At 31.3% G+C, this 72089-nt stretch overlaps 3 protein-coding genes, 1 long non-coding RNA gene and 1 other non-coding gene across 5 annotated transcripts; 1 reads left to right on the top strand and 4 right to left on the bottom strand.

The window, feature by feature from the left end:
• Positions 1 to 15810: 15810 nt before the first annotated feature.
• LOC131615955 (ETHYLENE INSENSITIVE 3-like 1 protein) lies at positions 15811 to 19169 on the bottom strand. Its single transcript, XM_058887153.1, has 2 exons — positions 19006 to 19169; positions 15811 to 18223 (listed from the first exon to the last, which is right to left on the bottom strand). Exon 2 carries the CDS (start codon positions 18074 to 18076, stop codon positions 16181 to 16183), a length of 1896 nt encoding a protein of 631 aa, XP_058743136.1. The 5' UTR covers positions 18077 to 18223; positions 19006 to 19169; the 3' UTR covers positions 15811 to 16180.
• Positions 19170 to 49166: 29997 nt separating this feature from the next.
• Positions 49167 to 50319, bottom strand: LOC131617871 (uncharacterized). Its single transcript, XR_009288697.1, has 2 exons — positions 50143 to 50319; positions 49167 to 49703 (listed from the first exon to the last, which is right to left on the bottom strand). It is a non-coding gene; the product is annotated as an uncharacterized LOC131617871 (long non-coding RNA).
• Positions 50320 to 50555: 236 nt separating this feature from the next.
• Positions 50556 to 54996, top strand: LOC131617870 (AP-1 complex subunit sigma-2-like). The gene is made up of 7 exons (XM_058889140.1): positions 50556 to 52903; positions 53019 to 53105; positions 53916 to 54007; positions 54206 to 54314; positions 54400 to 54435; positions 54557 to 54643; positions 54725 to 54996. Exons 1-7 carry the CDS (start codon positions 52901 to 52903, stop codon positions 54794 to 54796), a joined length of 486 nt encoding a protein of 161 aa, XP_058745123.1. The 5' UTR covers positions 50556 to 52900; the 3' UTR covers positions 54797 to 54996.
• A 4829-nt stretch (positions 54997 to 59825) lies between these two features.
• On the bottom strand, positions 59826 to 59909 carry TRNAL-CAA (transfer RNA leucine (anticodon CAA)). Its single transcript has one exon. It is a non-coding gene; the product is annotated as a tRNA-Leu (tRNA).
• Positions 59910 to 60912: 1003 nt separating this feature from the next.
• LOC131615954 (leucine-rich repeat protein 1) lies at positions 60913 to 64083 on the bottom strand. The gene is made up of 6 exons (XM_058887152.1): positions 63697 to 64083; positions 62879 to 62950; positions 62559 to 62702; positions 61938 to 62009; positions 61775 to 61846; positions 60913 to 61271 (listed from the first exon to the last, which is right to left on the bottom strand). The coding sequence occupies exons 1-6, from the start codon at positions 63924 to 63926 to the stop codon at positions 61199 to 61201; spliced, it is 663 nt and encodes a 220-aa protein (XP_058743135.1). The 5' UTR covers positions 63927 to 64083; the 3' UTR covers positions 60913 to 61198.
• Between the last annotated feature and the right edge of the window lie 8006 nt (positions 64084 to 72089).

Here is a 72089-nt window from a genome sequence, read left to right as displayed (position 1 = left end):
TTAACACAGCGGAAATTCACCATACGGATAAGCATAACATCGTCTATGCAATATCTCACAAATTACTCCAATAACAACAAAATAGAGTATCATCATAACTCTAAACTAGCGTTCCCCCAGTGTTACAATATCAGAGCATGACACCGACACTATACTAAACGAACTGGCTCATGAGCTAATCCTCACCGAACCAAAAGCAGCTATCCTCAATCTGAAAATGTCAACAGTAAGGGTGAGTCTCATCACAGTTAACAAATGTTATTGCATCTTAAATAACAACACATCATAGTTATATTATTCACCCAATTCATCATATTCAGATTATCAGGAACATCCATCATTTACACAAACGTCAACAAAACACATCTTTCAAACAGACAAGCATACTCAACATTATTTCAACAAAACACACAACCAACACGTCATCAATATTTATAACACTGGAATACTTCCAATCATGTTATAAATGTATGCATATGTATGAACTGACACTATGCATGTGGTACCAAAATTCGTGAATCATATTCACAGGACTTCTCTCTGCGATACTGCCCTTCAAGTCGCTCCCACCCCACATGGCACACGACTAACCTCATCGCTCACACCCCCATGGGCACACGATGACTGCCTACTAATCTTCGCACAATGGGAATTAGCCACCAACGATCCACTCATCAACGGGATCCATCATCAAATGCATATGAATGAATGCAACATATACAACATACTTATACCATCGTCAAGTCTAATGAGTAACATCATCAAATACTCATTTCATCATCATCATTAACATCATCATCATCAAAGTATGTTTATATACATTAGCATCATTCAATACAATTAATCATCATCATCATCATCATCATCACTAAAGAACATACATGTGTCCACATCAATCATCATCATCAATAAGAAGAACACACATGTACCCGCATCATTCCAATACAATCAATCAACATCATACAATTCTCTACAAATCATCACATCATAATGTTTTCAAAACAACGTCCTATATTGTCACATTTCATCATATATGTCAACAATACATCATCCAATCAAACAAATCGTCACATGATTAATATTTCAACATAGCATGTATTTAACATATCGCATCACATGTATGTACAATACATCATTCATCGAGAAATAAAATCATATTTAAAAATAATTGGATTCACACCTCATTTCATCATTTAAACACGTAGGCTATCTCATAAGATTCATCGTGCTCGAAACGGCACTAAAAACGGACCTACGGTTCGAAAGTTACACATCATTTAACTTTTCCAAGAAAACAACTAACGCTACAGCACGCGGCGCAACCAAAGTTCGCGGCGCGACCTGAACCACAAAAAAACACGTTCGCGGCGCAAACCTATGCACGCGGCGCGATGCGAGGAAAAAGTACGCCTTCGCGGCGCCAACACTAGGACGCGGCGCGAACTGGCGATTTCGCAGACTATCGGGTCTGCGTCAGATCCTGCGATCTGGTTCCATCTGAGTCCAAAACTGACTCTAAACATCATATGCAGGCAGTTAATCATCAATTGCATCACTATTCATCATCACACATCAAAACAACACATAATCTATCAATAATTCATGCAATTTTCATCAATTCATAACCTCCCTAAACCTAACATATGATCCAATTGACTCAACAACATCCCTAATCAATATTATTATCTAAGAACACGATAATAGATGATAACCAGAGAGTCCCCCCTTACCTTAGCCAAGAGTTCTTGATCTTTGGTCCTCTTCCTCTTTGGCTCCTCTTTACGTTCCTCAGCTCTTCTCTTCCCCTTCTCATTTTTCACGTTCTGATTCTTTTCCTCATTTCCCAATTTTCCTTATTTTATGAAACATAACATTTTAATTAGTAAAGGCTTTACTAACATAGTACCCCCTCTTTACTAACACCACACTTGGCCCAATAGCCTATCTCATATTTCTTTCCAAATAATTCCACAAAATACTGAATAATTCCAAATAATAATTTAATTTCCAATTAAATTAAATTTAGGAAAATATGGGGTGTTACAACTCTCCCCCACTAAAAGAGTTTTCGTCCTCGAAAACATACCTCAAGTAACCAGCTCGTATAAGAGTCCTTCACCTGAGTCTCCAGCTCCCAATCAACATTACCATCAGTCAATCCTAAAAATCCATCTGACGTAACCAACAGGAAACATATTTCATACATTCAAATCCCAGTTCTTACGTCGCATTTGACCATCAAAAGTTGTACCACTCATTATATCTCTAAAAGGTTAGCAACAACAGAACATTGAGGCATAACCTATACAATACGCTCAACAGCCGAGTAATACAATTACACAATCTATAGTATGATCACACTGATCAACACTGCAGTAATGCATACCATCTACCAAACATACCAACCTTAGACACACTTTTCCATCTAAGTGATAATGTAATACTTACATTTTTCATCAACCACTCCCTTCAAGAAACTCAATACTCGTATTCTTATACCATTGAATTCCAATTATCTGACTCCTTTTAAGTCACACCAGTAATTATCCAACACGTTACATTCCGCTTTTTCCGCACTACTCTGACTACTCATCACAATCATCTATACCAAATAGATTTTCTGAGTTTTACCCGATTCCGACTCTCTTTACTCATTCGTTTCAAGAATCATTCTTCATCATTCATGGTACCAATTTACCATTCAGTAATACTTACTCGCACTCAAAAGCAAATTCCTGAATTACTACATCTATTAAACATTCCGGCCATCGGAACGAGTATACACAAGCAATTATAATCACACTCATCAGCTTCAATACACAATTTCTTACAACAACTCAAATTGAGTTTCAATCTTTTCTAAGAATTAAATCAATTTCTCCCTTCATAGAGTATAATTCCTCATTATATCTGGAAATCTACAATAACCCTTAACAACAACACCAAATTATTACAACGTCATATAGCATCAACTCTTCGTTTTAATTTCACCGAATACATACTCGTTAACTACGTACAACCGTAATAACATATTCATCATCTCGGCAATTATTCAAAAGATTTATAATTCTTCGACACGACATCCTTACATCCAATGGATTCTAAATCCAACATATAGATCAATACATATTCTCTATGTAGGCTTCCGACATATTAATTCCTTACTTCCCGCGAGTAGTACTCATAACACTACTCCACATCACACTTTCGTTGTGCGACTCTGATTTACCCGTCTTAAGTCATTTGTCCATCATGTTGCACTCTTTCGTATCCACCTCTTCATAAATTCACATAACATAGTGAGTGATTATTCCCACGGCTTCGCATTCATCACATCTTATACCATTAAGGTAACAAAACAAGCTCATCTCATCTATATGATTCCATCTACTACCAACAAGAGATTTAGGGTGATCAAGTCCTAAATTTGTCAATATTAGTTGAAAATCATATTTAAGCATAAGCCGTCGTTACTACATAATAGTGTCCATTTTCCGAGTTTGCACCCAAACTCATTAACATCTTCATAGTCCAATAATTCACTACGGTGTCCTTATAGAATATCCTTCTGAGGCTCAAAACATCAGTTACACAAATTCAATCACTCAACCTCATTACATCGTTTTCGTCGATTCTGAATTCACCGCCTTTACTTTGGTAATTCAAAGTCCATCTATCGATCAACTCAACATCATCTTTCTGACCTTCTCTAATCTCGTCAAGAATACCACTAGTCATCTCTAGCATACTCAATCTAACACTATTAGGAGTGCCTTCACATACTAACTCAAGTCTCTAAATTGTCCAATTAAATCCAACTCATTCATCATTAGCAACGACATTTTAAGGACTTCTTACGCAACACAATAGCACAACATTTTCCTCATTAGGATGGTAATTCAAACCAAAATCCCAATCCAAAAATATACTCTAATCATCTCTACTGCCTCATATTAAGCCCTTTCTGATCAAAGAGGTACTTCAACTCTTATGATCACTAAACACTTCGAATTTTGAACCATACAATTAGCCTGTAAGACCAAGACCATATTCATAACTCGTGGTTTTAATCCAAATTCTATTACATCTTTCACGTCCAAATATCATCCCACTCGGAATCTCAACAAAGTCTTCCTAACAAATGTTAGAAATTCCCTACAATTTTTCTTTTATACTTATCGTTATTTTGCCATCACAAATACGATTCCAAGGGTTCTAAAGTTTATCCCATCTTTACTACTAATGCACTCTTCACTAAAATTCATCGGCCCTCAAACCATCCTTATTACCGAACATCTCATCAACAACATGTTACACTCAATTTTGTTTCCAACAATCACGGTAGTAAGCATTCTTATTCAACAAGTTTCACACTTCCATAACCGACTTCAGAACCTTTCCTCATAGGGTCACTCTACTGTATTTATAACTCTCCCATAAATTAGAACACAATCCCTCCTCTTCGTAGGTTCAAACGGCACATCAATCCGACACTCGGAACTCAAGATATGAATTTTCCAATCATTGCCCGAAAATGCAACACTGATATCATGCAGCGACACTCTATACGATATATCCAAAAATCCTCAATTGGTAAATTCAATTCTTAAAATTACTCCTCAACAAACCTTCTAATTATTCCTTCGATCCATTCAACACTGACACTGACATCCCGTGCAGTACCAATAAACAAGTCTAGTTATAAGAACAAGAGTAACCGTAACTCCACCTCTTTCCAACGTCATCCTGTCACAATTAAATATGTTACAGCTGCTGCAACTATTTTTATAACAAAGTTCATCTCGTTAGCTTTCCGACGCTTCAAACGGAACTCAATTCGGATGTCCAGAACTCCAGTTATGAATTTTCGAAGTTCCGCAGCCATTCAGCAATTTTCCTGCGTTTTGCTTACGAAAATCTCTCTCCAAAACTCATTCTCTTCAACTCTATCACATTCCAAACAGCCTCTTATCGTATCTCTTCACTTCCAAACATCCTTATAACTTAAGCGACACATTCCCCCGCCGAAGTCCGCTTTCTGCAACATCACGACAACAATCCTCCTTGCAAACTCGTAACTGAACCTCTTCCGAGACGCAAGGCTACTCAACTGACAACTTCACAACACACCAGCAGAGCTGACACATCGCAACTCTCCAATCTCCTTCTCTTACAATAACTGTCAATTACCTCTAATCACCTTCCTTCAATATGTTCCAACTCAATTCCCAGTGAAGTCTTAATTCCAAGTCACCTTCAATTCGGAAAACAACAAACTCCGACAACGCTCGCACTGTTGCCAACAACAGCCTACTGAATCAATCTTCTTGCAACTGAAACATAACCGAGAAACGAAGCTTCTCCCCCACTTGTTTCAATCCAACACCTGCAACAAACAACCAAGTACCGACAGTGATTCACTCACATGTCGCGTACCAAGGAATAAAATGCCGACAATATACAACTGTCGCGCAACTCAACTGACTCAACAATTGGCCGGACGGACCGACCTGCTCTGATACCACTATTGTAACACCCTTTTAAACCCCACGGAAGTTAATAAAATAATTCAGAGTAAAACATGATAAACAAGGGTGCCACAATTCCAATTAAAACAAATTTATCATAAATTCATTGTCATGCTTTCACTAAGGAACAATTCATCATAATACACCAAACATCTCATGTTAACACAGCGGAAATTCACCATACGGATAAGCATAACATCGTCTATGCAATATCTCACAAATTACTCCAATAACAACAAAATAGAGTATCATCATAACTCTAAACTAGCGTTCCCCCAGTGTTACAATATCAGAGCATGACACCGACACTATACTAAACGAACTGGCTCATGAGCTAATCCTCACCGAACCAAAAGCAGCTATCCTCAATCTGAAAATGTCAACAGTAAGGGTGAGTCTCATCACAGTTAACAAATGTTATTGCATCTTAAATAACAACACATCATAGTTATATTATTCACCCAATTCATCATATTCAGATTATCAGGAACATCCATCATTTACACAAACGTCAACAAAACACATCTTTCAAACAGACAAGCATACTCAACATTATTTCAACAAAACACACAACCAACACGTCATCAATATTTATAACACTGGAATACTTCCAATCATGTTATAAATGTATGCATATGTATGAACTGACACTATGCATGTGGTACCAAAATTCGTGAATCATATTCACAGGACTTCTCTCTGCGATACTGCCCTTCAAGTCGCTCCCACCCCACATGGCACACGACTAACCTCATCGCTCACACCCCCATGGGCACACGATGACTGCCTACTAATCTCCGCACAATGGGAATTAGCCACCAACGATCCACTCATCAACGGGATCCATCATCAAATGCATATGAATGAATGCAACATATACAACATACTTATACCATCGTCAAGTCTAATGAGTAACATCATCAAATACTCATTTCATCATCATCATTAACATCATCATCATCAAAGTATGTTTATATACATTAGCATCATTCAATACAATTAATCATCATCATCATCACTAAAGAACATACATGTGTCCACATCAATCATCATCATCAATAAGAAGAACACACATGTACCCGCATCATTCCAATACAATCAATCAACATCATACAATTCTCTACAAATCATCACATCATAATGTTTTCAAAACAACGTCCTATATTGTCACATTTCATCATATATGTCAACAATACATCATCCAATCAAACAAATCGTCACATGATTAATATTTCAACATAGCATGTATTTAACATATCGCATCACATGTATGTACAATACATCATTCATCGAGAAATAAAATCATATTTAAAAATAATTGGATTCACACCTCATTTCATCATTTAAACACGTAGGCTATCTCATAAGATTCATCGTGCTCGAAACGGCACTAAAAACGGACCTACGGTTCGAAAGTTACACATCATTTAACTTTTCCAAGAAAACAACTAACGCTACAGCACGCGGCGCAACCAAAGTTCGCGGCGCGACCTGAACCACAAAAAAACACGTTCGCGGCGCAAACCTATGCACGCGGCGCGATGCGAGGAAAAAGTACGCCTTCGCGGCGCCAACACTAGGACGCGGCGCGAACTGGCGATTTCGCAGACTATCGGGTCTGCGTCAGATCCTGCGATCTGGTTCCATCTGAGTCCAAAACTGACTCTAAACATCATATGCAGGCAGTTAATCATCAATTGCATCACTATTCATCATCACACATCAAAACAACACATAATCTATCAATAATTCATGCAATTTTCATCAATTCATAACCTCCCTAAACCTAACATATGATCCAATTGACTCAACAACATCCCTAATCAATATTATTATCTAAGAACACGATAATAGATGATAACCAGAGAGTCCCCCCTTACCTTAGCCAAGAGTTCTTGATCTTTGGTCCTCTTCCTCTTTGGCTCCTCTTTACGTTCCTCAGCTCTTCTCTTCCCCTTCTCATTTTTCACGTTCTGATTCTTTTCCTCATTTCCCAATTTTCCTTATTTTATGAAACATAACATTTTAATTAGTAAAGGCTTTACTAACATAGTACCCCCTCTTTACTAACACCACACTTGGCCCAATAGCCTATCTCATATTTCTTTCCAAATAATTCCACAAAATACTGAATAATTCCAAATAATAATTTAATTTCCAATTAAATTAAATTTAGGAAAATATGGGGTGTTACACTATCTTTTCATCTTCTAAAAAACTAGTCTCCTCATATTATTATTGTTTTTGAAGTTTTATTTGAATAAAACCTTTATATTACATAGAAATTTTATTTGCCATTTCATATTTTAGCTTTTTCTATACTTCAAAATCGCTCCTTCCCCGTTCAACCAGTGTCATCATTTTTACTCCTCATTCCTCTTCTCTTCCACCATAATTCATAATCACAATATCATTCTTTTATTTTGTTAAAAATGAAATGTATGGATATTATGCTTTGGGAAAAATGAAGGAAATTAATGTGATGAAATTTTGATGTTAAAATAAGAGAGATTTGTATGGATGTTATGTGATAATAACGTCTTGTGTCTTTAAAAGAAGTTGATAATATTTTTTTCAAAACATAATTTTAGAAAAATAGTGTTATCCATGCATACCTGTAAATATCCGTAAATACTTAAAAATCCGTAGATTATTCACTTAGCATATATCCACACAGATATAGAACAAATATGGATATTATAATTTATTCAATAAAACAGACACAGATATCATATTATTCGTCCCCATAAATATCTATTTACATCCCTATCCCTATTCCTATCTCTATCTCTATCCCTATCCCTAGGATCTCTACCAAAAATACCTACTTCTTTTAAACCACTTGCAATGGGGTGTTGAATAATTTTTCAATAGTTGAATGCTTCCAATTGTGTGTTGAATGAGATGTTGAATGTGATGTGGATTAATTGGTGTTGAAAATATTCAACATGTTGAATGAGAAAGGAGTGGGGACCACATCATATACTTTGCAAAATTCTATTGGTAGTTTTGATTATTTAGATTTTTATTTCATCATAATTATTTGGAATAATTATTTTATAATAAATCAATTTTTTATTTATTTTAATTTTCACTAAAATTCATCATTTTTTGTCTATAAATATAGAGACTTGGTTCATTTGATTTGGACACACACAAAATCGACTTTTTTTTCTCGAATTTTTCTATTTAACCTCCAATAAATTTATTGTTTGTAGTTTTAAACATCTTTTTAGTGAAATGGATCCCAACAATAATCCTTTTAATACCCAAAATTAATTAAGAATATAAAATTAGAACAATAAAATTAAAATAAATTATTAAATTAGAAAAACATTAAAATAAAATATTTAAGTCTTAATTATTTTAATTTAATTTCAATTGTTATTAATATATAATCACAAAAATAAAAATATGAAATAAAAGTGGTGGGATAGAGTGTTGAATTTTATTAAATAAAAATTATTGTAGTAAGTAAAAGTTGAATGAATGTTCGAATTATTTGATGGAAGAGATAAAAGATGATATAAAATATAAAAAATAAAAAAGAAAAGTATTGAATATATAAATCATTGTAGATAGTCTTACTCCGTCGTAAAATCTTTTGTTACACAACTTCTTTACATCAATTTAAGTCATTTTAGTCATATTTTGTTTTTCTTAATTAGTAATTGTAGCTTTTTAACATAGTTTGTGACCTTTTGGTGATGTTAGTTCTATCTTAGTTGGAACTTGCAAAAGGTGACAACCCACTAATGAACTAATTATGTGACAGCTTTTGATATGGACATAAGAGAGTGTGACACGTACATATATATATATATATATATATATATATATATATATATATATATATATATATATATATATATATATATATATATATATATATCTTACTAATTAATTTTTCTTAACATGATTGAAACATATCCCCTCACTAGTATCAAGATAAAAAATTCAAATTTTTATTTATTTATTTATTTTAAAACAAAACACTTTGTCAATTTTATACTAATACTTTGTTATTATTGTATCCAATTAACTAGCAAAAACATGATAATATGACATTTATGATAATTAATTTTAATAGTATAAATTAATGATTGAGACGTGACTAATTGTTCTAGTTTTGACTTTCATATATATATATATATATATATATATATATATATATATATATATATATATATATATATATATATATATATATATATATATATATATATATATATATATATATATATATATATATATATATATATATATATATATATATACTCACACATATCAAATTAAATTGCATATTTTCTACTTAAATTAGTAAAAAATCCGTGCGTATGCACGGGTTCTGTTCGGTTACGCGAATTTGGATACATCATTTATTTTAAATAAAAAAGTTTAAAAAAATTAGATAAATAATTGATTATTTCATATATAAAAATATTTATATCATTAATAGATTTTTCTCGTATACCATTTTTGGATTAAAAATATTTAATCATAAATATCATTTCTCGTATATAAAAATATTTAAATCAATAATAGATTTTTTTTCCGTATACAGACTTCATTTTTGTTTAGGTATAATTTACAAAAATATTTGGATCAATAGTAAATTTCTTATATAAAAATATTTAGATCAATAATAAATTTTTTCCCGTATATTATTTTTAAATAAAAAAGATTTGGGTCATAAATACCATTTTTCGTAATTAATAGATTTTTTTTCCGTATACAAATATTATTTTTGTTTAGGTATCATTTACAAAAATATTTGGATCAATATTAAATTTTCGTATATTAAAATATTTAGATCAATAATATATTTTTTGCCGTATACCATTTTTTGATCAAAAATATTTAATCATAAATATAATTTCTCGTATATAAAAATATTTAAGTCAATAATAAATTTTTTCCCGTATACAGACTTCATTTTTGTTATATAAAAATATTTACATTAATAGTAGATTTTTTCCCATATACCATTTTTTAATACAAAATATTTGGATCATAAATAATATTTTTCGTAAATACTAATACAAATATTATTTTTATTTGGGTATCATTTACAAAAATATTTGGATCAATATTAAATTTTCGTATAAAAAATATTTAGATCAATAATATATTTTTTACCATATACCATTTTTGGATAAAAAATATTTGATCAGAAACACTATTTCTCGTATATAAAAATATTTAGATCAATAACAGATTTTTTTTCCCGTATACAGACCTCATTTTTGTTTAGGTATCATTTACAAAAATATTTGGATCAATAGTAAATTTCGTATATAAAAATATTTAGATAAATAATAGATTATTTTTCCGTATATCATTTTAGAATAAAAATATTTGGATCATAAATACCATTTTTCGTAAATAATAGGTTTTTTCCATATACAAATATTATTTTTGTTTAGGTGTCATTTACAAAAATATTTGGATCAATATCAAATTTTCGTATACAAAAATATTTAGATCAATAATAGATTTTTTGGCCTATTCAATTTTTGAATAAAAAATATTTAGATCAAAAATAACATTTTTTGCATATAAAAATATTTAGATTAATAATAGATTTTTTTCCCGTATACAAACTTCATTTTTGTTTAGGTATCATTTACAAAAACATTTGGATGAATAGTAAATTTCGTATATAAAAATATTTAGATCAATAATAGATTTTTTCTCTATATCATTTTTGAATAAAAAATATTTGGATCATAAATACCATTTTTCGTAAATAATAGATTTTTTTTGTATACAAATATTATTTTTATTTAGGTATCATTTACAAAAATATTTGGATCAATATTAAATTTTCGTATATAAAAATATTTAGATTAATAATAGATTTTTTGAATAAATTTTTCCCGTAAATCATTTTTTACTAAAAAATATTTCGATCATAAATACCACTTTTCGTATATAAAAAAATATCAATAATAGATTTTTTTTTTTGGAAGAAAGAAGTGAGAAAGTGATTAAAGAGAAAAAAAATAGAGAATAAAGAGAGATTTGATAAGTTTGATAAAATAAAGAACTTTATGGTACAAAGACTAACAAACCACAATTTTAATATGGTGACTAAAAATCAAATAAGGGTATTTTGGACTTTTCCACAACCATTAATTTTCTTATATTATAGATAGATTGATAGATTTTTTTTTGGAAGAAAAAAGTGAGAAAGTGATGAAAGAGAAAAAAATCGAGAATAGAGAGAGATTTGATAAGTTTGATAAAATATAAGAGTTGTATTATTTTAATAATAAAATTAAGAACTTTATGGTACAAAGACTGAAAAACCACAATTTTAATGTGGTGGCAAAAAATCAAATAGGGGTATTTTGCACTTTTCCACAACCATTAATTTTCTTATATTATAGATATAGATTGATAGATTTTTCTGGAAGAAAGAAGTGAGAAAGTAATGAAAGAGAAAAAAATAGAGAATAGAAAGAATAAGTTTGATAAAATATAAGAGTTGTATTATTTTAATAATAAAATTAAGAACTTTATAGTACAAAAACCCAAAAATCACAATTTTAATGTGGTGGCAAAAAATTAAATAGGGGTATTTTGGACTTTTCCACAACCATTAATTTTCTTATATTATAGATTAATCATTATTAAATATAATTAGTAATAAATATATACACTAATAAAATTGCATATTTTCTACTTAAAATATATCATAGAATATATTTTCTACTTAAATTGCATATTTTTATTTTAGTATCAACAAAAAAATAATATTGTAAGGTAATGCTTTCTCTCTCTTACTCGTATTCTGTTCTCTAATTCAATAATATACCTAACCATCTTTTCAAACCTTTTATAATAAATAAATAAATTTCTTTCAAGTTTCAACTTCTTTATTACTATTTTCTAAATACCTTTGAATTGGTATAGAATAATTGATAAAACTGGTATAGAATAATTGATAAAACTGGTGGGTTGCAATTGCATCTTGTAAGGAACAAAGTTCACTTTTATTTATTATTTTTCTAACCTTTTCTAGAAGGAATTATTCACAAAGTGTTCCTTTTTTATGCTTTTAATTCTCACAACTTTTTTTCTTTAGGAATTGTTTCCCTTAATAATGTCATTTGGGTGGTAGAATATGCATGATGCATCCCACTCCTAACCTTACATAACATAAAACAAACTAGTTGGCCCTTGCCAATATTTATTTTCTTAAAGATAAAAGTAGTGTGCATTATTGGTGGCATGAAAATTTTTGCTAGTTTTTTTTATTTTTAAAATAAGAGAAAAATGGATAAATAAAAATAGAAAACTTAAGAATTTAAATGATTATATTGATAAATATTTTTAATATATATATATATATATATATATATATATATATATATATATATATATTTAATGTATTAAAAATGCATTGTAAATTAAAATATTAATTCTTATAAAAAAATTATTTTCTTTATTTAGTATCCTAAAAAAGTGTCCTGAGACTTTGTTAGCATAATAAAATATGCTAAACTCTTTTATTAGAAAGTTTTTTAATAGAAAAACATGAAAATCACATGAAACCTATTAAACTAGCTAGGCAACTTTTATCTCTTATCACTTTGGTATTTACCAATCTTTGGAATTCATCTAGAAGCAACCAATGTAGATAAAGAGGCCCCTCTATAGAAAAGTGACATATTTGGCACTTTATGAAATTGTTTTATAAGATATACTTTAGGTTAAAAGAAAAAGATACCCCTTATGAATATTTACCAAAATTATTAACTAATTGTATCTAATGAAACCTAAATTTGATATAGATATAGAGTAACCATCCACATCTAAGATCGAATTTAAGTTGAAATGTTCCCACTATCTTTAAAGATACACTAGTATTAGGAAAGGTGGGTTGCATGAGGGATGGTATACAATGTGACATGTCAAATTTTGATGTTGACACTTTATGCTTAAAAAGTGGATATAGTAAATTGTAGCATGAGAACCCTACTTCAACAAATTTGTGTTAAATTTAGATGGAATCATGTGTACAAATTTATGCTAAGGTGCCTACAATAATTGTGCAAAACTAAAAAGCTTTCCCTAGTGAAAGTTTGCTTTCTTTTTATCTCTTTTTTTTTCAACTTTTTCTTATTAGATAAACTTCAAATCCTCAATAGTGTTGGCCTAACATGTTCATGTTAGGTGTCAGCAAGTGATGATAATATTTACATAAATACTTTTTGGTAAAAGCTTTTATGGTTCTATCTTGTGATAGAAAAAAAATCAGTCTATTGTTATTTTATTGGTATAGAATAAGATCGTATCAAGGCTTAATTTTATAATTTTATTTTTGATGTACTCCCTCCGTCCCAAATTATAAGAGAAATTCACTTTTTAGATTCATTGAATAATTAATGTATCTGGTCTGCATATAGACCAGATACATTAATTATTCAATGAATCAAAAAAGAAAATTTCTCTTATAATTTGGGACAGAGGGAGTATCTGATCTATATATAAGTAGATATATTAATTATTCAACGAATCTAAAAAGATAAAATTTACTTATAATATGAGACAGAATGAGTTTATATTATCCACCAAAAACGCTCTCAAATTCACACCAGAAAATAATGTGTGAGAGCTAACTTTTTATTAATTGGGTCAACTTTCCTGAACTCTATGATACTTGTCAATTCATAAATCTTTATGTTAATATTAATTTAAAATACATAAAAACTGAAGAAAAGAAGCTGTTTAAGTAAATGAGAAGGAACTATAACCCTTTTTGCTCTCTTTTCAAGAAGATAAGATATCACACAACACAAAATTCTTGTGCTATTTTGGTAGGCTAATCAAAATTCACCACAAGCAAGCCATATGGCCAGCTATGTAGCTGTCTTCCTTTATATTCAAGACAAAGCAAAACAAACAAAAGCAGTGGATAGGGATCCTTCTTGACTTAACAGTTTTCTTACATAGTGCCCTACATCAGATTCAGATCATTTAGTAACATAAATTGTGTAGTCAAATAAATAACTCTAGATGCTAATTAGATCGACTCAGTTGGTAAGAAGTTGTCACACATTGAAAAGCAGTGGATATTTCTAACGCTGGTGAGCCTCTGAATCCAACTCGCTTAAACTTTATTGTAATAAAAAATATACTTTATAGTTTGATCACTAATAATATAAACAAAACATATATACCAAAGAAGTCAACTACCATAAATTATTGATAACCAAGTTTTCAAGTAATTGATTTCCACTTCTTTAATTATTTGATTAAGTGGAGGTATTAAGTAAACTCCCCATGAAGATATGGGAAAACATTTCTTCAATTATAGAACATTTCTACCTCTATATGCATATTAATATAGAATTAATTGATAGTGTTTGTTTGTTGCAGGTTCTTACAGTTTCAGATGCTGAAAAACAGATTATAAACAGAGCATGTTCTTCTGTCAGAAACTTCACTTTCTAACAGTAGTTAGATTGGAAGATCAAAAAAAGTGATGGTGTCCTATGGTAAAAAAGAATGTTGTACTTCATAAACCAGCATCAAAATTAAGATCATTTTTATCTGCACAACGTGCCTCTTTTCACCAGGCTATTTTAACCGCTCACACTATATTAGGAAGAAAGCACGTCATTTCAATGAATTAGGCGTACTCTCTGGTCATATAAACGACATGACACGTGGTATTGTTAGATATTTTGTACAACATTTTCAAACTATTTTGTTACATTACTGAAATTAATGACACATGTGCCATTCAACACCAGTAATCAATAAAAACAAAAGGGTATGTAGCAAAACACTATATAACATTGACATGTGAAACTAAAAAAGAGCAGAAGAAAACAAAGCACTAAAGACTCAAACAGATGAATCAAGTTCAGCCGCCTAATAATACTACTCTATCAAAAAACAAAGAAAGATAATCACTTTCAATAGACTGAAGAAGAACAATTACAATCCTCTCCCTATTGATTTGACCATCTTCTAATTTAAAAAGACAGAGACAACGTGTGCCATTTAACCAGGACCCCACAAAACATACAAGTTGGTCACGTAATTTGAATAGCATCTTAATTGGCATATGCCAAAACAACTGTAATGGTAGGGTCTATTTCACATGGAAAATAAGATAAGCATAACAAAGTGCTGCATAACATGACAAAAGACTTTCATCTCCCAAAGGGCCATTTATTCAGATTCCTTAACCATCAATATGGTGGAACATTAAGGTATGTCTCAGTAGCAACCAAAAAAAAAATGAATATGGTGGAATAAAGTACAATTTATAAGAGATTATAACAAAATCTTATTTATATCACAGAAGTACATATAATATGATATAGTGAAGTAACAACAATATAATAGAGCTAAGAGTGGTGAAAACACAAGAGGGTTGGTTGGTTTGTTACATTATGGAAACATAACATCCACATGATTTATTGCCACATACCAGAACAAGACCTGACAAGCATTATAATATCTATAGACCTAAACGATTACATGTGAAGAAAAATGCAGTAAACTAAACTACCTTTGATTTTTGAGTCAAGGGAGTTTCACATGATAAGAGTGAGTGTGTGTGACTATCCCTTTTTAATGACACAATAAAAAAAAGCCATTTGGTACACAAGTTTTACTTCCACTTGTCGTTTTCAGTTGAACCATATTGGACCATCTGGTTGTTTGGGAAGATTATCCATTCCTACTACTCCTTGTAGTTGCTGAATATCCTCCCTAAAATCAAAGGATGCCAAATCACAGGGAGAGCCCATCATGAAATGGAGGTTATTGTTGTTGTTGTGGTGGTGCTGGTTGTTGTCGAAAGGAGCATTTACGGCTTTGAATCGGTCGAATTGACTTTGACTTTCCTCGCGAGTAAAGAAGTTTGCTGCTTCCATCACCATTCCTTGACTTGAAAAGAAATTCTCCTGTTGTTGCTGCTGAATGTTGTGCTGCTGTTGTTGCTGAATGTTGTGCTGGGAAAGGTTTTGATTTCCGACGGTTACGCAATTGGTTGAACTTGCATTCTTGTTTCCTATGATATTTGTGTCATAGACTGACATAAGGTCACTGATCATTTTCTGGCTGTCCTCTGAAACCCCGAGTCCAGTTAAATCAAATGAAGGTGGAATCAGACTAGGTGGAACCAGACTAGTAGGCTGAGCTGCAGAATTGGGTTGAACAAAGCTTTGGGGGAAAATAACCGGCTTAACCTCGGTAGCATGAAAATTAGGGCCGCCATAGTCTGCAGAACCGATTCTATGTGGACAATTCAATTGATGATTGTCCCTAGAAGGCCTATCTTGAAAAGCAAGGCGAACTTCGTTGTAAGGGCATTGAGGGTATTCACATGTGTAGATTTTGTGATCCATCATTATGTTGAAGTCGCTAGAGATCTTCCTCTTCCGAATGAAATCCAAGTTGGTGACAACCTCTCCCTTGATTGGAGAAGGTTGCTGAACCGAAAACATTCCCCTCATTCTTTCCATCCCAAGAGTGGATGGATGAAGATTCTCGGGTTTTCGGTCCTCCACATCAAAGTTGGACTCATCCTCAGCCCCATCAACATCATACTCGCTGCAATCATTGATGACCATAGAACCGCTGCCTCCACCAGAAGATATCGGAGGGCAGTATTCGGGATAAAGCTCTCGAGCCAAGGATTCCTCTTGATTGATGATGGCCAGCCAAGTAGCACTTTCTTTAGCTGTCATTTTATCTTGAAGGCATTTGGACTGCCTCACGAGCTTGCGAATCTTGGCTATATCAGGAGACATATGCTTGATAACTGCTGTTAAAACACCAACTTTCCAAGCTTTTTTCAGGTCATGAGGTTTCTTGTAAGGTGGAGGACCTTGATCTTTAGGTAAACCAATTTGGGGCCACCACTCTTCGTTACCGCTTGGCCACCATGGCGGAGGAACACCCTTCTCTAACGGGAAACGCCTCTGAGGAGGATCACAGTGCTGCATAAGAGCTGATAAGAGAGAACCTAACGTTGTGTCCTGTAATTCTTGTAAGGTATGAGGAGTTGGACCGATGGAATTGCAGCCATCATTCTTCCCCGGAATTGCGTTATCCACTTGATATTTGGCTATGGCAGCCGGACCGTTCCTATCAAACCTAACCTTATCCTTCCACCATTCACGAAGATTGTCAGATGCTCCAGTCACTGGTTTTCCTTTCTCAGGAATTATCCCGTAAACGAATCCTTGTGCCTTACAGACCTCCATCATTTTCAGCATGTACTTCAATATTCCATCTTGAGCTCTTGACATCTTTTTCCTCCTCGCCTGTTCTTGAGACTGCCTTGCTTTTGCAGCATCGATCCCTTCTTTAGCCTTGGTTTGTTCTTTCAATCGCTTGAGACGCATTTTGTCCCTCCACATCCTTCGTTCAAGCTCATCGACATCCATTTCTTCATCACTATAATCATCCTCAACTACCGAATCCGGCTCAGTTTGCCTGACAGAAATATCCCCTTCCCCAAGTGTACCACAGAACATATCCAAATCACCACAAAACCCCATGTCATCAAACATCATCATCTTTTCTCAGGAAAACACCTCTAAAGATATCCAAATTTCCAGAAAAATCAGCTTCAACCTGTAAATTAGGTTTCAAATTCACCCTTGTTTACCTCTAAACACCAACTCAAGTCAACGAGTTATCAACCTTTTCTCAAACCTTTAAACCTATCAAAAGACAAAAAAAAACAAAGAACAAATTAGACAGAGCAAAGATCAAATGAATAACAAAATCAACAAATCTACACAAAAATCCCAATTAAGATTCACTAGCCACCCAAATTTTTAAAGCAAAAACTTTTTTCTCTCAACTAGCAATACTAGATAGAGGCTAAAAAAACAAGAACATGAACTTAAGAAAAATATGAAATTGACCGATCACACATTAAATTCACAGAAAATACTAATCCATCATCAATACACTAAATACTAGATCTAAATAAGAGGCAGGGCTAGGCTATCAATAACTGAACAGATCTAAATCTAAATCACATACTAGTACAAATTAAACATGAAAACTAAAATTTAAAAAAAAAAAAAAAACCACAAATATAGAAGAATCTTCAATGATAATATTCTAATAAGATTCTCTCATAGACCCATCATCAAACACATGGTGGATGACTAACAAAAAAAAAAGTCTCAACAAATAAATCTCCATGAACATCATCAAAACTGATCAGGAAACAAATCAAAGCAACTATAAAAACAGGATCTAACATCAAACCAATCACTAGCACACTTCAAAATCATTAATAAAAGTAACATGAAACTAAGAAACATACAATAAATTCAACTATTGATCAACAATAGAAAAAAAAACTAAAAGTTGAAAAATCATCATGGAAGTTGAATCATCAACACATACAATAAAAACAACAAAACCCTGGTAGCAAAATGGAAGTGAACAGTAAAAAAGATGAGATTTTGATTGAAGAGAAGAATCTTACCAGAAAATAGAGAAATGGGTATTTGAGAGCAGTGACCAAAGGTCAATAAAGGTGGGGAAATTTGGAGAAATGGAAGATATAGAGATGGAAAAGGAGGAGAAGAAGGTGAGAAGAAAGAGAGAGAAAGAGAGAGAGTTAGAAAAAAGACATGAGACAGAGGGTGGTGAGCATTATCTTGGTTTTAATATAATGTTTTGGTGAATGTCAAAATGGTGTCATTCATTATTGTTGGAGTTAAATTTTATGTAGTGGTAGCTTTTTATATAAACTGTTATTTTTTTAATTAATTTTAACATATGGTATTAAGAAAGTAATAGTGTACTTAACGTGTTTAATTTGTGTAATCCCTATCCTGCTAGAATATATTTTTAATCAGAAAAATGTTATTTCAACATTTTATAAAGTTTTATATATAATATTGTCTTTTTATTTATTTTTATTTTTTAATCACATTGATACCTATAAATGATATATTTTTATATCATAATATAATAGTACTATATTAATATTAATATTTAGTGTTCATTGTATGTAATGTGGTTATCTTTTATTTCTTATATAGTTTTTAATTTCATCTATAGGTTAAGAAATAATAAAAATATATATAACATTGATATTATATTTTTTATTATTTTTCTTTTTTAATCATATTAATACCTATAAATGATATATTTTTATATTATAATATTTTAATATAGTATTTTAATATTTAGTGTTGTTCATTATTTATCTCTAATTTCTTATCTTGTTTCTTATATAAATATAGATTAAGAAATAATAAAAAAATAATATATCATTAGTATTGACTTTTAATTATTTTTCTTTTTTAAATCACATTGATATATATATATATATATATATATATATATATATATATATATATATATATATATATATATATATATATATATATATATATATATTAAATTGATTAATATTTAGTGTTCATTGTATCTTGTTTTAATTTTATATATAGATATAGATTAAGAAATTAAAACAAATATTATTGTCTTTTTATTATTTTTCTTTTTTAATCACATTAATTACCTATAAATGATTTATTTTTATATCATATTATGATATTGTTTTAATATTAGTGTTTTTTAAATTTTATATATAGATTAAGAAATTAAAACAAATATTATTGTCTTTTTATTATTTTTCTTTTTTAATCACTTTAATTACCTATAAATGATATATTTTTATATCATATTATGATATTGTTTTAATACTAGTGTTTTTCAAATTATATATATATATATATATATATATATATATATATATATAGAGAGAGAGAGCGTGAGAGCATTTTAAAATGAGAGATGAGAGGAATAAATATCAACCATTAGATTCATCAAGAGAGAGAAGGTTAATGCATTAATGTGGCTATTAATTTCTCTTTCTTGATGAATCCAATGGTTGATATTTATTCCTCTCATCTCTCATTTTAAAATGCTCTCACTTGATATGCTATATATATATATATATATATATATATATATATATATATATATATATATATATATATATATATATATATATATATATATATATATATATATATATATATATATATATATATATATATTAAAAAATAATAGAAAAAAATGAAGATTTTACTAAAACAATGTTGTATTTTTATTATGTCTAATAAAAAAATTTAAAACGATGAACGTCATATTAATTATATTGTATGATTAAAATAAATTATATAAAATATCTACAAAAAAATTGTATATAAAAATAAATAAATTTTATGGAAAAATAGATTGTTCAACTCATATGTACTAATTGATATAGATAAATATAAATTATTTTTATATAATTGAATTTCTAACAATAATAACTATTTGTAATATCATAATTTAGATGGACATATCTAGTGTGCCTAGTCAAAAAATAAATAAATTCTATATAAATAAATAAGCATTCAAAAAATAAATAAATTTTATATAAATAAATGAGCATTTTAAATAAAAAATATATTTAAAGACTGTCATAGTGGGAATCGGTAGTAAAAATCGGAATTAATAATATCAACTTTAATCTACTATGAACAATCAAAATGATGATTAGTATTATTTTAAAAATAGTATTAACAAGATCTCAAGACTAATCTAAGTTGTAAAGTTAGGTTAATTTCATCCTAGCATGGTTACAATCAGTTTACTAGTGATTGGTTGTAAAAATATTCTACTCTCACAATACATCACCCATTTTCTCAATTAAGAAATAGAAATTACAGTAGTAAATTTACATAAACCGTGTAGTATACTGTATAGCATTTACATTTAATAAACCGTGTAGCATACTGTATAGCATGAATTATTGGATCATTGGGAGTAATAAAACGTTGGTTGTAGTGAGAGAGTGGGATGGGAAAGCATTGAATAAAGGAAAATTCATTCATTCATTTCATTCAATTGAATTGACATTTTTGGGATTCTTCGGAGTAACACTTATAGACAGATATAATAACCTGTCTTAGCAAGTCTTATGAATAAAATTAATTACTACTACTAGTAGTTACAACTCAATTGTCAATCATACACCTTTTCATGTATGGATATAATTATATCTCTCTCCATAACCTTAAGTAAAGTAAAGAAGATAATTTAAAAAATCAAAAATAGATATTTAATCCGAAATCAAATATAAATAAAATTGATAAGTGAAAACATTAATGTATCAAAATAAAAAAATTAAGAATTGCTAAATTGATTTTTAAATATTAATGTGATCTCGACTATCAAATAATGTTTTTGTAAGGTTGTTATGGTCACTTCACAATTGTTGTGAAAGTGTTGTGATCATCTAGTGTAGCCTTATATATTATTATACATATTATGAAGATTTTGGAGGCTAAACACTCATTCAAACCACCTCCATCTATGATGACCACTTTGTTCCCTGAAGCTCCTATAGTATTTGAAGTTGATACTATCTTCAGATGGATTAAGTCATTCCCCAAAGGAATTTCATGTGGTAGAGATGGTTTACGAGCTTAACATTTATTGGATGCAATGTGTGGAGAAGGTTTTGTTGTGTCTAGAGATCTCTTATGTGCAATGACTTTAGTTGTTAATCTATGGTTGAGAGGGACATTCCTTATGAGTTTGGCAGAGTTTATTCCCATATCACCTTTGACGTCGTTATTGAAGCCTAATGGTGGGATACGACCAATTATTACGGGTTCTATTTGAAGGCGATTGGTATTCAAGATTACAATGAAAGATGTCAGTAAGGACGTGGCACGATATCTTAATGACTTCTAGTTTGGGATTGAGATATCAGATGGTGTTGAGACCATTTTGCATAGTGCCAACAGGGTGTTGAGCAAGCGACATGGAGATGGACCTTTGACTATGCTTATGATAGACTTCATGAATGCTTTCAACCTAGTAGATTGATCGTCCATTTTGACCTTAGCGGTTTTACTAGAAAGGACATCGTCCCTCCTAAAGCACAACATGTTTTTTTAGTGTCATTTTTAATAAAAGTATTCAGAACATATATGTAAAGTTTGACATGACCACAAGTGTTGCACTCCAAAATTTCCCTCTTATTATTGGTATAAGTTACGGTAGACGTTTATTTCGTCGTTCAAAAATCAAGAGAAAATAATAAAGAGTTTCTATTGTTTCCAGATAGTTTCCATTATTTCCACTATTTCAGAATTTTCTACATCTTTTGTATTCAGGCCGGAAACCAATTCTTTGAGGAAGATGTCTGAAAGTGCAAGTTACCTAAGATTTGAATTTACCGTTCAACTGTCTTTTGGATGTTTAAAAATTCATAACTTCTGACGGGAATATCATTTTGAAGCGAGTCATATGTCAAACGTTCCGTCTTGAGGTCTACTACAGTTCATATGTCGGGGTCGACAATTGTCTCTTTGAGGAAGTTCCATGAATTCGTAATTTACCTGAGGTTATACAGTGAAAAAATGTGTTGAATCTCTATCTTCTGGACGATTAAAAAAGTCATAACTCTTGCACCATTTATCCGATATGGCTGAAATTTTAACAGAAATTTCGTCTTGATGTCCCCGACATTTCGTATATTGGGACCTAAGGCCAATTTTTCAATACACACACACACACTCTCTCTCTCTCTCTCTCATTTCCCTTGAATCAAAAAGCTTTTTCTCTTAAATTTGGTAACAACTTTATTGCAATCATCAAGAACACATCAACAAAAATTATCAAATCTTCTTCTCCTTCCTCTCTTTTTTCTTCTCTGATCATCACCGCAGCCAGCCACCACACGCCAGACTTTCCTTCGTCATAACCGACGATCCTCGGCCAAGCCTCCCGCCGGCACGACACACTCCTTCCGCTCCCGGCCGGTCTCCGCCACGAAGCCTCTCATTTGTCCCCCCACGCGCAATCGCACTTCTCCCCACTTTCGATCATGAATTTCGGTACCTCTCCTCTTCTCTACAATTGTGATTCAGCCACGATTTCTCTCCTCCTCCGATTTCCCCTTCATTCTTCAATTCGGTAGATTTTCTTGTTCTTGAACTTTAATTGTGAAATTTGTTATTACTAGTTCTTTAAGATTTGTTCTTGTTATGAATTATTGATGATGAACACTTGATTGCGGAATATGCTTGATTGATGGATTGAAGTTGATGATCAAAGTGTTGATGATAATGGTGGTGTTGTTTGATAATGCATATTGTTGTTCATAAAAATTGAATCAAATAATTGTTGTGATTTAAATCAAGTTTGTTGTCGATATCAAATTGCTTGTGATGTTGTTGATTCTTTGAAAAGTGAATTAATCATTGAAGTTGTAGTTAACTTGAGGTTCACAAATAATTGTTGCATGTTGTTGTTCATGAGTCGAATATGGATTTTGTGCTATTTGCTTGAATATGTGAATTTGTTTGATTCTTGAATTTTGGAAGTTGTTGCAATTTGTTGACCGATTTATGAGTTGACAATAAATTGGAGTCGAATCCATTCTTGAGCACTTGTTCCAACATTAAAATGTTGATTCGAATTTGATTTTTTATCAAGTATTGACTTGAGGATAAATATGCTTAAACTTGATTCTTCATGTGGATTTTTGAGATATGACGTGTATGCGATTTTGTGACAATTTTTCGTGACTCAATACTTGAGCTTGTGAACCAATTTGTGGATGCTAATGTCGTTTTCGGTTGAAATTTCTTAAATGTTGTTGTTGCTGCCCGGAGTAGTGTGTCTACCTTATTTCACTTTCAGAAATCAATTAATGCTTGCATGTGTTCGATAATGCACTTAATGATGAACCGTATGCTTAATTTGCGTTTTGGGTGTGATTTTCCATGAGTTGCGATAACATGATGTGGTGTTGTCCCGTTTTATTCCAAGCATGTGTTTTGTGTTTCAAAGTTTGCATAATGCATGCATAGTTGTATTTGCTCATTTGTGGACCTTTGTCATCGTGTTTGGGCGCTTTTGATTTGACTTTCAGTGTGCTTCCGTTACATGTGTCAATGCTTCCCCGTGCTATAAACTTGTGCCAAAATATGATTCCTTCGCGCGGTGTGCTTACGTTATCTTTGTTTTATCATTTGTATGACTCATGTGCGATTTGCGGTCATTTTCACGACGCTTTCTTTGGTATTGTCATTGCTGCCCCGTATGAGATGTTGCGCTTATGATGCATGTTTTCTATTTTTTTTCTTCACCATTCACTTCTATTTTGCGTTATGATACAATTGTGCAACTCCGATTGCGATGTCTTGTTATTTATAATAAGTGTGCTAGCTTGTGCAAGGGATTTACGGAGGAAGTTCGACGATATCTTCTGTTTGTTATTCGCTCGTCTCACTCTTTGAGAAACGATACATATACCTATTGTTATTTGTCTGTATTGCGACCTTTCTTGCAGGTGTATGGTTCGGGTGTGTCTGCACACACTCCGACACGTGATTTACTTTCACGTCATTGATGTGCTTTGATGTTGATGTCGTCTTCCAGGTCTCTGACACTGTTTATTGCTTGATGCTAGCTTGCATGTGATCTTTGGGTTTCTTACTGCTTATTTACTTTTATTTACGGATTAATATTTGTCTAGTAACGATTCTTGTTTCCCTTTTATTTTATTTCTTGCATCATCTTTTGCCATGAGAAGTAGGGTTGACATTCATTTTTTTTCTTTTCAAATGCCATGAGAAGTAAGACTGGGAGATCTTGCCACTTGGTTGGCATACTAGAAGTCTTCACTAGGAGGCCATGTTTTTATGTGTTTATATTTGTGCTTGCAGGAAGTCAATGGTTTCGTAAGACCTCAAGAAGGCAACACCGTTAAGTCCTCTTTGGTAGGCAAGCGGAGAGGGTATGTAATCGACCACCGTCACGTTTTATTGAGTTTGTTCAGTTAGCCCACGTTACACGTTGTTGCTTATGACTTGTCCCATGATCTTTGTCTTGAGTCGCAAGTAGAAAAGGATCTTGCAATCGGATCCCCATGTTTTGTTAAGCTCGCGTCGACCAAACGCTGATGCTCTGTGTATGCATGCACAGTTTACTGAGTTCCCCCTTTCCTCCAATGCTAGCTCGTTCACGTTGGTTGTTACGACCTGTTGGATGAGCTCCCCCCTTTTTCCCCTCGCTTATTTGCCTCGGATGATCATTCTCGTTGGCTAAAGCGCCCCAGTTCCCAGGTCACAACCTCGCTACCCAGACTGTGGTTAGTTGTTTGCTTCGAGCGGCGCTCGATTATCTGCTATTGCTTTTATGTTTTTCCCATAGGATTTCTAGACTTAGCGTATTTCCCTCTTGCATGCTAACTTAAGTAGATACTTCCTTTGCATTAGGATTTCTTTCCATGCATGTTTAAAACACAAACCATACTCTTTCTTTCTTTTGCCTCCCGGCGCTTAAGAGCGCGTTATTTTCTTCCTACCTTCCTGACATAAGTCTCCAAAAGTTGAGCTGCTATAGGATGCGAATGTGACTGTTCACCTAAAAAACACAAAACAAACAGAAACTAGTTAGCCGAACTACGGTAACTCTGATTCCTCAAAAAGGATACAAAGTCATTGGGGTAGGGCCCAGACGAGCACAACTCTTTCTTTTTCCTACATTTTGCATGCATTCTAGCTTAGCTTTAGACATAGTTTCTTTTACTCCCATAAATTAGACAACAAGCGTGGATCCCATCGAGTACGATAAATGTGAGGGGTGCTAACACCTTTCCCTCGCGTAACCGACTCCCTTACATGTTTCACTAGTTCGCGATGACCTTGCTTATCCTTCCCCCAGGTTTATTCTGTGTTTACTTTCCTTCTCTTGGAATAAATATAAACGGATGACTACTCTTTTTCCACGCCACTTTCGCGTTTGTACTTGGATGAAAATCCTGGGAGCGGCAACAAGACAGAAAACAATTTTTGGTTATTTGGAAGTAGTACACTCTCAAGATTTCTCCTTGTTATCCCTATTGACGATCTAGGTCAACATATTTCCTTGGTAGAGTGACGTATCATCCTTAAACCGAGCTTATGATTCCCTTATCTCCTGTTGATGAGGTTTATCCTGTTTGCCGCAAGGCGTCCTTGGATACATTTGGGGAACACGCCATTCATTGCAAGGAGCTTCCTGGATTCAAATATCGACATGACTTTGTTAGGGATGTCATATTTTATATATTTAGGCGTCCATGGCTATGTGTGAAGAAGAGGCGGTTGTAAATTTCTTGACTGGACTTTTAGGCCACCAAATGTTTTGATTTATGGGTGGATATGAGGGCCACATGCATGTGTAGACTTGGTTGGGGTTTCTCCACTAGTGGGACTGCGGACTTTAGGTTTTACTGTGAGACATGCATCTTTCAAAGCCGCTTCAAGTAAAGTGGCCAAACATGGAAAATTGTGCTCTAACAATTAACATGCTTTCATACTAAATGCCTTTAACACTTTTGGATTTCTAGCACCAGAAATAGTGTATATTTTACAGAGAATGCAAAGACTCATGTATAACACTGTTGTGTCATCCAGGATAATGAATATAGTTTTTAAGATGATTGATTTTGCCATCTAAAAGATGATAGTGGCGGAACTTGTTGTCTATTTGCTTGCTATTTCTATATAATTCTAAATTATATATAGATTAATATTAGAGGAAAAAATTAAGAGAATCATGTAGAATATTCTTTTGCATCAAATCAACAATAACTTATGGAAATTTCTTTACCCACCTCCCTCTTTTCTTGGTCACCTCTGGTGAAAAACCCAAAATACCCTCACTTTGGAAATGCATTTCCGAAACGCTTATTTTTTTTTCAAAATTTGTCTTATTTCGGAAATACACTTCCGAAAATACGAAAAAAAAGGTGTTTTCGGAGATGCATTTCCGAAAATACCCCTTTTTTGGGTTTTCGGAAATGCATTTCCGAAAACACCTTTTTTTTGGGAGGGGGTGTCTTCGAATATACACTTCCGAATTTTTTTTGGGAGGGGGTGTCTTCGGATATACACTTCCGAAATATTCCAAGACCAAATTGGTCTTGGAATGTTTCGGATATACACTTCCGAAAGAATTAAATAATTATTAAAAAATTAAAATCAAGGTGAATCAATACAATTAATAGGTATAAAATCAAGGTGAATCAATACAATTAATAGGTATAAAATTTCCTAAACAATTTTAAAGTTAAAAATTATTTTACTAACTTATATAAATCAAAAACATCTTAATTTCATAAGTAAATTTTGAATTATTTAAAATTAAATATAATATATAAATATAAATATAATATATATATTATAAATTAAAACACTCATTGTTTTAATTTTTATAATTATTATATAAATATATAAATATATTTATAATTAATATATAATAATTATTATATAAATATATAATAATTTTTATAAATATATAATAATTATTATAATTATTATATAAATATATAAATATATAAATTAAAACACTCATTTTTTAAAATTATTTTTGTAAATATATAAATATATAATAATTATTATAAATATATAAATATATAAATAAAAAATTATAACTCATTTTGTAAGTGAAATTATTTTAATTATTTTAATTAAACTTATTTTAAATTTTAAAATATGAATCAAAATAGAAATATATAATAATTATTATTCATAACTCATAAATTATATCAAAATATATAATTATTATTATTCATTACTCATAAATTTATGATAATTGAATTAATTAATATCCTAAAATTAATTTTTGGGATTTTTTTAGATTTTTTTTTGTTGTTTCGGAGATGCATCTCCGAATTAGTCAAAATCTCAATTTTTGGGATTTTTTCGGAAATGCACTTCCGAAGTCTGGAAAAATTTAGAAAAAAAAATATTTCCGAAATGCATTTCCGAAGCGGGGTAAAATGGGGTTTTGGCTGGGGGTGACCCCATAGGGAGGTGGGTAAAGAAAAAATCTAACTTATTTGTTCAATAGAAGAAAAAAAAGCAACAACTTTTTAAATTTTTTCTTTGGCTTACGAGTGTTGGTGTTTTTATTATGTTCATTTAGCATAAGTTTTTTTAGTTGTATTTTTAAATTTTATGATTATAGTACATTTTAAGAATTCGGGTACTCTAATGAGTTGTTGTAACAAGTTAACAAAGTCTGATTATTGTTAAGTTTTTTTTTTTAAATAATTCATAGTTATTTGACAACAAATGCATGTATATCATATGACCAATAGCCATAAACTCTTTAAAGATCTCAACAAATTCTTAGTTTCTAAAGTAAAAATTGAAAGGGTGATTTTATCTCAACCATTTATTCACATCCTTTGATTTTTATTAATCTAACAGTTTTAACTGATTATTTATATAAAATAATATTTTAAAAATAATTAAATTAAATAATTAACTAAAATTGTTAGACTAATAGTTGAGATTTGATATATATATATATATATATATATATATATATATATATATATATATATATATATATATATATATATATATATATATATATATATATATATTCTTTACAAAACTACTTTTACTTTTAATGAAATTTCTACATATACTTGCAAAATGGTTTATTCAACAATATACTCACAATTCACTTTGTTTGCAATGACATGTTGGTTTTTAACATTGTGCGACTCTCCGAAATTTTTACATGTATCAGAAGGTTTGGATTAATTCCTTCAATGTAATTCGTTTATGAATGGAGAAATCATCGAGTTTACTTTTCAAAACATTAGAATTACGAATGTTATTAATATATCATCACAAATATTAAATCATATTTACTCCGTTCATTGTCATTTTTAAGTACTGTGTATAAGATTATGACTAATAAGAAAATTGTTGTTTTATTTTTATTTTTACTAGCGTTTAGACGGACACACGTGCCCGTCTGTATGTTTTCTTTAGTGTATAATCGAATAAAAATATAAACAGTATTTTTTATGTGTTAATTTTTTTTATTTAATTATTTATAAAATAATAAAAAAAATAAAATGAAAAAGAAATAAAAACTGTATATAAGAGTTAGTAAAGAGAAGTTGAAGTTAAAAAAAACTGAAAAAAATATAATTAGAAGGAAAATAGGCTATACCAAAATCATTTTTTGCCTTTACTATATATTACTAGCATTCAGACGGGCACTCCCGTGTCCGTCTGCCCCTTTTTAAATGTGCACAGCAGAGAAAAATAAATGTTTGTACATCTTTTAAGGAGGTATTTATGTTGTACAACACATTTTAAAAAAAATTAATAGTTAGACACAACATAAATGATTTCGTTTAAAATAGTGTTACGAGCCATATCTTCTTCCTACATGACCTTTGAACACTAATTCAATAATCCATATGTCTCTTCCAAAGTTTGAGTTATACGTCCTGCTAAAAATAATTCATATATAGACAGTATTACTAGAAGTAAACAAATTTAAGATATAATTGAATGTATGATCTCTAAACATGCTAATAATATTATTACACTTTGAAAGTGGGAAACAAATACATGCATTAAATTGTATTCAAAGACCGGTGCATACATTGCACAAACACATGCTAATAATATTTTTATATACGAAATTTACTATTGATCCAAATATTTTTATAAATGATACCTAAACAAAAATGAAGTCTGCATACGGAAAAAAATCTATTATTGATCTAAATATTTTTATGTACGAGAAATCGTATTTATGATAAAATATTTTTGATTCAAAAATGATATACGGGAAAAAATCTATTAATAATCCAAATATTTTTTTATACGAAAATTTAACATTGATCCAAATATTTTTGTAAATGATACCTAAATAAAAATAATATTTGTATTATTATTTACGAAAAATGGTATTTATGATCAAAAACATTTTTAATTTAAAAGTGGTATACGGGAAAAAATCTACTATTGATCTAAATATTTTTATATACGAAATTTACTATTGATCCAAATATTTTTGTAAATGATACCTAAACAAAAATGAAGTCTGTATATGGGAAAAAATTTATTATTGATATAAATATTTTTATATACGAGAAATGGTATTTATGATCAAATATTTTTTATCAAAAAATGATATATGGGAAAAAATCTATTATTGATCTAAATATTTTAATATACGAAAATTTAATATTAATTCAAATATTTTTGTAAATGATACCTAAACAAAAATAATATTTGTATACAGAAAAAAAATCTATTATTTAAGAAAAATGGTATTTATGACCCAAATATTTTTTATTAAAAAATGGTATACGGGAAAAAATCTATTATTGACCTAAATAATTTTATATACAAAATTTACTATTGATCCAAATATTTTTGTAAATGATACCTAAACAAAAATGAAGTCTGTATACGGGAAAAAAAATCTATTATAGATTTAAATATTTTTATTTACGAGAAATGGTATTTATGATCAAATATTTTTTATTCAGAAATGGTATACGAGAAAAAATCTATTATTGATCTAAATATTTTTTATACGAAAATTTAATATAGATCCAAATATTTTTGTAAATGATATCTAAATAAAAATAATATTTGTATTATTATTATTTACGAAAAATCTTATTTATGACTCAAATATTTTTTATTCAAAAAGGGTATATCGAAAAAATCTATTATTGATCTAAATATTTTTATATACGAAATTTACTATTGATCTAAAATTTTTGTAAATAATATCTAAACAAAAATGAAGTCTGTATACGGAAAAAAATCTATTATTGATCTAAATATTTTTATATAAGATAAATGTTATTTATGATCAAATACTTTTTATTCAAAAATGGTATACGGGAAAAAAATTATTATTGATCTAAATATTTTTATATACGAAATAATTAATTATTTATCTAAATTTTTTTTTAACATTTTCATTTAAAATAAATGATGTATCAAAATGTGCGTAAACGAACAGAACCCGTGTGTATGTAGAGATTTGTAACTAGTTTGAATTAAGCATATGAGTTTGACCAATTTTACTGGCCATTTGGTCAATCCAAAACAAGAATGATCATAATTTTCATGAAATGCTTCGTTAAAAGGTGATCTCCCGTGACTACCGGCCATGAAAGTGCTTAGATCGGTTCTTAGATAAAAAGATAAACATTTGGTAACAATCCCTATTTAGTGGCTGTGGTGTGGCACTATGAGGTGTCATGCTAAGTTTCTTTATGTGTCAAGATTCTATGGTTACTTTCTATTGTTGCGTTTGCTCAAATGAAAATTTCGACAGCATGTTTGCTCAATTGTATATAACATCCATGTCTTTAATAAGAAGTATCTTTAGAGTAAAATTAACGTATCTTTACAAATATTATAATTATAAAATAATAATTTTACATAAAATACATTCTGAAAAATCTATGGATGATTAGGAGTTTGTGTTTATTATGTTATCATAAGATGAATAGTCAAAATCTGAATAGACAACATCAAAATATCTTCCACTAGAAAACAATTGTTAGGATGGTTAGGAATTTGTCTAGTACTTATAACTAATTAACAAACTCTCAATCATACATATATGGGTTAAGAATTAAGATTAGTTGGCCAAAATTAATATATTTAATTAGACGTCTCATAACTTTTTCATGCAAATTTAATCAATTTAAGAGTTAAATTGAAAAATATTAGCATTAAGTAAATGTTTAAAAAAATCATTTGTATTTTTTCTTTGATGCTCATACTTCATCATTTCATTTAAGGAAAGTGAATAATTTTAAAGCACAAATAATATTTGTGGTTCTATGTGATGTACAAATAATATTGTCAAATGATTTTGATGATGACACCTCTTTCAGTGGTTAATTATCATGATACCTAAAAAGAAATAAATAAATTTAAAGTCTCATCAAGTCAAAGAAACAAGTATAAATTCAAATATCAAAGTTCTAATTGAAAGTATTGGACAATGTTGAATAAAGCAAGGAAATTTGATAATGTAAATTGGGGATCTTGAAGTCGTAAACTTAAAGATGTGAAAGTGTTAAAGGTCGTATGATATTACATTTAGCACGTTAACTTGTTTTGATCAGTTGATTGTAAATTATATAAGAGTAACTCTTGAGGTACTAAGGCAAAGCATATACACACAAAATATGTTCTCTAACCTTTCGAATCTTTAATAAAACTTCCTATGTAAAAGTTTTGTTTGTTTAGGGCTATTGAGTTAAACCTATGTAAAATCTCTAGTTGTTTAAAGTTATTGAGTTGAGTTTGTGTTAAAAAGATCGAGTTGTCTTTGTAAGATTTTTAGGTTGATCACGTTTAAATTATTTTGAAAGATTGTTTGAGTTGATCTTGTAAAAAAGCTCAAGGTTGTTTTAGTGAAAATCTCAAGGCCAAGTTGATTAGGCCGAACTACGACAAATATCTGGTGTGATCTTTCTATCACTTATCTCTTTTATTTATGTTATTTGTTTTAATCCCGATGCTTATTTCTACTTCTCTTTTATTCCGCTGCTCCATCTTTGGTTTCTTTTATCTTATAACGTAAACGTTTTTAAAATCAAAAGTTTTGTTAATCGGTTTTTTAGAAATTTAAATATCACAATTCATCTTTTTATTATGTTTAGAGTCATTTGGTCAATAAATAGCATCAAACTCTAACTTCTATTATAAAATTAATTATTTTAAAAGATAACTAGTAAGAGACCCGTGCTCCCGCACGGGTAATTGAATTATGATATTTTGTAAATAACTAAAAAAATATAATAATTTAGAATCTTCAAATAATAATCATGAAATAAAAAAATAACAACAAAATATTTGTTAATGTGATAATACATGAGTCTTAATGTCATAACACATAAATAATATCAAATACAAACTAGCGGGATACCCGTGCATTCGCACGGGTACTGGTATGGTACGCGCATTTGTTTTTAATATATAATAAAAATGAAATGAAAGAAAAATTAAATTGTAAAATAAAAAAAATTATTTATTTTTTATTTATTTAGAAGATGAAATGTAAATGATATCAATATTTGGATCAGTTGTTTCATTTTTCCTGTTTCATATAATTTCTACGATATGAGAAAAAAAAACAATAAAATTTTATTGAGTCACTACATGTTTGGATCAGTGGTTTCATTTTTCCCGTACTAAAGTTGAATTAGTAAGTTACTCCTTTTTATTAAAAATTTATTGACTAATTACAAAATTTTATTGACTCAGTGCATGTTTAGATCAGTGGTTTCATTTGTCATGTATTAAAGTTAGATCAGTAGTAAAGTTGTTCCTATTTATAACAATAGTATTTTTTTAACATGTATTAAAGTTAGATCAGTAGTAAAGTTGTTCCTGTATATAACAATAGTATTTTTTTTCCCTTAATGTTTTCACATATTTGAAAAAAATGATCGATAAATGTTTTTGTTATTCAATATTTAGATTAATAGTAAAATTGTTTTCATTTATAATAGTAAAAAAAAATTCTATATATAAAAGATAATTTTGTCATGATATTATTTATAGAAGTATTTGAATCAATAGTATAGTTGTTCCCCGTATAAATAAATATTTTAATCAACAATGTAATTTTTTCCGCATAATTTTTTGTTTGTTTGTTTTGACAATAATAAAAAATGATTTTAAATTTATAATGATCAACATTAGACATATTGTAAAATTTTTAATAGGATTATGAAGAAAAATATAAACCTTAGAGATTATAATATAATTAATGTTGATGCACATGAACTGAAGTGGTGAGTTAGTCATTAAATAATGCATTATAAAAACTTATAATTCAAGATCGAGATTTTTTTTGCAAAATAAAGTATGTCAAAATTTATAAATATAAATTATTGGTTATAAATGTTTTGAAGCAAGAACTTGAAAATGGGTAACAGCTGCATAATATTATAGGGTCATGCTAACATGTGCCCTTAGGGCACATGTTAATAAACCTAAAAATAGAAAAATTGTGTTGGAAAAAGTAATAGAAAAATTAATTGTCAACTTTTAATTAAAGCAATGCACAATTTCCAAGAATAAGTTTCTACATTTTAACTCTTAACATGTGCCTTTGGGGCACATTTTAGCATTATCCAATATTATATTATAAATATGTATTAATAGCAAACTGGATTGTAGCAAAGACTGAATTGTATCCGTTTTCAGAAAGAGTTATCATGTCAAGGCTGTTAGGAAAAAACATTTATGCATAGGGGTTAGATTTATTTCCAATAATATTTTTTATTACAATTTTAAATGTAGTGATATTTAGAAAATTTTAAATCCATTTCTTTTTACCTTACTTCACATTAAAAAAATTAAATACTGCAATACTTCTAAATATATAGTATCACTTTTTTAAAATGTAACAATACCTATATTTAATAATAAGTTGAAAATTCAATACATATTTGAAAAAATCAATACATATTAAAAATATTTTCACTCAGTATGAAATCATGTCATATTTTATTGTTAATTAGTACGATTCAATAGATATTTAAAATTAAATCAAATAATTAATATTGAAAATTTACTATTAATATTTGAACTCTTCTTCAAGTCTAGAACAATGGCTTCTCTTCCATAATTTCTTTCATCAATCTAAAAATTTACAAATAAATAAACAAATATTAATAAAACTATAAATAAGTAGAAATGAAATAAAATTAAATGAGATATAAATATTAAAAAAAATGAGTTAAATATGATATAAACTTTACCATTTACCAAAAATAAATTCAAAACTCATCAATTAAAACTTATTAAAAAAATCCATAAACACAACAAACATTTTTAATAGTAGTCAAACTCAACAAACATTGGGAGAAGGATGAAACTTCATAATGAGGATAGTTAGCAAATATTGGGAGAAGGAAAACTATTTTTTTTGTGCATGTCAGAGTACATTGATTGGGAAGAAGTAACGGAATTGAGTCAAAAATAATAAAATAAAGTCATGATTATCTTCAAAATTTTGAAAATATATGATGTCTCACATAAATGAAATATGAAACATTGAAAATCTATTGGAGAAAAACAAATTGAACAAACTGAAAAAGAAAATAGTATATAAGTTAATATTTTTCTAATAATAAAAATAACATTATAAACTAAGAAAACAAAAAAAAAAACACAAAAATTATAAGCTGACAAATTAATATAAGAAAAACAACATAGATAACTTTTTTTCTTGTTGGAAACAAAAGAACAACTCGTCGAAAAAATATATAGATGAAAGGTTAGTAAACTTAGAAATGGAGAGAACATGAATTAAAAATAATAATAAGAAAAAATTTATATTAATACATTTGAAATAAATAAATAAAAAAGAAAAATTGAAAATTGAAAAAAGAGAAGACAGAAATATTGAGAGGAAATTAACAATTGTTGAGGTGACATAGGAGAGAGTTGGTATTCAATGTCAGAAAAAAGTGAAAAAAAGTAAATCTGACATTAAATATTATATCACTACTTTTAAATATTTTGGTATTCAATGTCGAAATGATCACATATTTAATTTATCAATGACAAAGTGTGTAAATATGTACACCAACCGATTTGATTTGACATAGCTCTAGAGTTGTCTAAAGCTATAGTAGGCTTTTTCTTAAGAAAGTTCATTATCAGATTAATTACATGTGCAAAAGTTAAACTACAGCAAACTGTCTAATACATAGTTCATAGAAGTAGAGTAACTATTGTGTAACATAGTCCATTTAATACAAAAGTAATCTATATAGGCTGCAAAATATGCAGAACAATTAATTGTCTTCTGCAGATATTTTTTCATGGTAGCAATACAATATTTGCATTGAAGGTTAGAATTTGAAAAAGCATGTGATGAAAATAAAAGGAGATGTGGTCACATGGTCTGGGACACACAATTTTTCACCGATACAAATTATTAAAATGGGAGAAATAGTTTGAAAAACGAAAAAAACTAAAAAATATAAAATCAAAAAAAGAATTTAAATCATAAAATGTAGTAAAAAAATCGTCATTAATATATTACTAACAATTTTGTCTCAAAAACTAAATGCCTCATATGTATAATAAATTCACAATCAAAACTAATCAATGTTGCCAAGATGTAAAATTACAATTTGTCTCATATATATATAATAAATTTACAATCAAAACTAAATCAGTATTTTATAAAAAAGGACAATCAATATCAACAAATTAAAATGAAACAACAATTTTAAAAAGTCTAAAGAAATATAATAATAGAGATTTTGAGTATAGAAAATTAAATATTTTATAAATAAAACAATCAATATCAATTAAGTATATTCATACATAATATATTCATATTCAAAATCAAATAAGTAAGTTAGTAAGAAGAAAAGATCTGTGCAAAATGAAATCAACAAAACCATAAAGAAGATATATTGATGAAACAACAAAAAAATATCTTCTTTAATTTCATAGATCTGAAAACATTACTTATCTTTTTCACAGATCTAAAAAAAACCACTTATTTCACAGAGAAAAGAGAGAGAAAAATTTGTGATGTTTGATAGAAAAGAGAATAGAGTAGTATAGAAAGAAGAGATAGATGTTGAGGGAGAAAGACAATATAACGATAAAATAGGGAACAGTAAAAGCATTGAGAACATTATTTGACAGCAGCCTTGATTACCACCCGTTGGTACTCCCAATAGTTTGCTTCTTTTCTTCCTTCCCATACTTTACTTCTTTTCTTCTCCAAATACTCATAATTTTTTCTTCATGAGCCACTTCCGCTTTCTACTCAAGCATATCGGAAACAATTCTTACTTCACCAATTGTTTCGCCAGATATTTGTCAAAATAGATCAATTACAATTTACAACACACTAAAACGAAAAAATTTTACATAGAAAAATACAATAAATTATTTCCATGACAGAGGAACAAACTCCATAAATTCATTCACTACTGTTCTTTGGCACAAATTCACAAGAACCAGGAGGCATGAATAGTGGATTTTAAAAAACCAGATCCCTAAGTAAAAATAAAAGCAATTAAAGAACAAATATCAACAATGAATAAAATTCAGAAACCATTAATGGTTAAAGTTCTGATTTTTGACAAATCTAACAAAAAAATCAGATTAAAGGTTCTGGATTTTATCACAACTTTTCATATGCATGAGGAAATAAAAAACCAGTTAAAGAACATAATCAAGAACGAAGAAAGTTTAAAAATAGTCTTACATCGTTATCAACGACAACCATCTCTAAATGTTTCTTATTTTTGTTAACAATAGCCCATTTGTGATGGATTCAAACGAATATTTTCCACAGCTCCTTCATCGCATCGATGATCTTCACCAGTTCAAACGGCTTAGCCATGTGGAACTCAAAAGCAGAGAACGAATTAAAACAAGTTAGGGTAAACAAAGTTTGAGAAAAGAAAAATGTTGTTGGTAGAACAAAGAGAGAGAGAGAGAGAGAGAGAGAGAGAGAGAGAGAGAGAGAGAGAGAGAGAGAGAGAGAGAGAGAGAGAGAGAGAGAGAGAGAGATAATGGGAAAATTTTGAGGAAAAGGAAAGATGATGGAAATACTGTGAACAATGTGCACATTGGGAACTTAAAATTTGGAGCAGAGTTGGATTCCTTACCTGGTACATTTCTAAAGTTGTTGGTTCATGTCAGCTACTTTTGGTTCAAATGCAACTAAAGTGAGTTCAAATAATATAAATATAATCGTTTTCAGCTTATAGCCTTGTAAAACATGTTTCTAATGTAACTAAAATCAGTTAAAAGTCTGACAAATAGTTAGATTAGAGTCAAATTGCCCCCAAAATTGAGATTTGGCACAAAATTAAGCAAGGGTGTTGTTGTCTTTTCCAAAACATCTTCCTTTCTTATATTATAGATGTAAAATTTAGATATAAATGCAAAATTTGAAATGATTTTTTTTAAAAGGACAATAATCATATAAAATTAATTATATTAAATAATCATACACAAAGAAAAATTATATAATTTTGTGATGGAGAAAAAATTAATATTAAAAATAAAGATTTTGTCTCTTAAATTAAAATAATGATTGATTAAACTAAAATAAATATTATCTTGTTAGTGACCCGTGAGATAAATATATTTTTAATGTTATTCAAATTAAAAAATACATTGTATTATCATGCAATTGATATGGTATATTATTATTTATATACAAATAAATTTAAAATGAATTACTTAATTATTAAATAATTATACAAAGAAAAAAATTGACCCATAAGACGGATAGGGAATAAAAATAATTTTAGCATGTGAGTTGGAAAAAAAATTTAACATATACAAATGTAAAATTTAAGATATAAATGCAAAGTATTGAAAGACACCTCCAAAACTCTTTTATTGATAAATTTTAACAATTAATTTTTAGGTTAGTAGTAAGAAATAATGGTTACGGCCAAAGTATTGAAAGACACCTCCAATAGACATTTTTATTAAATCAAATCAGAACATGCAATTTTCTCAAAACAATACAAATTAGTTTAGATCAAGCATAAAATAAAATAGCCATTGGTGTACAACCCGGTTGAAATTCACATATTTGTAATTATTTATGTGGCATTTTTTTAAGTGAAATATTTTTCTCTAGTATCACCTCTCTTCTAGTATTTGAATTTAGATTATTCATCAAAGAGCTACTCGTTACAACCATATCAATGGTGCCTTCAAAAGTAGTAATACAAATTTTACACTTATATCTCAAAAACAAACTATAACTTCATAAATAAATATGGAGTATTTGTAGTTTCATAAATGATTGAGACACGGCTACAACAACAATAATGAAATGGATAAATGAATAAAACAATGCTTACAATAAACCTACCAGAGGCCTATAAGTTATAACCATCAAGATTTTGTTCTCTTGTATGGATTAGGAAAAAAAACTGCGAGAAAAGAGATGTGAACTTTCACCACATGTCATCAAGAGAAGACTTTTATTAGAACATATAAATAATCTAGTTGAAATATCTCATTTTTTCTTCTAGTCAACTGTTATTGAAGAAGCTAACCGTATTTTCAGAGAATCAACATTTAGAATATATATATATATATATATATATATATATATATATATATATATATATATATAGTCTTCTTTAGCTTTTGAATAATTGCTTGTATTGGCACTCATTTCCCTACTATCAGTATTTGCATGGCAGACGAGGGCATATTGACAGAATCGACATTTCCAGCACTTGTCGTCGTCAACATAAGTAGCTTCTCGCTCTCCAAGCCCAAACTCAAGACAAGAATGAATTTGATCTTTTAACCATTCTGAATCATATGCAAATTTATCTTTGCAAAGGAATGAATGATCTTTCTGATACTATATCTGATATGAAGCAAACAAAACCATGTCTCCTTTCAAAATCAAATTTTAAATGCATGAAAAAATAATGTGTCTAAAGAAGACTTATGACAAAAAAACTATTTTGAGCTAAAACTCTGAGCATACCTCAATAAAAGTTGATCGTTAGCCATGGAGAACATCATATATGTATTTTTGTAATATCTCACCACTTCATCAAGTGTCTGCATGCAACATCAATCAACCAAATAATTATCATAATTTTGGAAATAAAAAAGAATTCAATGACAATAGAAAAGTGGTAGAAACTCATTTTCTTCTACTTACCAAAGCAGATAATTCAAAGTCAGCACTTAGCACTTTGAGATCTTCACATATAATACTTTGAGGGTTTAAGCTAAAATAAGTAAAAATGCTTTTAGAAGGAGATTTATCAGCAACTAAATTGCCCCACATATACTTGTAAGTTATAGCACATCAATTGAAGCCTACCAGAAGGAAGAGTCCCGTAAGGATTCAATCAAATGCATTAGCATGAAATGAAATTTCACATCACTCCTAGCATGAAAATGAAATTTCACATCTCTTTGTGTATTTTGAGCAGGCGTCTGTGTCAATTAGTATTAGATTATGATTATTTTTAGTTAATGACATCCGAACTTCGTCAATCACTCATATCATCCATATATCATCTGCAAAGCCTATTGTGATATCAGAAGAATAGTTTATCATGATCTAAAACTACCAAATTCCCACCATTAAAAACCTGTAAATTCTACGATTTCTCAGAAATCTAGTATGTTATTATCAGTAACACTAAAAGGCTAGTCAGTACATGGTATTAGATTTTTTACCATAAATCAATAAGAACCTAAAAAAATGTCAATAAGAACTTAAAACTTATTAAACTACACGTTTCACAACCTGATTTCTAGTGTTATGTTATCAAAAATCAAAACCTATTAAACTTATGAGATGTCATTAACTTACATTGGTAGTTCTCGAGTTAATCCGTCAAACAAAATAATTGATTCACACCATTAATAAAATTAAGAAGCTTTAGGGTCCAGCGATCTTCTTGAGATTGAACCTTCAATTCCACCCATGTTATAACTTGCATCTCAGCAGCACTATCATCACTCCTATACCGTAAAGGGTGTTGAAGAAAAATGAAGTGGATGGACTAAGGAGATTCTTAATGTGATGCTCAATTGCATTGATTTCATGGTCAGTTGGGTCTTTGGCAACCTGTACATTAACATAGAAAATATTGAGGAAATCATATATAGTGTAGAACAGTTCAATTTATGAAATTAGTCATGGTAAAATTAAAAGGTTGTTATTAGTATCACATATATCAAAGAACCTACTCACAAAAATAACTAAATCATACAAAACACTGACACCGAATATAACACAACAATTAATTGAGAAAATGAATTCACATGAATCGATCTGTGTTAGAGACCGGACACACTTCCATAGGAAGTCTAAATGCTACAGAGAATATGTAAAATTCAATAATCCAACGATAGTTGAAATGGGAAAAACAAAAACAAAAATCACTTTCAATTTGGGAGGAAATCCTTCTGTCCTAAAAAAACTAAAACAACTTTTCACATTAAGCTGCCTTTGACATTGAGGTTGGGCCTGTACTTCTTTGCCTGGATCTTGTTTATCATCTTCATTATCTTACCAGCATTATTAATAAATCTAACACGAACTGAAAGGTAAACAGAGAAAATATGAAAGATATGCTGTCAGAGAATGGATTGTTCTTGTTCAAACTTGAATTTTTATCTAGTTAGAGAGCCACCTTGCCACCAAAACATTAGTGCTTCGGCAATATTGAAAATAATAATAATGATATTCACTTAGACTTTTCAACAAACACATTAAATGCAAAAAAAAATATGAAGCTTACTGGATCTGGCTTTAATGTAACCTCATTCTTTTGATCATTCACATTTAAGGATGCAATCGTGTTTCCTCATGTCTTGGCAAAGAGCAGCGCTACATCAATAGAGTGATTCCCCTTCATAGCAAACTACAGATAATGGAATATTACCTGCAAATAAAGAAGATGCGAAGCGAGATCGAGTGAAATGAAGATAGAGTTTCTCAACGCTAGGGTTTGAAGACAAAGAGAGATAAGAGAGAAAATGAGAGAGGGAGAGAAGGAAAAGGTTGAGTCATCTAGGGTTTAGAAAAAGATAAATCAAGCACCAATGTCGAATCTGCAGACAACTATCATATAAAAATAAAGGAACTGAACTTGTAGGAACATGAGAAACAATGTCAGATTTTGATTAAGAGGGAGGTTGAAGAAAATACAACGAACCTGATTTGAGTACCAAATTTGCAAAAACAGAAAATACATTACAATATCAAGATGTTTACCTGATTTTGATTAAGAGGGAGGTTGAAGAAAATAAATGAAGGTTGAGTATTTTGTAGTTAGGGTTAGAGGTGAGAGAAGAGAGAAGAGGAAAGGAGAGAAGAGAGAGACGAGAGGGAAAAATAATTTAAAATGAGAGAGAGAAAAGAGTATAAAGATGTGTAGAGTAATTTGGAATTGAGAAATGATTTTAATTGCCAAGTGTCAAATAGATATTGGAATGTAGAAAAGTTGTAGTGTTAATTTGTTAGTTACTAAAATATCCTTTTTGTAGTGCAAATATTTTTTGAGGAAAGGACACTATTGGTAGTTTGGTCAATTGATTAGTAATGGGTAGATAGTAGATAGTAGATATGGTAATTTCAAATACTTCTTTTAACATGAGACTTTTTATAAACAAATTCCACCGTTAAATAGTGAAGAACTTACTATATAAAAAGGAAAAGGAAGAATACAAATATTTTTATATGCTATTGATTTTAATTTATAAGATTATGGTTAACCATATTTACCTCTACAACGAGGTAGTCATCCTTTTGGTTTATGGAGACCATCTCGTCCAAACTTCTATTTTTGGTCACACATAATGACATTTTTAGATGCATACCAAGCAAAGACAAAAGGCTTTGTCATCGATAATGTGAGATATTGGATCAAACTCTAGTATTGTCGAAGGGTAGCTTCTTGGTTCGACAGTTCGACAGAGTTAAGCATGAAGTCGAAGTATTGTTCACATGCTGGTGTCGAAGTGTGCATGCTGAAGTCGAAGATGGGTCTAGCATGCAGATGTCGAAGATGCTAGAGTTGTTAGCATGTTAAATTAGGTTTTAGTGTTTAAACCCTAATTTGTTAAGTTAGCTTGTTTATTAAGTTGACTTGTGTAATGGGCCTTGCTGAAAAAACCCATTAGTTAGTATGTTAGGTTTTATTATAAATAGCATACTAGTCTCTCATCATTGCTAAGCTGCAAATCCTAATTTAGGGTGAGAGAGGTTATTTGTTATTCTTGTAAACTTGTAATCTTGTTTTAAGAGAAAGTAAAAGAATAGCAGTTATAACCAATTCTTGTGTTCTTATTCTCTTCCCTAATTCCCTATTATACTTTGTTATTGGTATCGTTTTTCACAACAAATTGGTGCGGTGAGCGTGGAGAAGATGCCTTCAACAAAGTATGAGATTGAAAAGTTCACCGGAGTGAATGATTTCGGTCTGTGGCGCTTGAAGATGAAAGCCCTACTGGTTCAGCAGGGTTGTTTGGAAGCGTTAAAGGGAGAGGCAGCCATGAATGCAGAATTGACGGCAGCGGAGAAGACGAATATGATCGAGAAAGCACACAGCGCAATTTTGTTGAGCCTTGGTGATAAGGTTCTCCGGCAGGTATCAAAGGAGACGACGGCATCAGGGTTATGGGTGAAACTTGAAAGTTTGTATATGACCAAATCGCTGGTAAATCGACTCTACCTGAAGCAAGCTTTGTATTCATTCAAGATGATTGAAGACAAATTATTGGCTGAGCAGTTGGATATGTCCAACAAGCTGATTCTTGATCTTGAAAATATTGATGTGAAGATCGATGATGAAGATCAAGCGCTGTTACTATTGTGTTCTTTGCCTCGATCACATGCTCACTTCAAAGAAACTCTCTTGTATGGAAGGGAGTCCCTGACGTTTGAAGAAGTTCAATCAGCCTTGTACTCTAAGGACTTGAATGAACGAAAGGAGCATAAACCTTCGACTGTTGGCGAAGGTTTGGCCGTTAAAGGAAAACTCTTACGAAAGGATGGTAAGTTCGACAAGAAGAAAGGCAAAAGCCAGTCGAAGACTTACAGTGGCGAAGCATCTGGCATTCGATGCTACCATTGTAAAAAGGAGGGTCACACAAGAAAGGTGTGCCCTGAACGCTTGAAATATCATGGAGGTAAGGATAATGGCAACGCTGCCATTGTTCAAGATGATTTCGAATCATCTGATGTTCTTGTGGTTTCAAGCAGTGACTCTAAGAAGGAGTGGATTATGGATTCAGGTTGCACTTGGCACATGACTCCAAACAAAGACTTGTTCGAGGAATTATGTGATCAAGATGGTGGATCAGTATTGCTGGGAAACAACAAGGCTTGCAAGATTGCAGGTGTTGGATCTGTGAGATTCAAGCTCCATGATGAGTCAATAAGGTTGTTGACTGAAGTCAGGTATGTTCCTGATTTGAAGAGAAATCTGCTTTCTCTTGGTGAATTCGACAAGAAAGGATATGTTTTCCAAGGAGAGAAAAGTATCCTAAGAGTCATGAAAGGTTCGAAGGAAGTCTTGACAGGCGTGAAGAAACAAGGCTTGTATACCCTTGAGGCTGAAGTTGTAAGTGGTTCGACAAATGTTGCATCCACGAAACCTTTGTCGAAAACAGAAATCTGGCACATGAGATTGGGCCATGTCAGTGAAAAGGGTCTAGTCGAATCAGGGAAACAAAATCTGCTTGGTGGAGACAAAGTCGAAAAGCTGAAGTTTTGTGAACCCTGTGTACTTGGAAAATCTTGCAGAGTGAAGTTCAACAAAGGCAAACAAAGAACACATGGATCCCTTGATTACATCCATGCTGATCTTTGGGGGCCTGCAAGGTGTCCATCACATTCAGGAGCAAGGTATTTTCTATCCATAGTAGATGATTATTCCAGAAAATTATGGGTATTCATCCAGAAGACTAAGGATGAAACTTTTGAGAATTTCAAAAGTTGGAAGACTCTGGTTGAAAATCAGACTGGCAGAAAGGTCAAGAGGTTGAGAACCGACAATGGCCTTGAATTTTGCAATGAGGCATTCGACAGTTTTTGTGCTGCCTCTGGTATTGCAAGGCATAGAACTACTGCAGGTACTCCACAGCAAAATGGTTTTGCTGAAAGGTTTAATCGAACTATTTTGGAGAGAGTCAGATGCATGTTGACTAGTGCAGGGTTAACAAAGGTGTTCTGGGCTGAGGCTGTTTCGACAGCAACATATCTGATAAACAAATGTCCTTCGACAGTGTTAGATATGAAGACACCTGAAGAAGTTTGGTCGGGACATCCACCAGATCTCGACAAACTGAGAGTATTTGGCTGCGTAGCCTATGCTCACATTAGGCAAGACAAGGTCGAACCTAGAGCTTTGAAATGCATGTTCATGGGATACCCTGAAGGAGTCAAAGCTTATAGGCTATGGTGCCTAGAGCCAGGTCACAGGAGGTGTATCACCAGTCGAGATGTAGTTTTCAATGAAGCTGAAATGGCTTTTAAGAAAACTAATGATGTTGGTCGAAGTACAGAAACATCTGACGAAGAGCTGGAACAGGTAGAGATTCCTGTTGAGGTGGAGCATGTTGATGCTGAATTGCATATCCCAGATGAAGTCGAAGAAGAAGCAGAAGATGCTGAAGTTGAGGAAACTGACGATGACTACCTATTGTCGAGAGATAGGTCGAGAAGAGTCATCAAGCCACCTCAGAGACTTGGATATGCAGATCTTATAGCTTATGCCTTAATCTCTGCAAGTGAGGTTCTAGACGAAGAACCTAGAGACTATAAGGAAGTTATGAGGAGTCGAAATAAGACTGAATGGCTGAAGGCCATGGATGATGAGATGAAATCTCTTCATGATAATCATACTTGGGAACTGATCAAGAAACCTGTTGGGGCAAGGTTAGTCAGCTGTAAATGGATTTTCAAAGTTAAGGAAGGAATTGAAGGAGTGACGTCGAAAAGATACAAGGCAAGGTTAGTTGCAAGGGGTTTCACTCAGAAAGAAGGTGTCGACTTCAATGATGTGTTTTCTCCTGTTGTGAAGCATAGGTCCATTCGAATGTTGCTTGCCATGGTGGCACAGTTCGATCTTGAACTGGAACAGATGGATGTGAAGACTGCGTTCTTGTATGGTGATCTAGATGAAACGATCCTGATGAGGCAACCTGAAGGGTATGTCGAAGAGGGGAAGGAAGATTATGTGTGCAAGTTAAAGAGAACTTTGTATGGGCTGAAACAATCTCCTCGACAGTGGAATAGGAGATTCGACAAGTTCATGGCACGCATAAGTTTCATTAGAAGTCAGTTCGACCACTGCATTTACTTCAGATTTCGACCTGGTAATTCATTTGTTATTTTGTTGCTTTATGTGGATGATATTCTCATAGCAAGCAACAATGTTGAAGATGTGATGAGGGTGAAGGCTGAACTCAATAAGGAGTTCGATATGAAGGATCTGGGAGCTGCTTCCAGGATTCTTGGAATTGACATTCGAAGAGATAGAAAGAAGTCGAAGTTATGTCTATCTCAAGAGGCATATCTACGGAAGATTCTTGAAAAGTTTGGTATGTCGAATTCGAAGCCAGTTGTGACTCCAACAAACCCTCAATTCAAGCTGAGTATTGATCAGTGTCCCAGTACTGATGTCGAAAGAGCCTATATGAATAGCATTCCGTATGCTAATATAGTTGGTTCTTTGATGTATGCTATGGTTTGTACTAGACCAGACATAGCATACGCAGTAAGTCTTGTAAGCAGGTACATGGCGAATCCTGGAAAGGCTCACTGGCAAGCATTGATGTGGATTTTAAGGTACATAAATGGGTCTCTGAATAGAGTCCTAATTTATGGTGGAGCCTTGGGTGAAGATAGTAAAGCAGTAATAGAAGGATATGTCGACTCTGATTATGCAGGTTGTATGGATTCCAGAAAATCTATTTCTGGATATGTTTTCACTATGTTTGGCACTGCAATTAGTTGGAAAGCAACACTTCAGAAGGTTGTTGCTCTATCAACCACTGAAGCGGAGTATATTGCCCTAACTGAAGCTGTGAAAGAAGCATTGTGGCTTGAAGGTTTTGCGAAGGAGCTAAAACTTCAAGGTCGAGGTATCACTGTTAAATGTGATAGTCAAAGTGCAATACACCTGTCGAAGAATTCAGCCTATCATGAGCGAACTAAGCACATTGATGTGAGGCTGCATTTCGTCAGAGGAGTAATCGAGCGTGGAGAAGTCCAAGTGCTGAAGGTTTCGACTGAAGACAATGCTGCTGATATGATCACCAAGACATTGCCGAGTTGCAAGTTTTTCCACTGTATGCAGTTGATAAAGCTGCATGAAGAAAGCTAGTTTGTTCCTTGACGTTGTAGAGTTAGGTCCAAGGTGGAGATTTGTGAGATATTGGATCGAACTCTAGTATTGTCGAAGGGTAGCTTCTTGGTTCGACAGTTCGACAGAGTTAAGCATGAAGTCGAAGTATTGTTCACATGCTGGTGTCGAAGTGTGCATGCTGAAGTCGAAGATGGGTCTAGCATGCAGATGTCGAAGATGCTAGAGTTGTTAGCATGTTAAATTAGGTTTTAGTGTTTAAACCCTAATTTGTTAAGTTAGCTTGTTTATTAAGTTGACTTGTGTAATGGGCCTTGCTGAAAAAACCCATTAGTTAGTATGTTAGGTTTTATTATAAATAGCATACTAGTCTCTCATCATTGCTAAGCTGCAAATCCTAATTTAGGGTGAGAGAGGTTATTTGTTATTCTTGTAAACTTGTAATCTTGTTTTAAGAGAAAGTAAAAGAATAGCAGTTATAACCAATTCTTGTGTTCTTATTCTCTTCCCTAATTCCCTATTATACTTTGTTATTGGTATCGTTTTTCACAACAGATAAACAATAAGAATTATGCATAACAATATCTTGGCAAATGTTTATAATAATTATGGGATAATTTATTGAAATTTTTGTTTATTACTATGTTGTAATTAATTAAATATTCAAAACCTAAATTGACAACATCCTAATGGTTTGAATTATTAGGAATTTGTCTAGTACTCATAACTAATTAACAAATTTTGAATCACCCACATATTAGTTAAGATGAATTAGACCTCAATCTAAAAAATAACCTAAATAAAAAAAAGTTGGAAACAATGTTTTTTTATGATTAATTTAACAAGATTAAATTTTATGCACATCATTATCAAAGAAATAGACTTAAACCTGCGTATGTGATCCAAAGTTTAAGAGTACTTAATTTATTTAGGATTATTTTGTAATATATTGTGTGACTTTCTCTATGCTAAAATATATACATGTTTTCAAATTTCTTCTTTTTTAAAATTCTCGTGGAAAACTTTCTGAACCTTTTTAATTGGAATATAATCAATTATCACACATAGATGATTGAATAATAATATTGTATCTTCTAAATATATAAATGTAATTTTTTCGATGATTAATTTTACCATTTTAAAAAGGAATAGTGACACATTCTATTGTCCAATTATATTTTATCTATGTATGAACTTTGAAATTTATGAAAGAATCTGAATTGATATCTTAGAATCAACATAATTTGAAGTTATAAAGGATAAAAATGAGTTTGAAAAGAAGATCCGTTGGACATGTCTGTTTTGCCACAGTTTCTCGCATGACAAGTCAAGATTTTATGCTCACACTCTTTAATAAACCCACTATTTTTTGTGGATTTTTTAGACATGAACATTAAAATAAGTTTTTGTAATTTTAATATTAAAAAGGTGCAATGCCCGCATGCGCACCTCACTATTTTTTGTGGATTTTTTAGACATGAACATTAAAATAAGTTTTTGTAATTTTAATATTAAAAAGGTGCAATGCCCGCATGCGCACCTTACGCGCCTTACATACTGCGTGCCCCGCCCCCAACTCATTTTTTTTATTTTTACTTTTGCAAAAAAAATTATTGTTTGTCATCTCTAATTTGAAGCATGAAATAAGAATAAAATTGTTAAAAGAATACGTCCATAAATAACAATGTAATTAATCGGAAACAAATTAAAAAGAAAATGACTAAGGAAAAAATTACTTATTTAGGAGTTCTAGCTTTTTGACATAGTTTGTGAGCTTTTGGTGATGTTGGTTCTATCGAACTTAGTTGGAACTTGCAATGGAGATAAAGATAATATGTCTATTCTCTTTATCCTCTCCTCTGTTTTGCAAAAGGTGACAAGCTTTGATATGGACATAAAACAATGTGACACATATATGTATCTTAACATGATTGAAACTTATCCCCTCACTATTTATTAATTATAGATGTGAATACATTATATTTATACATATGTACTCACATATACATATACTTATACTAATTAAATCTACTTATAATATACTTCAGAATACATGTTTATTTGACAAACTCTGTTATTAGCATCTTATAACTTAATTTAATATTGTAGTATCACAAATTTCTTCATTAGCCTTGGTTTGCACTTGAATACTCCATCTTGAGCTCTTGACATCTTTTTTCTCATTGCCTGTTCTTGAGCTCTGGACATCTTTTTCATCCTTGCCTGTTCTTGAAACTGCCTCTCCTTTGCAGCATCAATCCCTTCCTCAGCATTGGTTTGTTCTTTCAATCGTTTCAGACGCATTTTGTCCCTCCACATCCTTCTCTCAAGCTCATCTACATCTATTTCTTCATCACTATAATCATCACCAACCACCGTTTCGGTTTGTCTGATAAAAGTATCTCCTTCTCCATAGGAACCACGGAACCTCGTGTCATCAAACATCATCAAACACATGGTGGTAACTGACAGAAAAACAACACAAAACAAAATTCTCACTTCATCAGAGGCAGGGCTAGGATATCAATAAATGAACAGATCTAAACTACACACAAATTAAACATGGAAAGTACAAGCATCAATGATAATTCTAAATGGATTTTCTCATAGACAAATCACCAAACACATGGTGACTGACAAAAAAACAAAACAATAATGTTTTTAACAAATCAACCAACTATGAAAAGAGGATCTAACACCAAACCAGTCATTAACACACCCCAAAAGCATTAAAAAAGCAACATGAAACTAAGAAACATACAATAAATTCAACTGTTGATCAACCAAGAAAAAAAAAGTTGAAAAATCACCATCGTAGTAGAATCATCACACACAATAAAATCACAAAACCCATGAACTGAAGAGTAAAAAAGATGAAAATTTGATCGATGAGTGAAATCTTACCAGAAAATAGAGAAATGGGTCTCTGTGAGTGTGACCAGAGGTCAATTAGGGAGGGTAAATTAGGAGAGTTCTTTGTGGGTTGTGTGTGGTGTGGGGTTTCACGTGTGGCTTGTAGTTAGGCTTGGTGATTTTGACAAGGTACTAACATGAGTCGGTCCAATCTCTCAAAAACAAAGACACATGACAATCAAAAAAAATATTTAAAAAAATAAAAATCCAAAATAAATAAAATATTTAACAACAACAATTATAAACCTTATCCAATTAGGTGGATATCAACTTTCGTCATAATATTTTATTAATGATCATGTTCCTATATAAATAATTAATCTTGATATCTTTTTTAATAACTTCTTTAGTAATTTTTCTGAATCTTCCTCTTCCTCTAATTATCTGCATTTTCTTCATCTGATTTATTCTCCTTACTACAAAATCTACGAGTCTTCTTATTTTTTCATCCTTTTGTATCATGGACTCAAGATACTTAAACTGTGTGACTTCAAGGATAATATGGTCTGCAAATTTCACCTCTAAGTTAGAAACACTTCTTCTTTTGTTGAACTTACATTCCATATACTCCGTCTTACTTCTACTTAGGCGAAAAACATGTGTTTCTAAAGTCCGTCTCCAAGTTTTCAACATCTCATTTAACTCCTCTTTCGACTCTCCAAAAAGGACTATATCATCTGCAAAAAGCATGCATGTTGGTGCTAGCTCTTGAATGTGTTCCGTGAGTACATCCAAAATTAAGGTAAAAAGATAGGGGATTAAGTTTGACCCTTGATGCAAACCAATTTTAACGGGAAAATCGTTTGTCTCTCCACCTTGTGTTTGAACACTAATCGATACCCCTTCATACATATCTTGGATCGTTCGAATATATGCAAATTTAACTCATTTCTTCTCTAGGGATTTCCACAAAATATCTCTAAGCACTGTATCATAAGCCTTATCCAAGTCAAATAAAATTAAAAGCGGGTCTTGTTGGTCTATCTGATACTGCTCCAACACACGCCGTAATAGATAAATCACTTTCATGGTCGACCTTCCCGGCATTAAACCAAACTGATTCTCTGTGACTTGACTCTCTTTTCTTAATCTCCGTTCAATCACTCTTTTCCATAACTTTATGGTATGACTCATAAGCTTAATCTCCCTATAATTTGCACAATTTTGTATATCCTCGTTGTTCTTATAGATTAAAACTAAAGTGTTTCTTCTCCATTCATCCGACATGCGTTTTGACCTCATAATTTTCTTAAAGAGTTTAGTGAATCACTCAATACCTCTATCTCCAAGAATTTTCCACACTTCAATAGGTATGTTGTTTGGCCCAATCACCTTACTTCTACTTATTCTTTTCAACACTTCCTTTACCTCATATTTCGGAATCCAACGATAGTAATTATAGTTTCGATCCTCTTCTCTAATGTTGAGTCTGCTAGAGTCTGGTGAGATATAATATTCTTCATTAAATAAGTTATAAAAATACGTCTTCCATATATCTTTTATATCTTTTCCATGAACTAATATTTTGCCTTCTTCATTCTTAACACACTTCACTCGATTCAAATCTCTAGTCTTTCTTTCTTTTCCCTTAGCAAGCATATATATAGATTTTTCTACCTCATTGATTCTTAGAGATTGGTATAGTCCATCAAAAGCTTGGGTTCTTGCTTCACTCACCGCCTTCTTGGTCTCATTCTTAGCTTTCCTGTATTTTTCCCAAGTTTCGGAATTTTACACGTAGACCTGCCTTTAAAACAATTATTTTTTACTTTATTTTTACTTTGGACACTCTCATTCCATCACCATGATTCTTTACCCCTAGGTCCAAAATCTCTTGATTCACCCAACATCTCTTTAGCCACTTTTCTAATCTCTTGAGTCATCTTGTTCCACATATCATTTGCATTTCCTTGTGGTTGTCCAAACCCTTCCTCCAAGATCTTGTGTTGGAAAATTCCTTGTTTTCACCCATCAAATGTCACCACATAATCAGTGACGCTACCATATGACTTCTTCTCTTTTCTCTCCCTTTAATTCTTACATCCATCCCCTTCTAGGAAAAGTTTCCCTCCTTATGGTATATCCTGAAGTAAGCCTTCTAAATTCTTTCAAAATTTTACCATAAGGTGTTATGTTATAACCCAACTTGAGGTGCCATGCACTAATAACATTAAAGGTGTTTTGTTCCACTATAAATTTCAAGGCTATCATTCGATATTCTACTCTTTTCACATCTTCAAACTTAAAAAAAAATAACTTAAAAATCAGTCTAAAAAATATTAAAAGCTGTGTATACATTATGTTTAAAATCTAATTTATATGCATCATTGAGTTAAAATGTTTTATGTGGTTAATCAATTATAATTATTAAATTATTAAAATATTTAATTTTAATTTTAATTATATCTACCATGTCACATCATGTACAAACACGTGTATAATGAATATAACTTTTGTAAGTATTTTTTATCCTGTGTAGTCGGTTTTTTTTTTGGGTTTAGGCCCTCCATTTTATTAAAAAAAAAAAAAGTTTTTCTTTTAAGAAAAAGTCAAATACTCATTAACCATAGCTTTATATTTGATCCTCAATTATGGAAAGAATGTTAAGATTTGGCATAAATCAGAACACAGATTTGATATTTAACTCATTACAAAGAACAATACCACTTGTTTTCTGCCTAACAAAAAAGTGGAATACCATTGTCCCTTTCTCAAGAGTTTCTCTCAGATTCATCAATAATATTATCAAATGGTAAATGTTTTATTCGATGTTAAATATTATTTTCAGATCATATGTATATGAGTATGTGATTATTATAATTTGAACTTTGTGACTTTTTTTAAAATTGATTATTTTGTTGTTGTAGATTCACTTTGTGCTTCTGATTAGTCGACAAGGTAAAGTGAGGCTCACAAAATGGTATTCACCATATTCTCAAAAGGAAAGATCCAAGGTACATGTCTATGATTCAAATATAAAATGTTTGTTTTAACATCATTGTAATTTTAATAATCAAATTGTATCAATTGTTGGATTCGAGATCACATGGTGCATTGCTTTTGTCACCGAAAGTGAGCATTTTGTTTTTTGGGTCGGATATAAAATACATGTTGGGTCACCATAAACAGCATGAATAATGATTTTGGTGGTGATCTATGAGAGAAATCTAAAATAAATATTTCACATTTTATATCCTTACCTATGTTTGAAACTGCGACATATTAGGAAGATTCTAAAGTCTCATATTGGTTGGAGATAGAGCATTGAAAGAGTATATATAGAGGGTCACTCTTCACCTTACCAACCGTTTTGTAAGGATGAAGTAGGTCAAACTCTAATACGGCATGTAAAAATAAATATGTTGGGACGCGTTTTTGACTAACTCACGCAGTTCTAAATATATTTTTAGTGTTATATTTTGGTTGCTAGTAGCTTAATTGCTAGAATTTCTTTTCATAAAATGTATAAATTAGATGCTAGAATCGTCTTTGTTATATAGTACAGATGAATCGTGACTAACTAGCACAACACTTTTTAAAAAGTTAAGACAACCCTAATTGCAGCTATCAATTGAGCTATCAATTGAGCTAGATTAACATGACAAATTTTTCTTAATTATGCTAAATGTTTTTTATTCATAAAGTAAATTATTATCTTGTATCATGATTTTGTATATTGATTCCCCTTGTTCAAAATTTAATGGGTATACTAGCTAAATCTCTTAAGCTAATTCTAGTTATGTTTTGTTCTTGATCTTTTGGAGGTACTTAGAGAGTTAAGTGGCCTAGTTATCTCTCGAGGCCCAAAGCTATGCAACTTTGTGGAGTGGAGGGGACTCAAAGTTGTTTATAAAAGGTGTGTTTGAACTCTCAAACAATATAATAATTTAACTCCCAACATTCTGATTAATAGTGTTTGTAATCTTTAACATTACACGTTCTCAAAAACAACTCTGTCACTATTATATCTAGTGTCTGAGTCTATATCTGTCTATAAAATACATTGCTAAACTTTAAATAACTCGGAGTCTCATGGTTTTGATGTGTTGTTTAGATATGCTAGTCTTTACTTTTGCATATGCAACGATCAAGAAGACAATGAATTGGAGACACTTTCCATCATTCATCACTATGTTGAGACATTGGATCGCTATTTTGGCAGTGTAAGCATCAATCATTCTGAACTCTTGTTAATAATTTGTGTACAAATTTTAGTGTCTGAATTTTTTTTTCTCACATGCTCACCAGGTTTGTGAGCTAGATTTAATCTTTAACTTCCATAAGGTAAAACATCTCTTCTCAAACACCATTTTCTCTAACAATTACTAAACTTAAAATTTTCTTCCCACATTAATAATACAAAGTTATTGATTGAATGGTGAAAAAAATGTTATGATATCATTAGGCATATTTTATATTGGATGAAGTTTTGTTGGCTGGAATGATGCAAGAGACTAGCAAGAGAACAACTCTTAGACTCATAGCTGCACAGGTATGATTTTTTTAAACCTTTGATATTTTGATACTTTGTTTTTGAAAAGAAAAAAAGTTGAGATTTTGGTATGTGTTGTAGGAGGAGTTAGTGGAAGCTGCAAAAGAGGAGGCTAGTTCATTGAGTAATATAATTGCACAAGCCACTAAATAAGAGCTTTGTTGAGGAGTGAATTTTATTGCAAATAAACATGGAAAATGGCTCCCTCCTTATTTTGTCAAATTATAGAACTTGTGTGTCAAAACAAACCCAAATTCTTACCACTTTTGATATTATTTTTATTTTTAATAATGACTTTTTGTAATATATTTATTATTTTCTCCTTTATTTTATTTTTTTCTATTTTAGTGAAATTCATTATTTTTAGTAGTCTATTGCAGTGCAGTGTTTTAAAAATTGGTTCGGAGAGATTGATTCAACTCGAAATTAGAAAGATAATTAGTCTGAATTGACTATTAAATCAGTCATAACCAAATAGGTAAAAATCGATTTAAATCTGTCAAAATTGAAAAAATTGACTAATAAAATATTATTGCAATCTAGATGGAGTAATATTGCTTGCTCTAATTTACTTGTTTTCAAAAGTTAAAATTGACAATGTTTGGTCAGTGCTCATACCTCTCGGCACAAGCTCTGAATTACTAGGGCCTTTTTTTTTAGGAACCAGAGTGCGAAAACCAAAAAAAAATTATATTAATTTGACAAAAAGAATATGGGCTTTAAAAATATAACTAAATCTAGGAGATTTTGTCTCGATAAACTCCATATATATTTGATACCTTCCAAATTTTCATAATATCCAAAATGCTCTTGTTATTTTAGTTTAAAATAGTGCACGAAAATTTTAGTAGTGTATTCTAAAATATCGTTAAGTTATTTTAAAAATCTGGTATCTATTTTTACCGGTTTTTATAAAAAAAATAAAAAATATTGGTTCGTAAAAAAATATATGGATTATCGATTTTTCCCCAAAATGCTAAAAAAAATAATTGGATATTGTAAAAATTATCTGTTTTTTAAAAAAGTTATGCATTTATCGAATATTTTGTAGAAGTACAGAATATTTGATAATTTAAATTGCTACGGTTGAGATTTTGTCGATAGTTTTGTACGGCTATGATTACATCGATAGTTGTGTGTGGTCCATAATGATTCAAAACTTGTATAAATACGGATCATGTGTTGTTAAAAAACATCTTAGAATGTCTCAAAATCCGTTTATGACAGTTGTGTCCTTCAACAAATATGTCACATTGATATTAGCTTTCAGACAGATAAAAATGACTTTAGATCACAATCTGAATATATGTTTTTATTTAAATGGTGGCGTTGTGAGCTAGAAGAGTTCAAAGCAGGAAATAGTTACTATTCTATAATAGAGGCCCAGTATATATTTTCCCTAAAACGCAACAAAAGAGGTTGTTATGATCGAGAGGTTCATTAGACAACTCTGTAGAGCTCTTAGCATTGGGGTCCCACTGATATCTATTACAATAGTAATGGTGCCATTGCACAAACTAAGGAGCCTATATCTCACCTGCCACTCAAAGACATACTTGGTCGCTTTCACCTCATATGACAGACAATTAAAACATAAGATATGAAAATTGCATAGTACTAAACGGTTTGTCATACTAGAACTATGAGATAATAGAAAAAAGGTTGTGAAGATATATAGATCCACTTACAAATTTAAAGTGTGATACATTTTGTCGGGATCATGTCATTCTTCCCAACTACAACCCTTTCAGGGTTGGGGTGTTCTCTGGCGGTCTTCCATTGTATGTGGTGCTCTTCTTTCAAAATTCTATGGTGAACTCATAACATATGATACTTGTGTCATTTATTTGACTTGAATTAAAAGAAATTGATCATGAAGCAAAGGTATTCAATTAAAATTCACATTATGTATATCCTTATATGCTCAGAAAATCAGTCATCCTTTCATATATAAAGTTTCTAAGCATTCATACATCATAAACATTCTAGTCAAAACTTCTCAAAGTCCAAAAATCAAATTTCACATTAGTGTAACTGGTTACACTATATATGCAATCGATTACAAACCCATTCTGCCGAAAAATTTGGCCGTTTTCAAAGGTGTTAATCAGTTACATCATTTATGTAAACGTTAAGGCCTGCGAATTTTGAAAATTTTGAACCTTTATGTATCCGATTCAATGCAATTTTTCCTGGAACTTCTCCAAACAATTGCATCTAATCCAAGAGGTATCTTAGAATGTATTTAAGGTGAAACTAAATACAATTCAAATCTATTTTAAGTGACTAATTCGTCCAAAACCTTGAAACTTTTTCCCATAAATTTTCATATCTTTGCAAAATGTTTATGAGCAATTAAGGTTATTATATTTGAATTGTACATTGAAAGAGAAGATAAAACTTTATCTTAGAATTAATTCAAGATTCAAATACTTAAAATTATTCAGTGTGTGTTGTAACTTAATCACCATAGTTAGGAGTAAGGGGTTCGAGAATGACCTTGGAATGGTAGTATCTTGGAGGATCTGCTCCCTCATTGTGTCAAGTGGGGTGAAATGCTCGAATGGCCTCCTTACGAGCTTGAATGCGGCATTCTCTCGAATTGTTAATTTTTTTTGGTTCTTTCGCTAATCGGGTGCTTATGTAGTAGAATTAATCACTCTCAACAATTGAACTAGACGATCAATCTAGAATTTAAGTTAGTTTCATGTACATATTCTTGTTTATTTTCCTCTTCTACAAAATACTTCTTACTATTAACTCTTTTTATTCTCCCTCGTTTTCTTCTTCTGAATTCCCTCACGTATCCTTCTCAATTTCAACAATTTTTATAACAGAATTAGCATGTTTTTGAAAACAATTTAAGAAATTAAATTAGCAAATAAATTTGTGTTCATTTTAATTTTTTGAATGAAATGGGTTTTTTGTAATGGAAGCAAACAATTTAAATCTAACAATTCAATTTTAAAAAATTTAATTAACAAACAAATTATTTTTTATTTTCTTTTAAAAAGCCAAAAAAGTATTATTTTGTTATAGGCCCAAAAACCCAACACATGAACAAAAAGTGATGGTTCAATGTGCCAGGCCCAACTAGCTATTTGGACAGAGTGTACAGCAGCCTGTAATACCTCCACTGTCAAGAGCAGGAGGTGATCACTGCTCTGTGAAGCCAGCCTCATGCGTTTCCCTCCATTCTAGTGACCAGGAGATCTGGGCCTTCGCACAAACCCCACGGCCCAACTCTCAACTTGGAGCGGGCAGGCAAGCATAATGCACAACTCAGTCCAGCACGCTGGGCCAAAGCCATGTTCCATCACAATAATGCCCCCACTTGGGTCACAAGCTGGTGTTAATCAACTCGGCGATTCCTGTTCTATGTCTCTCATTTATAAACTTAACTTTTCTTGATACTCTTTCCGATGTGGGATATATAACCGAGTTGCTGCTACATTCTTATGTCTCAAACATCATCATCACAATCATCTCTGTACTGAATCAAAACAGTCAATCATCATCTTCAGAATCACTTCTGTACTGAATCAACTTAAAACAGTTCAACATCATCATCACATTCACTTCTATTGAATCCAATTAATGGTCCTTGTGCTTGCTTGACACAGCTTCCATGAGAAATAGACAGAGATGGATGGACAATGAATGATAACCTTCCTTGAAACAGCTTTCCCATTTCTGCACTATTTTTGAGACGTGAAAATATTCATAACCAAATATCATTACTATTCACATCACAATTTAACATCATCACTTTACTGCAACAAAACAACACTCACTCTTTTGGTAGATGCATTTGATACATAGTAACTTGTCGAAACACTGAAGAAACTTAAATCTGGGCACTCAGTTCAGGTTCCTTTTGTAGCAGTCATGTCCTTTGCTACTGGCCGGGACTATAGCATATTATATATATGGTTAAGTGAGTTTTCACATCTTTTGTATATTTGTTTGAATTTCCCTTTGGGATGTATTGCTGTTGTGGAGAACATCATATGATAACCAATGTTGTGAATAGCTGATAGCAAAAACTAAATTTGTTATGCTATAATGTTTCAACAGCCTGCCACTATTTGATGATATTAGCCTATAGCACAATTATAGTAATTTGTTTCAATTCTGCTTCCCTATGGCCGATTGCAAATTTTATGTGTATGACATAACCTTATTGATTCTGGGGAATGACATTGATAGCTGGTGGACCAAAGCTGAAAGGACAAATAATCCTCACAACAATGCTTTTAATTTAAGTTGACTTATCAGGAACACAAATTTAGCATTATTTATGAACTAAAGTTCCATAAATTCAAGACTACTTACTACACTAAGGGATCTAAGAGACTAAGACTGTTTTATATGCAAGTTAAGATAGGTTCAAGTTTTATCTAAGTTTTATTCAGAGGGTTTGTTGTATTTTGGATGGACCATGGTTGTTATGGGTCTTGCTGAGTCGAAGTTTGTCTTTGTATCTTGCGAAGAATAGTTCGTAAACGTGGTCAGTTAGCCCTTTATCTATATGGTCTTAACTTTATCAATCTTTCTTACTTGTTGTGATTTGTCATTCATTTGTATTTTTTTTCACTTCTTTCGTCTTCTACAAGTAAGTTGTGTGAGCTCAAAGTTCCTTAGTGCTTCATGTTTTATGTCTTGTTTCTTTGGTTGGATTGCATCAACTCTCTGCTATCGCGACAATTTAAGTCGTTTGAGACATCTTTTTGGCAATTCCTTCTCTTTCTCTTTTCATGTGTTCTAGAATTGTGTAATGCGCATCAAGTTTTCTCTATGGTTGGTGATCGCGGTGTTAGCCTTCGCTCATGAGTGTCATTTGCTGTTAGCCTTCACTCAAAAGTAACTGAAATTCCATTTCCCCTTACCACAGGTCACCTTAGAAAATTTTACTCATTTCCCCTACTCTTTTATGTTCACTCCATGAAATATATACCCCCTACACTTATATCTTCACTTCACTCCACAAAGTATTTGAGTACATAAATGTTAAAGTAATGTTTCTTTCAAAAGATGAACTAAACTGTCTGAAAAAATTGTAGACAGAATGAGATGATTTGAACTAGTTGTGAACAAAGCAAAGAAAAAAATAGACAGAATGAGATGATTTGAACTAGTTGTGAACAAAGCAAAGAAAAAAATAGTAAAAAGAACTAAAAAATGTCAGAAGTGGGATTTGAACCCACGCCCTCTTTCGAAGACCAGAACTTGAGTCTGGCGCCTTAGACCACTCGGCCATCCTGACACTTGATAGTAGTGATTTGTGTTTAATTTTGATATCATATATTTTAAATCATTTTACAATAGAATTTTCACCTCACCTAGATGCAATGCAACCAGATAATAAGTGCTCGTCAAAAATATTAATTCACTTTTGACAACTTGTTCTGCTAGGTATTTTTAATTTTATATGTTTAGTTACAAACTATACTAAAGTTGCAATATTGCATGATTTTGAGTAATCAACTGCCCTCTACATATTCAAACTGAGCAGGTAAGAAGGGGAAGGACTATTTTCTTTTGTAATCAGTTTGTTTATCAATATATAAAAAAACGAAAAGTTTTTATTTATTTATCATATGTATTCAAGAAGATGAATTAAACCTTATTAACTAATTAATATTGTATACATTCCAAAATAATAATTTTTAAAATCAGTCTGAATATGACAATCTTTTCAATTTTGAATACACATCATTTTTTTTTTCAATTTTATCATCTAAATAATACTACTACTTATAGCACTCTCAATTTAATATTTTCCAATTTATAATTAAAATAAATATGAATAGATTAATATACATCAAGATCACTTTGATAAAAATAATTATTATTTCTGCACCAAATAAAGTATTCTGTTTATACATTTCTTATTATGTATGAATTAATCAACAATATCACTTGGAGAGACTAATAAACCATCTGAAAAACCTAACTACATGCATCCAAAACCCAACGGGTCCACAAGAAAGAAAATTCAAAAGCTACTCAGGAGACTACCATAAACACTAAGAAATGTTATAAATTCCTACAACAACAAAACAAAACAAAGAGCATGTGATGTCAAATGGTGGTTGCCAGTAGGTGAAAATAGTGAGATCCTGCTACAATGTTTTAATAACTATCGTTTTCTTGATAGAGATGTTTGACCTCACATTTGAGGGTTTAATTTGAAAATTGATACCACACTATGATCAAGCAGAAAATTATACATTAGCTTCCAAAATTGGGTGACAAATGAAGCCATATTAATTTTAAATCTCAATAAATAGATAGGAACTAACAAACATTACTATTGTGTCACATATTTTATCAGTGACCAAGTTGTTTTCTTTTCTAGTATTTTACATCAATAGAGATAGATACTCAAGACATCAACTTCAGTGGAAGATCATAATACTATTACATATGCCAATATTCTTCGGTATGTAAATTTTCATATACACCACACCCCATTACACTATGACATAATACACTCCAATTTTAGAATACACTTAACTCAACATAGATTGAGACCCTACAGCGTCGTGTTATTCACGAGCAGTTTGTGTCGTAACTTACAAGTCCCAGCAACTCTGGACCTTCCAAACGAGGGTTATTCTCAAAGCTACAATAAAACAGAACAATGTTGGTCAATACAAGTAATAGGAAGGAAAGAAGACGCACAGCTAGCGGAAATACATGCTAAATATTTCAGAATCATAGCACACAGAAAATGCAGTAATAGCAACTCTGTATGACTAACAGTATCGGACAATTGGCAATGGCAATGGGGCTGTCTACAGCACCTATTTTGTGCAGTCACGCAGCATAAATCAAATACTACAACCAGAGTTTGCAAACAGACTAAAAGCAAGACACTCACAACATCTCAATCACAGAGCAATTATAATAACGAGAAATAGACACAACAGCATATGGCATACACAGGTTCTTATTACGCCCCATCTCAGAAAAACAAAGATAAAGGAAGAAACTGACATTAAAAAAAGTGCAAGAAGATAAATAGAGTCTAGCATCAACCAGAAAAAAATGATACTTAGAAAATATGAAGAAAACGAACGCTAAGAACTAAAGTAGATAAGAAATATAAAGAATTTTGGGACCTACTTATTCAGTGGAATATGCTCAAATGGCCCAGAGGTAGGAATTGTACCACATAGGTTATTGGTGGAGACATCCCTGAAGAAAAAGTGAATGTTTAGGCTCTTTGAAAGTACACGTATTCACTTTATTTTATCAACATCAACATAGAAAGACAAATGTGACTTACACTACTTTAAGGCTTGAAATAGCAATGAGTTCCCTGGGGATTGGGCCAGTTAGTCGGTTATCATTAAGTCGTCTGCAAAATAAATAAAAAATAAGAAACATGCAAATACCGAAAAATCTATAACGAAAAACAATAATCAAAAGCTTCATCAGTGAGCAGTGTAGTAAGTGATGCCACAGATTGAAAGACTAACAGCTTTGAACACTTCAAAACGGAATTACTAGGAGCCACGCACTAGGCTATATATAAAATAAAGGCTCTATGGGGGATAAAAATTGGATAAAAGAAACTGAACACCTAAAAGCTCATGATTCAGCCATGATTCAGTTGCCTAACTATCTAACATATTCAGCCATGATTCAGCTGCCTAACTATATAACATATACTCGTACCCTAAAGCTCATAACACGAACAACATGCCTTGAACCCCCACAATCATCAACTCCCGAACTTTATACTAAAAGCACGAATAAAAAACTCAAGTCTACAGCAAGTTGTAATCGCATGTTGCTGAATTTATTCTACAACCGTTAAAGCCTTGTAAGCAACTGATGTGAAGGGAAAGCAAACGACATGGCACAGTCTTTTCATGCAACAGTGAAATATATTAATCAGCCTTACAAAAAGACGAGATTCTTCAATTTCCCCAATGAAGGTGGGATGGTTCCTGATATGTTGTTGTTATACAAGTCCAAGCTAACAAGACTCTTAAGGTTTCCAAGCTCCGGAGGAATAGTTCCTTGAATGTTGTTTTTGTACAGCTCACTACATCCAACAAAAAGAGAGTCACAATTAAAGCCAACAAATATTATAGTAATACTACTATCACAAACAACAAAATGTTACTTCGTTGATTATTTTAGTAATCCTACAATTAGAATCAACATACTTGGAGCCAGAATATTAGCATGGAATATTAAGAATTAGATAAAATAACATACAGGTACTGCAGATGCTCTAGCTTCCCGAGCTCAGGTACCAAATGTCCAGATAGGTTAGAATTACCAAGATCCCTGCACAAGTATCATAAAATGAAACATTATTAATTGAATTCATTGATCGAATGTGTTAAGGTTGCACTATATTTATTAAAAAAATATATTTGCAAGTATAATCTCTAGCCCAGAAAATCAAACAAACTGCAAAAAAGAAAACACTATCTAATACAATAAATAAAATATAATCACAAACATCGGTATCTAGCGTAAATTACATCAAAGTTTTCCAGAAATAACAATATGGTTCACAACATTAAGAACTCAAGCATCAGACAGGGGAGGAGAGTATATATTTTTTTATAAAAATACTTACATCAAATCAATAATCCCAACATGGATGAATGATGAATCAATTGCAAACTTCAAAAACCCTCAACTTAGTAAAGCAAATGACAAATTTAGAAAGAAAAAAAAAACATTAACACAAGCACCGTAGAGAACTTAAATTAATCAATTTTCCCTGATCACGAACATAGCTCCCAAAATATAACTATTCACACTCTAAAAATAGCAACAAACTCAAAGTTAACTCACTAAAAATAACATACAATAATCATAAAAAACAAACAACCCACAAACAAATTTCAGAAAAACTTCACTCAAAACACAAAACCAAGGGCCCAATCAAAGTAAAAGATCAAACACAACAAGCCAAAAACTGAAAAATTAACAATTTTTCCTCAAAATTTGAAGGGACAAGTACTGATTAATCACAAAACCAAAATAATGAATCAGAAAAAGTGTGAGAGAGAGAATAATACACTCGAGTGACCCGATTGTCTTGGTTACAGGTGACATGGAACCAAGTACAAGGACTGACTAGGGTCGGATCCCAGCTCTGGAGGATGTTATCAGGGTCGGTGAGGCTTCGTTTGAGTGTGTAAAGAGCGTCTCCTTCAGAATTAGCATGTGCGAAGTGAAATAGGGTTAGGGTTAGGGTTAGGATTAGGGGAATTCCGAAAAAGGAAAGTGAAGTGAAGATTGGTGCCATCTTCTTCTTCACTGATCTGAGGTTCGTTGAATTGAACAGAAAACGCGTGTTAGGGTTCGTTCAGAGAGGGAAATGGGAAATGGGAAATGGATGGTTTTGAAAGAGAGTATCGGTTTTGGGAATAACAGAGCAGTAAAACATGATAATGGGGTTTGCTTTTTGGTTGGTTTATTGTTTTGTTTATTGTTAATGGAATTTGGTTATTGGTTAGGTAAGAATATTTATTTCATTTTTTATGTTTTCTAAAAAGTCAAGAAATAAAATTCTCATTCACATGAAAATGAGGATAGTGGAAGTTTAGATATGCCCTTTAGAATTTAGGAGTATATGAGTTGCTCAAATCAATTGGTGTATGTACTATTCTTCTCTTTCTCCTTTGTGTTCGTATGTCGTATTTTGTATTAACGGATTGTTCAAACTTTGCTTTCGTAAATGATTCATTCTCTTATGACGACATCCATTACTAAGGCCTTGAGTCATGCACCTATAGTCAAGTCTTTCACTAAATTTGTTATTAAGATATGTAATATTCCTCATAGTCAACTTTTGGTTCTATGTGTGAAGGAAGATAAACTCGTTGTTTCAATCTCATAAGATGAATACAAACTAGGTATGGAAGCTTGTAAACAAAACTTTCATAAAAGGGTTGTTTGGTCGAAGGCCTCATCTCCATTAATTGTAGTTAGCTTGTGCCATAAGCTATCTAAATTTTGGAAATCCATAAGCAAATAGGGCATTACTTCTTTGGAGAATGGCTTTTTTGAATTTTCTTTCTCCTGCTTAGAAGATGTTGATCTTGTTTGCTATGTCAATGCTTGGAACTAAAACTCATGTATTTTCAAGTTCTTCCCTTGAATAATGGGTTTTGTCCCTTTGACCCTTAAACAGACCTTGGGTCAGGTTTAGATCATGATTCATGGCTCGTTATAGGAATATTAACGACATAAAGCCATCTTCAAAATTTCTAGTAGTATTGGGATGCCAATATGCATTGATTTTGCATCAAATAAATCTCCTTTTGACAAAACTTTTGGCCATTATATGTGAGTTCTCGTGGAATTATGGTCGAGGAATTTAGTTACAGAATTATGGTGGAAATGTTGCATTCTTTGTTAAGATTGAGTATGAGAAAATCCTTGAGTTCTGTCATTATTGCACATGATCAGCTTGATCAACCCGTATAAGGGGACTTTCACACACTTTTCAACCTGATCAGCATGATATCCTTTGGTGTTTCATAGGACATTTTAATGCCATTGTGGATGCTCATGAGTATAAAGGATCCTCTTGATCAACCATAATCTTTATGGAAGACTTCTTCTACTAATCCAACTATAATCACTTTGTACACCTTCCTACTAGTGGCCAACATCTTACATGGTCCAATGGTAGAAGTGGGACAAGACACACAGAAAATATTTGACAGGGCAATTTGCAACCAAGCTTGAATTGATCTATGCTCGTCTTTAATGAAAAATTGCTTAAACCGTAACTTTATCCTTTTGAATTTTGAGATCTATACGACCGCTTTCTTCCCTCAAGTCAAATTTACGCATATATGGTTCCTTTGTAAAGATTGCAAAGTCATTGTTGCTAAATCTTGGGAAACCAAAGTTTTTGGTTATCCCATGTACATTATACACAAAAAGCTAAAACATTTAAAAGCTAACTCAAAGGCCTAAAATAAAACAACCTTTGTCAATGTTCATGACAAAGTTAAAATTTTAGAACCCCAAGTTAATCAACATTAAATAGAAGATAAACATCGATGACCAAAATGATATGTCTCATACTCAAGAGAAGATTGCACAAAAAGAGCTTAACTTTTCTTTTGATTTGGAGAGATCATTTTGGAAAGAAAAGGCAAAAATCAAATTGTCAACTTATGAGGATAAAAATACCATATTCTTTCATAAATATACCAAGATTAAAAAAATGTTGAGTGGGAATATGAATAGACCATTTAAAAAAACTTCGACTGGTTTTCTAAAATAAAATATGAAGATTATACTTTTATTGGAATTTTGATCACGTTAACAAATACAAAATTCATAAAACTCACAGGTTGTTCAATAACTAATCATTGAACTATTGTATATTACACAAGATGTCTCCTATATGATATTTCAATTACGATCAGATTCTAACACCACTAGTTTCCCAGAATTGAATCACCATTAAAGCTCAATTCGACACCGATTCTAACAAAACCTGACCTTACATAATAAATCACTACCAATTGAATAAACGATAAGTTATGCTGAGAATTGAAAACCTAAGCATGCAATATCCTACGAAAATTAAATGTGAGAGTGAAAGAGGGAGACAGAGAGAGAGAGAGGGGAGTACATCGGAGATATATAGTGGTTCATAGTTCCTCTTCGCTTTTTCTACTTCACTCTTCAATGGTTTTACATTGGAACATGCTCTGTTCCTTTTACTTTGACAAATATTGTAAAAATTTATACAATCACTAATCCATAATAATGTTGAGGAAACTAAATCTCCTATATGAATTTTGATGTGTAATATTGTCATACTCTTATGTGTAATATTTACTTGACTCACACTTCTTGAATCTTCTAGATTCATCAAACTGCTCGTAGTCTTCGTATGTGGCAATCACCCCTTGATCCCACTGATTTCTTGAGCGATGAACTGTTTGAAGATTTGAGAAGAATTTTGCCTTTTCTTTATCCTTCCTCTCAGTCACTGCTAAGGACATATGTAGACAAGAACCTCTTTCTTTTAGTTGGAATTTGTCACCATCAATGACAACGACCTCAATCTTACAAGCTACCATAAAATCTCATCCAAATTTTCAAGAATGTTTAGTTTCAAGAATGTGTCTACCTCGATTACAAATCTCTTATTATCAATATTTGAAATCAAACGAGAGGTTTAATAAGAAATAAATCTGTTTGCAAGAGTTTTTGTACTTCCAAAAATATAGAGTGTTTGTTTCACGCAAGAATACAATGTAAAAGTTGTGTAAGTTGTAGGGTTGGACATCAGTCGGTTATGGTTGGATTCGGGCCCAAAAACTCAATCTGGACTAAACCATGGGTCCAAAATGCAGGCCCAATTTCGACCAATTATTCAATCGATTATGTCGGTTCCCGAGTTCACGGTTTCACGAATCGGTTTAAACAGTTTTAACATAATTTACTCATTTTAATTTTTGTTCTAAATGTGCTTTATTTAGAATTTAATGCCAAAAAATTATGGGCCACTATTTTTCTTCATTTAGTCCAATTAATTTTTTTTCTATCAGGGTCCTTTATTTTATGTAAAAAATTCTGATAGTATAACACATCATTTTCTCATTGTTTTTAATTCCAAACTAAATTAAAACATTAAAAAAATAATAAAATATTGCATCATTTATTCTTTCCATATTTGTGTCCACGTTGTTTGCTTCCTCCGACAATCTTATGAATCAATAAACATGGAGATTCTTCATCTTTTATTCTAGTATAATTCAATCACAAGATCATTCCTACATAAAAAAAATAAAATTGAAAGTAGACATATTAAGTTGCTACTAATTTCTAATTTCAAATGCATAAAAATATTTATATGCAACACTATTTAATTGAGATTCAAATAATCCAACAAATCATAAAACAATATCAATTTTATCCAATATTTAAATAACCCAAAATTGTAGATCAAGTGGCATATCATTAGTTGCTAGTTGCAACCAATAAATGAAGTATATAATCCAAACAAGTTAATAATCCACCCAAAAAACAAAGGTTTTGGAAAAGTTTTATGTGGCTCTAATTAAAAATAATTTGATATCTACAAGTGTGAAAACAAAGAGTATGACACATACTCTGCAATGATAGTTTTCAATAGGTATAATTTCAATACCGGTAAAAATGATTGATATTGTATAAAAATCAATATAATGTAAATACAGTTTAATCATAAAGAGGTGAAAACACCATACTTCAGTTGAAATGTTACCAGTTTTCTATAATTATACCATGACTTGCAGCAAGAGTGAGAACAATAAAAATACATGAACATGTGTACATTGATCACCTTAAACTCTTAGAATGAAAACTCATCAACCTAAAAAACAAAATGAACTCAAACAATGACCTAAATCAATATTGAAGAAAAAACAAGCACATAAGCTTCATCTACCTGTTGGAGAATATCTAATAGACTTCCTTCAGTCGCGTATTGTAACTGCAAGACCAAACCCAATGAAGGAATGAAGTTTTAGATCCTTCCAAACACTATGTATGAAATAAAACCAAAAAATAATATTGAGTAAAAGAATAAAATCAAATAGAGAAATGGACGTTTTTCAGCCTTGTATTAAATGTTTAATAGATACACTAACCACGAGTTTAAACAAATGAAACCTAAATCATAAAAACTGCAGTAGCCATGAAGAACAATCACTTACCATATCTTTTGTGGCCTGGAATGCATTTATTTTCTTGGAAGAAAGAAAATAGAAGACTGAAACATAGAAAAACATATATTAGCATAAAAATTAGTAAAATTAAAATGACAAGGAGTTAAGAAGTGTGATTAGTAAGGAGAAACCTACCAGAGATCTTCTTAGAAACGAAAGGAAAGTGAAAAATCTCGTAGGGTTTCTCAGACGGCTGCACAACACAACAAATGGGAAAAAAGTAGGGTTTCTTTCTTCAGTATAGCTTATATATGTGGGTTAGATAAATTTGGGTTGGACTGGACACTTACTTATGTATTAGATGCATACTTCAGTCGGTTTAGGATTTCATTGGGTCTAGAAACCCAAACCTAAATCGACCGATTTAACCCATGTGAACCCTTTTCTTTTCAACCCGACAGCCCGGTAATCTGACATATCCGAACAGGTAGCTAACGAGCCGCATGGATTGGTCGGTTTGGGCTGGTTTCATTTTTTTTGTCCAGCCCTAGTAAGTTGTAGAGGTTGTGTTTGAAAAAGGATGACAAAAAGATTTTATATGTGCTTGAGATTAAGCATATAAATGGATGAAAAAAGTTAGTTAGATTCGAGTCAAAAGCATTTCATAATTTGAGTCAAACGAGCAAGTATAGTGAAACAATATCTCATGAAGAAAAGTGACACATTTTCCTATAACTCGAGTCAGATTATAGCTATGATTCGAGACACAAAGGTTCGTGATTCAAATCATATGTGAATCCTGATTTAAATCAGATAAGTCAATGGCTGCCAGGAAGTCAGTGACTCGTGTAATGCACAAACTGTGATTCGTGTCACATAGTTGCATGGTTTAAATCAGGTGTGAACTATGATTCGAATTACAAACACCAAAAATTTTATTTTCACCATTGTTTTGCTTGATTCGAGACATGGATTCTGAGTGATTCGAATTACACATAAGAAATCTCAAACTTTCAAGTTTTTTAAAATAGTTTAAGATTCCACTTCCCCACGTGTTTTGAATTTATATCACATATGGTTCTTATTTCACAAACTCTGACAATTGACTCAAATCATCAAGATCAAATCTCAAACATAAAAATTAATTTATGTATGTTTAAAAATGAATTGATTCAACTTAATTCAGAGATGTGCGATTATGAAGAAGACTGAATAAACAAAAAAAATGAAAACACGAAAGCGACAATACAAACAACAAAACAATTGTCTTAGGGGTGCTCCCCCTGAATGTGTTCGGGACATGTAATTACATTCTCCCCCTTTTTATTCTTGACAGGTAGGGGTAGAAATAGGCTAGGCTAGGCTAGGCTTTATAAGGCCTAGGCCTGGCCTACAGTAAACTTGATAGGCTTGAGCCTGGCCTGTGGCCTATAATAGGCTCTCTTTTTTGGCCTGACCTGACCTTTTTAAAAGTCTGGCCTAGCCTGAAAGCCTATATAAAAGCCTATTTTCATTATGGTTTTCAATTAATCCATATTATTTAAGAAACCTTATAAGTCGTCTTATATATGCATATATAGGTCAGTCTATTTAGCCTATATATATATATATATATATATATATATATATATATATATATATATATATATACACACACACAAATATAGGCTTGCTTATGTAGTCTTTTTTCTAATATGCATGCAAATATAGACCTTTATTCAGCCTATTTTTAATATACATGAAAATATAGGCCGACCTATAAGGCTTCATAAGCTTTTTTAATAGCCTAAGTCTGGCCTATTTTATTAAATAGGCTTTTAAAAAAGCCTAAGCCTGACCTTTTTGTTAAAAAAGCCTGGCCTGGTCCGGCCTTATATAGGCTAGGCCATAGGCCCCTGTAGGCCGGCCTGGCCTATTCCCACCCCTATTGACAGACTTTCACTTGAAATTGAGTCGACTTGAGCAAAAAGAAAGAAAGAAAAAATGCTCGTGTTTCCTCTGAAATGATGCACATAGAACAACACAGCATAAAATGCATAAAGTAGTTTTAGACTCGCATTACAATTTCTCCTCATTTGACAGCATCAAAAAGATATAGATCGAAATGAGTCTAAAAACTAGATAACCAACCACAAACAAATAATTATATACGAACATATGAGCCAACAAGCTAAGAAGAATATAAAACGACAAAGATCAGATACATAACATAAAGATAGACACACAACATGCAACAAAATGAAAATAAACATGCGACACCAACATTCAATAACACATAATTAAGTGATCAAAACTATTATGTAAATGAAGCTTAAATAATGCATGAACAAATATACAAATGCTCAAATGCACATAATTAGAAATACACATTTAAAGATACTTAAATGCAAAGAAGAACAATCAAAACATGTGCTAAAGATGAACCGGTAAAATAAATAAGGTAATAAGCAAACCAGTGAACACATGCATAACAAACACATACATTGATATAAAATCATATATAAGAGTTATAGGGACATATCAATGTAGTCGACAAAACTAATATTTGCTACAAAATAGTGTTAGTGAAAATAGAATATACATAGAAAATGAAACTAAACAGAATTCTCATTCTATTTAAAGCATGAGGAATCTCTGATTCTAAAATCTCTATCGATCTTGTGAAAAGGTTCTACTGACATTGGTTTTGTAAAAATGTCAGGAAGCTGACTTTTAGTGTCAACATATTAAAAACAATATCCTTTTCTTCAACATGAACTCTAAGAAATTGTGTCAGATCTCAGTGTGTTTAGTTCGTGAATGGAGTATTGGATTGTTAGTAAGGCTTATTGCACTAGTACTATCACACTTAATCGTAATGCAACCAAGTTTTAAATATAATCTAGTAATTGTTGCTTTATCCATAAGGCTTGTGCACAACAACTACTAACAGCTACATATTTAGTCAAGGACGACCCAATCAATCCGGAGACCCGATTCAAAATTTAATAAATGGACCTAAATTAAAAATATATAATTTTAATAATAAAAAATTATATGCCAAAAATATAACTATACATTAGCTTTATAAATTTAATAAAAGACACATCAAATGAGAACTTTAGTTATTGTGAAAACTTACAACTTTTAATAATAACCATACGATTTAAAATCAATGCTTAGATATGCATTTATGTGATATGTATTTAAACCAGAATTTATCTATTAATTTTTGTCTATTAAAATTTGAGTGAAATATGAGATATTGATTTTAAATAGTATGATTATTTTTAAGAGAGAGAGAGGGGGCATATCATATGAGAATGCCATATTTATATGAGAATGTGAGAATGAATCTGAACCACTAGATTATAAAATAAATGGTGGAGATTATGAATGAATCTTTTTTTCTCTCTCCTACATCATTTATTCCAAAATCTCCACAATTTATTTTAAAATCGAATGGTTCAGAATCATTCATTGACTTCTCATATAATTATGGCACTCTCATATGATATGCCCTATATATATTGTTGTTGTAATTACACCGTTCATTTACAATTATAAGTAAGGGTAATCTCCTTTAATTATTGAATTTTATTCCTTAAAGTTTCTCGTTATTATTTTGTACCAAATCAATATCGAAACTCCCATTTGTTATTTAATTTAATTTGCACTATTGCTACCTTGTTATGATTTGCAATCCTTGTGAAACTAATTTAATTTATTACTTATGCCAGACTACTACACTCGGTAGAATTGTCATCACTATCATGCATACGTTGAATTACATTTAGACAACTAAGAAT

Source organism: Vicia villosa, linkage group LG7, assembly GCF_029867415.1.
Source record: "Vicia villosa cultivar HV-30 ecotype Madison, WI linkage group LG7, Vvil1.0, whole genome shotgun sequence".
NCBI lineage: Eukaryota > Viridiplantae > Streptophyta > Magnoliopsida > Fabales > Fabaceae > Vicia > Vicia villosa.
Note: the sequence above shows the minus strand (reverse complement) of the source record. Positions and strands in the feature narration are given on the sequence as shown.

Excerpts from the sequence above, each read along its gene's own strand:
- LOC131615955 (XM_058887153.1), bottom strand. The coding sequence starts at position 18,076 with ATGATGATGTTTGATGACATGGGGTTTTGTGGTGATTTGGATATGTTC.
- LOC131615954 (XM_058887152.1), bottom strand. The coding sequence starts at position 63,926 with ATGGCACCAATCTTCACTTCACTTTCCTTTTTCGGAATTCCCCTAATC. Across the intron at positions 61,847-61,937 it reads ATTTCAAGCCTTAAAGTAGT|GGATGTCTCCACCAATAACC; the intron begins GTAAGTCACATT and ends CTTTTTCTTCAG. Across the intron at positions 61,272-61,774 it reads GAGCATATTCCACTGAATAA|CTTTGAGAATAACCCTCGTT; the intron begins GTAGGTCCCAAA and ends GTTTTATTGTAG.
- LOC131617870 (XM_058889140.1), top strand. Across the intron at positions 53,106-53,915 it reads CTCAAAAGGAAAGATCCAAG|GTACTTAGAGAGTTAAGTGG; the intron begins GTACATGTCTAT and ends GATCTTTTGGAG. Across the intron at positions 54,315-54,399 it reads TGGATCGCTATTTTGGCAGT|GTTTGTGAGCTAGATTTAAT; the intron begins GTAAGCATCAAT and ends CATGCTCACCAG.